The 72,089-nt window shown below is 35.5% G+C and overlaps 1 protein-coding gene across 1 annotated transcript; it reads right to left on the reverse strand.

Annotated features, from left to right (window-relative positions):
* Positions 1-12,706: 12,706 nt before the first annotated feature.
* On the reverse strand, positions 12,707-58,656 carry LOC135612541 (alpha-mannosidase-like). Its single transcript, XM_065108948.1, has 29 exons — positions 58,346-58,656; positions 57,976-58,059; positions 52,055-52,143; positions 51,803-51,977; positions 51,295-51,414; positions 51,134-51,220; positions 50,979-51,050; positions 50,683-50,796; positions 49,258-49,358; positions 49,081-49,174; positions 48,824-48,991; positions 48,640-48,723; positions 45,050-45,115; positions 44,894-44,950; positions 44,119-44,338; positions 43,728-43,864; positions 24,829-24,894; positions 24,682-24,741; positions 24,526-24,597; positions 23,169-23,216; positions 22,934-23,053; positions 16,477-16,542; positions 15,525-15,637; positions 15,343-15,427; positions 14,096-14,206; positions 13,929-14,024; positions 13,805-13,852; positions 13,671-13,739; positions 12,707-13,045 (listed from the first exon to the last, which is right to left on the reverse strand). The coding sequence occupies exons 1-29, from the start codon at positions 58,559-58,561 to the stop codon at positions 12,854-12,856; spliced, it is 3,030 nt and encodes a 1,009-aa protein (XP_064965020.1). The 5' UTR covers positions 58,562-58,656; the 3' UTR covers positions 12,707-12,853.
* Positions 58,657-72,089: the final 13,433 nt, after the last annotated feature.

Genomic DNA, 72,089 nt, shown 5'->3' on the forward strand with positions numbered 1-72,089 from the left:
TTTGGAGGAGGAAATTGATATGGAGCAACTAGAAGGCTTCAAAGTCAAAGGTAAATAGAACTTTGTTTGCAAATTGAAGAAGAGCTTGTATGGGCTAAAGTAAGCTCCAAGATAGTGGTACAGAAAGTTTGATTCATTTGTGACAGAAAATAAATACAAAAGAATGGCTTCAGATCATTGTGTGTGCATCAAATGGTTTGATGAGGATTTTATTATTCTCTTATTTTATGTTGATGATATACTTATTCTTGGGAAAGATATGTCTAAAATTGACAGATTGGAGAAGGAGCTAAGTGAGTCTTTTGCAACGAAAGACATGGGGTCAGCAAAGCAAATACTAGGTATGCAGATTTCTCGTGATAGGAAAAATAATAAGATTTGGTTGTCACAGGAGAAATACATCGAGAAGGTATTGGAAAGATTCAGTACAAGCAATGCAAAACCAGTTGGTTCTCCTTTTGCAGGTTACTTCAAGTTGTACTCAGAATAGAGTCTGTCAAGTGATGAGGAGAAGGAGAAAATGCAAAAGGTTCCTTATGCTTCAGTAGTTTGAAGTTTAATATATGCAATGGTATGTACGATGCCAGACATCGCATATGCAGTTAGTGTTACTAGCAGGTTTCTTGAAAATCCAAGCAAAGAGCACTGGGCAGCAATGAAGTAGATTTTTAGATATCTCAGAGAGAGTTCTAAGGTTTGCTTAAGCTTTGGAGGTGGACCACATGTGTTGACATGTTACACAGATGCATATATGGCAAGAGATATAGATACAAGGAAGTCTACTTCAAGTTATGTACTTACTTTTATAAGGGGAGCTATGTTATGGTAATCCAGGTTGTAAAGGTGTATTGCTCTCTCCACCACAGAAGCGGAATATATTACTGCTATAGAGGTATGTAAAGAAATGTTATGGATGAAAGAATTCTTACAAGAATTAGGGCTGAAATAGGAAAATTATGTGGTGCATTGTGACAGCCAGAGTGCCATCTATTTGTGTAAAAATCCAATGTTTCATTCCAAGTCAAAGCATATAGATGTCAGATACCGTTGGATTTAAAATATATTTGAAGAAAAGCAGTTGCAGCTTCAGAAAATTCACACAGATGACAACGGAGCAGATATGTTGATAAAGATTTTACCAAAAGAAAGACAAGAGATATGCCGACAGCTGGTCGACATGGCTTCACATTGAGGAGTCATGGGATAGCCTCACTTATGGGCTAAAGCGGGAGGTTGTTGGGTTGATAGCCCATATTCAGCCCATGTGGGCTTTATCAGCCTACAACCCACACCCCCTCTTAACCTAACCCTAGATCAATATAAGGGGGGTGTGGTGGTTGCGTTTTGGCAAGAAGGTGGCTGCATTTTTTGGCATAAAAGGGCAGCAACGTGGAGACCTTCGTAGCAGCAAAGAGGAGAAGAAAAAGGTAGAAAAATAAGAGAAAGAAAGGGAAAAAAACAAGGACAACACAAAGAAACTGTTCTCAATCATCTAGCAGTGTTCTCATCTCTGGTTAGATCAAATCTACAGTAGACTCTTGCTGTAATTACTTGGGGAGGTTTTAGATATCGTGGACAGTGACGTGATCCTTGTATCCTAGTTATTCTCTTGTGATTGTTACTAGGGTTTAGGGCAAGAGATTGAGATTTGTATATTCATTATTCTCATAGTGGATTATCTCTAGTTTGCCCCATGGTTTTTACCCTTCACATTGGAGGGGTTTTCCACGTATATCTTGGTGTTCTATTTGATTATGATTTTATTTAATTTCGCTGCATATCATGGCCTACTAGTATTTGTTCATATACAAAGGTTATTTCGCTTTATATCCCTATCATTGATGTCCTTATTACTCCGATGTGACACTGATCCGTATACACAGAGTCATCCGAGGTGGAAAGCATATCCTCTCATGATGAAAATATCATACTCTTAAGGTGGACATACTATGCTCTGAGAGTGTTAGCTACACAAAGACCGAAGTTGGGAGAGGCTTCTCGAGCCGGTCTCTCCGATACTCAAATTTGTCCCGATGTCAACTTTTATGGGTGTATGTTCTCGATTTCAGTATTTCCTACCTAGAGTTAATGGTGTATTTTTATACTTGACCTTGAAAAGATAAAATATTCCCATGAAAATTTTATAGGAGAGGCGATTTGTATCCGCCCCGAGCTATCCCTTAGAGTTTTTCTCCCATAGACCTTATGTGACATTTGCATGGCAGGCAATGGCTGATTGATCCCTTTTACTACTTGATGAAGGGATCAAAATCATTGGATCCTTCTCTTAAATGGATTAGGTAGTATTAAAGCATCCTTTCCTATGAAAGGAGATGATGTCATGATGGCAGCAAGTAGCCTAACGGCATCAGCGAACCTAGCCCTTGTAAAAGATGGAGAATGTGTTGAGTTAGTTCCAATCTCAATCTAACCTAACAACAAAAGAAGATGGAGATAAGAGTATTGTACCTAAGGAGAATGAACCATCTTCATCAAACATACAAATCAGTTCACCAAAGATGCATCGACACTACAAATCGGTTCACCAAAGATGCATCGACGCTGATGATGATGTTGCAGAACCGGTGGCAAAATTAAGATTTAAACATTTTCGTGTTGAGGCCAAGATTGACATCCCCTCAAATGATGGATCTATCATATAGAGATGTTAGATGTGTGACTCAAAAAACTTGACACATATTTTATCTTATGCGGGTGTAGTAGCAAAGACAAAGTCACACTTACCTACAAGGTATATAGTTTCGAATAATACTAGACAATATGTACCAGTCCGATAGTAAATCAATACGCGGATCGCTCGCTACCAAACGATATTTTTTTATTTATAATATATGTGTGTGTGTGTTTGTTTGTATGTGTGTGACGTCGCTCGCTCCTCTTAATTTTTTTATAAATAAATAAATATATATATATATATATATATATATATATATATATATATATATATATATATATATATATATATATATATATATATATATCGCAAGAAGATCGAAACTTCGATATAATACTATATGACTAAAGTTGATTAATCATGCTCTAAAATAGTAGAATGCTTATATATAATACTACGATGATGAAGAGGTGACATGGGGCAACTCAAAGATGAACGGAAAAGATGACAACTTGCATTAAGGATTAGACTAGCTAGTTTTAGTGTAAAACTACACCATCATGTTTCGATGACAAGTAGTGGCACATGAAATTTTCCTTAACTACTCAATAATTATGACATTTACATAAATTTTAATTGATTTTGTTTTGATCAAGAAAAAATATATATAATATGATTAATCAAAAATTGAGTGTAATAAGAATTACGAGTAAAGTGACTGATGATAGATAAGTAGCCAATTATAAACGAAAATTATAATGAAAAGAAGGAATGATAAACTGATTTATATTGATTTAATCTTCTTGACCCACATCCACTTTCGATTTTTTTTATTTTTGAGGCTATTGGCTTTCACTAGTGATCTTTCTTGCAATGGATGAAAATTAATTATCTTTATTATAATATTTTTTTTTTTTAAGCTTAGGAGAGAACATTCACACCTACATCCAACCACTTAGGATCACAACTAAACTCAAGATGAAGAAAAAAATTCAAACAATGCTGAAAGAGAGATGTATAATATTTTATAAACTTAGAAATGGATGCTCCATTAGTCAAGCCTAAGCGATGTATTTATAGCCCATAAAATACTTAAAAAATAGAGCTAAAAATTAAAATTCATAACATTTTGGGATACGGGTGATACTACCATTGTAATATTTAAAATAGAGTCATAAATTTGGACTTCAATGGTCCTACTACCACTATAGGTGGTACCATTGCTACCTTAGGTGGTACCATAGTCCAAAGACTAACAAAGTACAAACAATACTTATCAATTGACCTAGGTAGTATTGTTGCTTGGGCCTAGTGTTATTGTTGCCCCCAAGCAATTTATGCCACGTGTCTAGCTTTCCAATGAGTCCAAACCCAAGCCCAAAAGTTGCTATACACTTGGGCTCTAATTTAGCCCAATATCAACTTAAATTAGCCCAAAAATCATCATGACCAAGCCTTAACTCATCAACCACTCATTCGTTACATCTTCAAAGCTTTTGGTACATTGTCCACACTTTTAGTTCGATATTTCAATATTTGTTTGAAGCTTCGACACATCATCCTATGCTATAGTATCATCCAATTTTTTGACATATCAATTTTACTATAACATTTAATCTTTCGATGTGATATATGATCCTTTCAGTACGATATCTAAGCCTCTAACATGAAGTTCATTCTCTAACACATGGACCAATTCTTTAGCTCAATATCTAATTTTTGACATAATGTCTAACTATCAAGTTCAACATTTGGACCTTTAATTATCTGAGTTTATGATTAAAATATTTTATTTATCACTTATGTCAACAATATAGTAGTTTATCAAATTCATCAATTGATTTTATTATAAATATTTGAGATTGAATAATATTTTCTTCTTGATGATGATAATCAATTGATGATGATATTTTAACAAGACTCCCATTATCTATATTTCTTTTAAATAAAAGTTATGATAAACTTAAACTCCAAATAAAAAGAGTATATATCTTTTTAAATGCTTCCGTTCAATTCAAGTGGATGAAATTTGATCTCGTCGATATTAAGGTTTAATCATTTCAAGTCTAAATATCAAGGTACAATCAAGCCTAAATAATATTCAACCACTATCAATGTATAAGATCAATCAAAAGATAAATACAAGTTAACCATTTGCATAAAATAAATCAAACATAAATTGTATAACCACTAAAATTTATATGTCACAAGCAAAGCATGAGTTACTTCGAAAGAATATATACATAAGACTAACTTAAGCTACTCGAGTGGTTGTAGTTCAAAATACCTAAACAAAGTATGAAAAACCAAAGTATGATTACTGATATTTTGTATCAATAAAGTCCAATAATATGTCATGATTACTGATATAATCACTAGCTAAATGATTCTCAATGTTAATATATTTGGTTTGAGAATGTTAAATAAATTTTTTTATCAAGTATATTGTATTGATGTTATCATACTTTATAAGAATATTTTTCAAGTAGAATCCATAATTTACTAAAGTGTGTTTCATCTATATTATCCATGCACAACGTGCATCTACCATAATATATAACTTCAGTTGTATAAAGTGTCACGGAATTTTACTTTTTGGATAACCACAAAATTATACATCTCCCAAAATCTTCATCAACTTAAGTATTCAAATCAATGTCAGAATTGGAGTAGTATAGTCCTAGATAAAGTGTTTCTTTTAAATATTTTTAAAATAATTTCAGTCTTAAGGTGAGACTATTTGAAATCTGATTAGAAAATAGTACAAAGACATATACTAAACATAATATTAGGTATGATAGTAGTAAAATATAATAAATTTCCTATTATGCCTTCATAGGTCTTATGATAAAAAAATCATCATTTTTATCAATGTCTAATTTTGTGGATATACTTATTAGTGTATTGGTGACATTAGAGTTTTTAATGTTAAATCTCTTAAGTAGGTCTTGAGTGTGCTTAGTCTGATAAATAAAAATTTTATCATTAGATTATTTGAACTATAATCCTAAGAAAAATATTAATTTATCAATTAAATTTATTTTAAATTCTTGACTCATATACTTGATAAATAATTTATATAAAACTTTCATTAGTGGAACCAAAAGTGAAGATTAGAGAGTTGAGCAATCTTGTAGAAGATGGCGGAGTCCTATTGCCAGATGAATTTATCTCGAGGGTTCAGCCTCCATCAAATGAAACCATATTTTCCTCACTGATATTGAAGATAGTGACAAAATTGATGATCCATCCAAATCTCAACTAAGGGAAAAGATAGAAGCTAAGGCTCTACGGAGGCTGAAGCTAAGGGAAAAAATTGATGTTGAACCTAAGAAGTTTGAATGCTTTGAATCATTTGAAAGTACGAGGTGGATGAATGAGAGTGATCCACTATTTATAAGGGCTGAGAACGATTTTTGGGTTGCTCGAGAAATCATTTGGTTGCCTATCGGTTTGAGTGGATAATGATGTGGTAGCATGCAAATAGCAAATCAACACAACATTACAATCTTTCAAGATCGTTCGACAATTTAGCAAATCGAGGCCACATGTGAAAGGTGTCAGGCTATTATTACAGGATGTTAGGAATAAGATTTGAGCTGATATGATGTAAGTGCTGAAATAATACACCTCCAAGCTGAAGAAGAGGCAATAATGACACCTCGCACAGTGCCGATGAAATTCATCAATCGAATCAGCAGGTGGCCCATCCACTTTTCCATCAAATTGATGTCCTAAGTGGCTTGTTGACCTAAGACATTTTGATAGTTTAAATCTAATAATAGGATTGAGGTAGCTTAAAGCATCCTTTTTGACTCAAAATATTTTTTTTTTATGACAACATATTTAAAATTATTTAAAATTGTCTGAAGTACTTGAAGTATAATTTATTTTAATGATAATACTAATAAGTCAACTTAATTCAGTCCCTTGATGATTGGATAATTAAGTAATCTTTTTTTTATATCATAGCCAAAAAAAGATTTTACCCAACTCTATTACACTCATCAAGATATGATAGGGGACTCATAACAAAATATGATTGATGCCTACTTGCCACTTAGCTAACACGCTAGCATTACGTGGCGAACACTTACGGTAACACTTCCGATAAGTGAGCAATGATTAAGATTAACTTATAAGGATTTGATGAGATAATTCTAATAAGTATTTTGGTCTGATGTCGACAACTTGACATCACATATCTAATATCTTGACATTATGTGGCTGACATAGGCCCATCTTCCAAACGTTACAAATCACATCCATGGCTACTATCTCTTGGACATTACCAACCATGTCCATTGCTGCCATCCCTTACATACATCAATGTGAATATTTAAGCATAATAGATGCAATTTGATAAGGCTCAACATCTAGAGGAACTAAAGATATTTGACATCTTCCCAACACTAGCCAGAGATAAATATAGAATAGGACCTCAATTTGCTCTAAATCACCTTTCTAATTAGACAACCAAAATCTACATTAGCAAAGTTAAACTAAGGGCTTGAAGGACATATATGTTTGGTTAATAGTTGAAACTCATCAAATTAACAAGTCAATTACTCATCAAATCTTGGTCATAAAATATGTTTGGTAGATAGCTAGAGTTCTTATTAAATTATACATTAGTAAAATCTTGGTCATAAAATATTCTATAATCGATGAAAATAGGTTCAAAGTTAAAGAGTGTTGGGTTGGAGTTTTGTTTTGAAAAAAATATTTTAGTTTCTCCCTGTCTAATTTTCTGACCATCCTACTATATATTTATTTATTTATTTATTTATTTTTTTGCAAAAGAAAATTCATTAAGATCTTATTACTCTATCAAAAGACCTGAAGAGGTCGTCATTTTAAAGAGTTACAGAGGTCCTCGGAGAAGGAATCTTCCCAAACAGTTGTAAGTTTATCCATCCTGAAATTTTTGGCAACCCAATTGGCTGCCTGATTACATTCACCAATTACAATATTATAAAACAACCAAGCTGTAACAATAAGTGCTTGATATCTGAAATAAGATGCTTCACAGCCAATGAGGTTGCTTATCTGAATTGAGGAAGTCAACTAGGATTGAAGAGTCTGTTTCAATTTGCAGCTTAGTGATGCCTTCCTTTGTTGAGAGCATACAGCAAACCAGCCTCCACTGTCATTGCTTCACACTAAAAAGGTATCTTATTTGGTAAATACTTCAGTCCAACAACATTGTTGCTTCCCGTATAATCCTGTAGCACGAACCCAGCTCCCCCTTGCAAAGAAGAAGAACCATCCATGTTCAGCTTATACCAACCCACAGTTGGTTTCTGTCATTTTAGCTTAATGGTATTACAAGGTATCAAGGATTCAATCTTTCTGATAATTGAATCATGCATCCAAGTGACTCTCAAGGTATGAATTGGTGTAGAGGTAAGAACAGATTTAATTAAGACAAGTCTACTCGCCTAGGAAAGATAGTTAGAATTAATCTTTTTAATAAAATCATCATGTTTTGGGAAAAATATGTTAAAGCGGAATAATTCTTTTCCCTCTTTATCTATTCTTCAACATAATATCAACTTGATATCAAAAGCATATATGAACCAGAAACATAAACAGTATAACAGTGAATCAATCATAAAATGAGACACTGAATTTTAATGTGGAAAATCCAATTCGAGAAAAATCATGAGACCATAGTCCACCTCAAACTTTCACTATCAATACTAATGATAAGATGTTTACAATAAGTCTTCTCTAAAATAACAAGAGGATCATAATAACATCAAGACTACAGATCTTGACTATATCATCGAATGGATCTTATAAAAAAAAAAGTTTAGGTCTCACAAAGTGGGTATAGCAGAAAAATACCTCAAAGAGAATAAACTTCAAATCAGCACCGTTAGGATGGTAGAGCTTACTACAAGAATTCTCCACATATAATTTGGGCTAAAATTGATAATGTTTGACTACCGATCGTCAAAAAACTCAAAATCCTATTTCTCTCTCTGTCTATCGCCACCGTTCGCTGCACGCACCAAAACCCTTCACTATTTCTCACTACACGCACTGTGCACGTCTCTTCCCCTTTTTCTTTTCATCGTTGATTTGGGCTTAAAAAGTTCAATTGTCTAGTCCAAGCCCACATATGGGTTGGACCCAACAATTCTCCCCTTCTAGCTCATATGATGGGTTGTACTAAGCCTGCTCTTTGCCTACATGTTTTAAGCTTCTCCTTAGGCAAAGATTTTATCAACATATCTGATTCATTCTCATTGGTATGCGTATTTTCTAACTATAATTCTTTTATCTTAAGCACATCATGAATCCAGTGATATCTCACATCAATATACTTGGATCTGGAATGGTATGTTGAATTCTTGGAGAGATGAATATTCTTCCTATTTCAAGCTCAATTCTTGTAGAAACTTTTTCATCCATAAAGTTTCCTTACAAGCTTCAGTAAATACTATATATTCTGCTTCTGTGGTTGATAGAGCAACACAATTCTGTAACTTAAATTACCAAGAGACTACTCACTCTACAAATGTCATCAAGAATCTCGAAGTGGACTTCCTGAAATTAGTATCACTTGCTATGTCTGCATCTGTGTACCCTTCTAGCACAGGTTCATCACTGCCAAAATATAAATATAACCTGGAAGTACCTCTTAGATATCGTAATATTTATTTCACTACTGCCCAATATTCCTTACCATGATTAGAAAGAAATCGACAAACAACTCCAACTGTATGAGCTATATCTGACCTAGTACAAACCATAGCATACATCAAATTGCCTACTACAGATGAATAAGACACTTTGGACATTTCTTCTTTTTCTTTCTCACTTGTAAGACATTATTTCGAACTAAGCTTGAAATGACTTGTAAGTGGAGAACAAACTGATTTGGCTTTACTCATGTTGAATCTTTTAAGAATCTTTTCAATGTAAGTCTCTTGAAATAGCCAAATCTTCATTTTCTTCCTATCACAAAGAATCTTCATGCTAAGTATTTGTTTCACCGATCCCAAGTCTTTTATAATAAAAAACTTACTTAACTCTCTTTTAAGCTTTTTAATTTTACCAGCATCATGGGCCAACAATCAGCATATCATCAATATATAGTATGAGAATAATAAAATCATCATCTGAAAATTTCTTCATAAATACACAATAATCAGATGTGATTCTATTATATCCTTGGCTCATCATAAAGGAATCAAACTTCTTGTACCACTATCTAGGTATCTATTTGAGTCGATATAAGTTTTTTGTAAGCTTACACACCAGATTTTCTTTTCCCTTAGACTTTAAAACCTTCTGATTACTCCATATAAATTTCTTCTTCTGAATCACCATGAAGAAATGTTGTTTTCACATCAAGTTGTTCAACTTTTAAATTCAAGCGAGCAGCCAAACCAAGAACAACTCTGATAGAGGATATTTTCATCATAGAAGAAAATATTTCTTTATAGTCAATACCTTTCTCTAACTGAATCCTTTTACAACTAGTCGTATCTTGTATCTTTATTGTGAACTATTATTTTCGATCTTTAATTTGTAAACCCATTTATTCTTAAGAGCTTTCTTCTCTTTAGGTAACTTACCAAGTCATAAATGTTGTTCTCAAGCAAGGATCTCATCTCTTCTTGTATGGCTTTAACCCACTCATTCTTATGCTCATGTAGAATAGCTTCTTGCTAAGTTTTTGGTTCTTCCCTATCAGTAAGCATAACATACTCATGTGGATGATATATAGTAATAGTTATTGCTCTGTTTTGGATCTTCTCAATGGAATCTCAACTGATGGTGAAGGTGCTTGTTTAGTTGGTTCAATATCATCAACTATAGGAGTATCATTACTGGCATTCTCACCATAATCTTCTTGTTCATCTCCCCCATGATCATCATAAACTACAGGTGAAGGAACTGGACCCAAACTCCAAGAAATATAAATAGAGATTTTTGGCTTCTGAACATTATCACCACATCAAACAATTGGACTTCAAGAAACACATCATCTCTGTTTCTAATAATCTTCTTGTTAATTGGATCACATAATCTATACTCAAACTCTTCATGATCATATCCTAAGAAGATACATGATTTTCTCTTATTATCAAGTTTGGACATCTCATTTTGGGAATATGAATAAATGCTTGACACCCAAAGACTCTAATGTGATTATAAGATATATTTTTTCCTTTTCATATTCTCTCTAGAATATCCTTTAAATCTAGTTCTTATAATCTCCCCCGAAATAACTTCGATAACTACAAACCCAAATAGGGGTTGTATCAATTTTGGTGGCCGTTAGTTGGAAGTTTAGCTTCCATGGAGTTAACTGCAGTACATCCCCTCGGAGATTCCAAGGGCCATCGGGCGTTTGAATCAGAACTAAAATGAAAGAGATAAAAAGTCGGCTTCCAATGGCCATCTCACGAATCTAGAGGTTTCGGTGGAACATGGGGGGTGGGGAGGAGAGGGAGAGACCGTCACGCGTAAAAATACCATCCTATTATATTAAAAGTTATTCCAATAACCATAAAGGGAAGGAACTTAATTAGCATATTAAATTAATGAATACAAACTACGTCGAACTTTTATTGAGACGTGGCCAATTAAACTTCATTCAATATGATTGTTTTATTATGGCTCATTAAATTCCAGCGGCAATGCATATTAAATTATTTTCTTTTAAGGGTATTATGTTGTAGATAATTATAAACTGAGGTGGAATTTTGGATGACAGTTGTATAGACTAAGGTAGAGAATGACAAAAAAAAAACGACATGTGAAAAAATATTGCACAAAACCAAATCTAAGTTGGATTGCAAACTAATGTTCAAAGTTGACGTACATCATTTCAAATTGTTATATATATATATAAAATCCAACTACTAACTTATTTGCAAATACACAAATGATTGTTACTTGCTATACAAGGATTTCAAGGAAGACCGTTTCCTTGAAACGTGTTCCAATCTCTTGTAGAGTTTTGGTATGCCGATGATGAAGATGATGAAACAAATCTCTAACACCATAAAGTTTATTGATTTCGAGCTCGTATGAATATTACGACAATTAAAATGCCTTGGTTTTATTTTATTTGAATATACCTGCAATATCTTGACTTGTAGAGCCCTTTAGTAGCCACAGGCAACACGCTACAACAATTCTATGAAGCATGTCAAATTTTACCTGTCATTTAAATTTCATTTCCATAAAAAGATTACATTAATTTGATAACCTCTTGCAGCGTGATCTCCATGCCTTTGCATTGCATGGGTGTTGGTTCCATTGATTAATTAGGTAAGACTGTGTTGGTGCAATAGCAAGTAATTGTCCATGTACGTTGCTTGGCCATTTGAATCCATTATTGCATTTGATGGCTTTGTTCACTTGAAGAAGGGCGTTGACAGTCGATTCCTCTCCATTATTGCATTTAGAGAGTTTGTTGATCCATGATATGATGGGATGGGATGGGATACCTGATGTAATCCTTAAATTAATGAAGATGTTCCTTAAGATGGAGAACATCTAATATAATAAAGCATCGATGATTTCCACAAGGCAGAAAGTCCAAAGAGATAATGATGGGCCGGCCTACAGCAGAACAACTTGCGAAAAACCCAGTAAAGAGGGGGGAAAAAAAGAAAATTAACATTGTAGAAAGTAAAACAGCAAAATTATACACAGGAACGAAAGATAATGATGAGCCTTCGATGAAAGGCAAAGCTAACCGAAGATGAATGTGTCAACAAAAACAAAATAAAAAAAAACATTGGAAATTAAGACCGCCATGGGATTGCTTTCGAGGTCTCAACATATCCTATAAATGCATGTTGCACGTAAGCTTTAACATCAAGCCCGGAAATCATATAGTTCAACTCATATCACCCGCTACTTAGTAACTCACCAAGTAAAACATTAGTCAACGGAAGGGATCTTTTCGTAATAACTTATCACCTGCAGTTTGAGGGAGACTATTAATACTCACTCTAGGATGAAAAATTGAACATTATCTAGTATCAAAATTATTAAATAACGTATTCATTAAAAGAAGCAGAAGCAGAAGCAGAAGAAGCATTAAAAGAAAGACTTCCCAACTAGAAACAAAATTAGATTACAATGAGGTTGAATGCAACACAATGATTCATCTATTCTTTTATTTTCGAGCACAACCAACAACTGATAAGTTAAAATAAGAGACTAATTTATAGGGGAAATCGTAAATCAAAACTTTATCAAGAAGGTACGAATCTCCATCGGTCCCAATTCAACGACAAGTGTAGTATTGTCGACTGGGGAACCCCTGATGATAGGAGCTGAAACAGTTCCAACATCTCCTTCGGTTCTCCATTTCATCTTCTTCATGTTTGTCTTATTTTGGTTTGCTGATAAGTTCGTCTCTCTTAATTCTTTGATCTGCAATCCAGAAAACATTGAAGTCAACAATCTAAAGTTAACATTTTCCAAGTGGCGTATGAAGAGATGGAAGCTGCTTTATTGGTTATGGTATGAGACCAACACTTTGTATCTTCGATTGTGAGATATTGGGCCATCACAGTTAATACATCATGCCTGGACTAAAATAATCCTTTGTTGATATTATTAATCAAATTCCAATAGCTAATCTAATAGAGGGCAGATATATCCTATAATTAACAGACCGATGTTTATGTCGATATCTGACAAACCAAAATTTCATTCTAAAATCCGAGAAGAAAAATTCTTTTTTTATCAAATCTTAAGAAATCTTAAATGAATAATATATGGAATAGAATGTGATGGTGTCCACAAGTTTGTCTGTTAAAGATCTTGACTCTTAATAGGAAGGTACTGGGATTGAATCCCGTATTTGTTACTTACCTTTGTAAAAAGGTAAGTAATCCTTTGATAAGGACCTATCTAATATTGAGACATTGAACACTATAAACCTTTTACTTAAATCTAATATTGAGACATTAAAGACTATAATCCTTTGATAAGAACCTATGTGTTTATGGATGATACAAAATAGTTTATATGATTAGGAAAGTGATGAATATACCATTTTCCCTGCGAAGACCTTTTTCAATTCGACCACAGCCATCGTTGAATATTGAAGATCCTCTGCAGCCTATGAAAATGCAAAGGATTCAATATGTGTTGAAAAATATATCCTACAACTAATTCACATCATACCTCATACAAATGTGCCAAACGGAAAAGGGTAGTTCCATCATCCAGATCCTGAAGATCAATCTCATTCGTTTAGTAAAAGTGTTCTTCGAAGATCAAATGGGAATTCAAGAAAATATAATGATACCTGAAGTGTGATAATTGCAACATTCGGAGGCAGATTATACCCAACGTCCATTGAAGTTGATTTTGCCACATGAGATGACTTCCAACTTTCCTCATCCTACAAAATCCTGATGTCACAAAATGACGGAGAGAATTATAGTCATAAGCATATATCAAAACCTAGAGTACCTCTTGACTGAATGCCAGAAGAAGTGGAGAATAAATTTGTTGTCCACATGTTCGCCTCCAATATGCTCCACTACCAAATTTGTTGACACTTATATAGTAATTTCCTCGTGCCTATTATGTTTTTCATATTAGCATAAACTTAAGCATGGATACCGTTTAGTGTATCTGATTCCTAAAATTAATTTGAGGGAAGCCAAAAAAAAAAAGGAATAAAAGCTAAATCTTATATAAGGACAATAAGAAATAATGATTAAAATATTAGTTATTTATAATCAATTGACTTGGAGTTTTACTAGTGGGCCAAGCAGGTGGAAAAGCCCAAGTAGGTTTAGGAAGGTCACAAAATGAACAATCAAGAACATTTGCCAAGGACTAGCTAAAGTCCCTATTTGGGATAAATATATAATTTTACATTTGGAGTCGATGGAAAACCCAGATACTAGAGAAGATTGTCATAAGATTTTAAATGACTTGTAACTTAGTTACACGAAAGAGTAATGGATCATCTATAAAGTGCAAGGAGACAATTGGAGAGGTACATGGTTCTCTCCCAGAGAGATTACCTTAGCCTAGATGAGGGATACAAAACTAAGGGAGATAAAGGATCTCCCTGCCTCAAACCCAACTTAGGCAGAATCATTCATCTGTTAAAAAGATTTCTCAGCAGTCAAATTGACTGATTTGGACATTTTACTCGCATCTTATTAATTCAACTGATTTCTATAGTTTGACTAATCCTGTCAATTCCCCCATCCTAGTGTTGATACCAATCTTCCAAACAATGTTAAGAAAAAGCAACTTAAAAAGCTAACCAGACTGTAGTCTTTGATAGTGTTGGCTCCTCTCTTTCAGGGAATAATGAAATAAAAGAGTTGTTAAGCCTGTTAATATCAAAGGTACCATGATAAAAGACCTCAAAGATGGTCATCTGATTAATGACTTCTTTCATCTACATGTAATAGAACCTTCTGAAATGAGATAGAACTAAGGAAATCTGCTCAACTTATTTCCCTTTTTCTTATGACTTTGTATTATTATAATTGTCCATCTTATGACTTCTAAACTTATATAGCTGTTCCACTTGACATAAAATTGTATCTGTTGTTAAGAGCAATGGTGACAATTTGAACACTCAAAGGAGACAAAGATGGCTACATTTAGAAAACAAAAATTCATACAGTTGAAAGAGAGCAGACAAAGATACAAAACAATATCCTATAGTAACTAAATAATAATGTAGACCATACCGTAAGGCCCTCACAAGCATTACTCACACAAACTTGTTCATCAAGTGCTTCCCCAACACCCCTAGAGTCATCAAACAATAAGCGCCTAAAAAAATAATTAGTTAGGGGACTACAGAAGATGAAAAAAAGAAGTTCAAACAAGTACTGATCAAGAAACCAATGTACATATATTAGGTTAGAACCTATGAAGCATAATTTCTATTTCCCCATCTTGAATGCTGGAACCTCCAACAGCACGATCCACAAGAACAGAGAGTTCAGATTTACCATCCGTCATATATATTCCAAGGTTCAGCTGTAATTTAACAAATAATAATAATTGATAGACACTATAAACAAGTTCCAAGCTACTTCACACAAGAAAATCAAGAAAAAACTAACATAGTAAACTGTAAATAAGCTAAATTATGCCAGTACAAGTTGTAAAAAAAATATAAAAGCTCTTCAATTCTCTTTGAACCAAATGATCAAAAGACTCCATGATTCAGAATCTTGTCAACATGCAATATAAAGAAGAATAGATGGTGTGTCAATGGAGTGTGAAGTCATATTAAAAAAAAATGATTTAGAAAATCCCAAAAAGATGAATGAGTTTTGAATCCAGTAAAAAGATCTTGGCAGTGGCCCTAGAGTAGATAACGTCTGACTGACAGACTATTCCTTTATGAAGCAAGTTTTAAAGAGATAAATCGCCTGCATTTGGCCTAGTATCTAGATGAACAACCTTAGACTCTTTTATTTCCTTAATGGTCAGAAAAACAGGACTCTCATACCCTAATCCTAATCAAGTGGGAAAACTAACTAGAAAATTTTATGGCCAAGTTAAATATTGGGGAGAACTTTATTGTCAACATTAAATTTTGGAGCAAACTTTATATGGCTTAACTGTTGGATCGAATTTTAGAATTAATGCAAAATGCTGGGACAAACCTTATGATTATGATAAAATTATGTGTTAGCTAAACCAGTTTACATGTCACATTATTAAACATGAGGTTCTTAAAGGGATTTACTTATTCTGGATTTAGGTTGTTTGATAAACTTTACTAGCAGTCACATATTGTTTGTAGTTTTTCACATCAGCACCAATAGTCTCTTTGCAGTATAGAAGTGCTTCCTGCACTGAAGAAATACCGGGTAATAGTTTCCTGCAACTGGTTGAGTCACTTCAAGATTCCAATCCTCTCGATAGTCTCGGACCTGAAACAGATTTTAGTAAACCATGATTTTGAGCAATCTTTAAAAGGTAAGTATAATGCTAAACTTAAAATTATTCACACTACATCATTAATGACACTTGGTTTTACTATGCATGTAACAAAAACAAATAAAAGTAAGCCTACGAGAGTAGAATCTTTGCACTTGCAACTATGTATCACATTAACATTTAGATTATATTTAATCCAATCAAGTTGTAGAAGCCAAAGATATGAATTCAATGCAGGTTAAGTAGTGTCATCATTCAAAGAATAAGGATGGACTCTGATGCAAAGAGGTTTTTATCCTCCACCAACCAGAAAGAACAATTCTAAGCTACCTGTGGTGCAATACTGGTGCCTTAAAGAATTAATGGGGACAAATTATGGCATTTCAATGCTTCTACTATGTTCAATTACTTGTATTTCAGTAATTTATGGCAAGTGACTAGACCAGTTCATTGCATGACATTTATTTAGTAGATCATTGTTATGAATGATACTGGAGCAACTCTGCTGTACAGAGATATTTCATAATGCAACCATGTAGTTCAAAATTAATCTGCAGAGAAATTTCATAATGCCACCATGTAGCTCAAAATTAATCTTCAGAGAAATTCACAATGCCACCATGTAATTCAAAATTCCTCTGAGAAAAAGTTAAATTTCAAAGGAAAAGAGAGGTAGAGAAGTCTCACAACAAGCATAATGTAAGGCCTTAGAAATGAATGTGAATTTAGGAAGAAGATTGATAGAGCAGTCAAACTTAATAACGTCCACTATTCGTTTGTCATAGTCAATAATACATTCTAAAGAACAAAAATCTGCAATCTTGAACAGTTGAAAGAAGAAGAGACCAAATCATTTGGGCCAAAGCTTTGTTTTTGCAAAAGCTCAGGACCTACAGATTTTTTCAAGTATAGGAGCTGGTGGATGTGATAAAAAAAATATAAAGAGACCTAATCAGCTACCAATGAACTTCAGGAGGCTTGAAGAGCTTATAGATAATGACTTTAATGGACAATTATCATCATAGTAGAAATAAAAAAAATTAAAATAAATTTATTCTCCTTCCCTTGCCTAAAAAACAAAAAACAAAAAAAAAATCCCAATTCACCCAAAGAATTCAGTGCTGAGGTAATCCTATTTTGAACCAGCTGATCATGGACCACTTTCTACATCAACTGTCTTTGTGAACTAGGTCCTCTATATGGTTTTTAGTGAGGAAACCAAAGCTCCCTTCAAGCCTGTCAATCTCAGTGATCCTGCAGTTGCAAAAGAGATCTTCTTGGATAATACTGTCAGGATCCAATTTATTTTCTGCGCTTTGAATAATGTGCACCGCAACTACCATCTCTCTCAGCTATTGCCAAGCGATCGGTGCGGAGAAGGAGACTGTTTCTTCCACCAAAGATGCCACCGCCAGTAACTCCCAGCATCGCCCGCGACCCTCACTACCTCCCCTTGGGTCGCAACAGCAGCCGCGCATGCAGCGACCGTGCACGATTGGCATCTACAACCCTCTCCGTCACCATTTCACACCCCAGCCGCCACAACCACCATCTCTCTCCTTAGCCTCGACAGCAGTCTTCCTTCACGCAGCGACAGAAACAGGACAACTCCCCACGCCGATCGCCGCTGTTTCCCAGCCAGCGGACCTCCCTCTTGCTGCTCATAGCCATGCCACCACCGCTGCCTCTCAGCCTCGGCAACAGCCTTTCCTTAATGCACTGACAGAAACAGGGCAGCCTCAGTAGCAGCATCCTCCTCGCAGCAACCGCAGCGAGCCCTCAAGCTGCTCTTGGCGTCCGCTTCCTCGGCAGCCTCTCAGCGATCCCTCATGCCCACAATGCTGCTCCCAGCTGCGCCACCACCGCTGCCTCTTATCCTTGGCTGCAGTGTCCTCCTTGCAGTGACCACAGCGAGCCCTCATGCTACTCTCGGCATCCGCTTCCTCGGCAGCTTCGCGATCCCTCACGCCCTTAACGTTGCCTCGGGCCAAACTTCACAGCAGCCACACCGAATAGGGCAGTGCTGATGGCCTTGACTAGACACCAGAAATAAGAATCAGGGATTACAGATCTACAATCCTATGGAATAGCTGCCGATAATTCAGTGAAAGCTCAACTAGAAGCCTTGGAAACTAGATTTCAGAACTAGTTGCAAGAAACACTTAATGATTTCAAAATGAGCTTATTGGAGAGCTTCAGCAAGCTTCAACAAGATGAAAGTTCAAGTCTTACGTTGAACCGATCTGGAGATACCGAAAAAAGGAACCAAGAATAGGATACAAGCTAACCCCGCATGAAGGTGAAATTCCCAAGATGGGAAGATGGAGATCTGACCAGTTGGATCTCTAGGGCAGAAAATTTTTTTTCGTTTTCAAAGAACTCTAAAAGAATCCAAGGTGAAAATAACTTTAATCTAACTAGATGGAGATGCAATCCAATAGTATGATTGGTATGAAACCTATCAGGAAGTCCCCTCATGTGAGCAATTCAAGAGAGGACTGAATATGAGAATGTTGATAGGCAGCTTGTTAAAATTCGTCAGACTTCTACAATATTAGAATATCAATGCAGATTTGAACAATTGTCAAATCAAGCCAGAGACTGGTTGAAACGATAACTGGTGAGAACATTTATCGAAGGACTTAATCCAGATATCCAATGTGAAGCCAAAGCTCGCTAACCACACATTATAACAATCGCAATCTCATTTACACATTTGAATGACGAAAAAATCAATAGAGAGAATTGTCGAAACAGAAGTGACAACAAACAAATGATCAGCAAGCCACCCACCCCATCTATCCCCAACCGAAGCCCTAACACTCAAAAACTAACCCAAGAAGAACTCAAGGAAAGATCAGCGAAGGGTTTATACTAACACTGTGATGAAAAGTGGAGTAAGGAGCACCGATGTAAATAGGGGCAACTGCTGATGATTGAACCAATCGAGGAGAAACCAAAAGCTAATAATGTGAACTTTGATCATGAAGGTATGGATTCTGATGAAGATGTTGGGCCTATCATACATACAATGCATGCATTAGTCGGCTACTTTAACCCGTAAACAATGGAAGTTGTAGGAATTTTCCAACATCAGCCTGTTACAGTTTTGATTAATATTGGTAGTACTAACAATTTTATGGACAGTAAGGTTACTGACCGATTGGCCTACTACATTGAAGGCTATGACAAATTCGAAGTAAAAGTCGTTGATGGACAGATTTTAACTTATGATAACAAGTGTTTGAAGATAAAATTGATTATACAGGGCCAAGAGTTGCTTGTGGATTTCTTTTTGCTACCATTAGATGACTTCGAAGTGGTGCTTGGAATTGAATGACTATCAACCCTGGTTGATATTTCTTGGAATTTTTCTTGGAAGTGATCAAGGAAGCCAAAAGGTGGAATAATATTTTATAGATAGATGAAAAAAAACAGATACATCCATATTTATAGAGTTCCACCTTTGAGCCCATCAGGACTTCCTAATAAATAAATAAATCTCAAATAAGCCCCTATCTAACTCTTACTAAACTAGATAAACTCAATAAAATATTATTCAAAGCTCAGAAAATAAAAGGGATCCTAACAAATACTTATAGATGAATATAGTTACTAGATTATTGTGAAGGGACCCCATATTGGTGAGAGCCACGTACATTGAGTTTGCCTTTTTTTATAATTTGAAACACTTGGAAGCGCAAAGGAGATTGGAATGTGGTCATTGTGTATATTTTCTAATCAAATGACAAATGGCAGTGATCTGATTGAGAAACAGTTGTTTTTTATATTTCTCTAATATAGGTCCTGCTAAAAATACAAAGGTCGACCAAATCATCCTATCTATTGAAAATATTAAAAATTTCCATTTTTATTTTGAGGTACTATATTGATGTTGCAACCTGCAACCACCAATAATTTGAAGAACATTGAACAACAGATTTGAGTTCCGATCCATATCAGTACTTGCCAATTGTATCATATCATGATGATATGGTATCTATATAATTGTCTATGCAGTAAGAAGGAATTTGGCATTGTTCTTGCATGTATCATGTTAGGCATCACTGGCATGCAACCCACGTGTAAAATATAAAACCTCACAACCAACACTCACTAGGTAGTTCCTGATTCAATAGGTTAATGTTTTCCCAAGAGAAGTGGCCCATGTATCATATTTTTAGCCATATAATTCATAGTAGTTGATGAGAGTCATTATATTGGTTCCACAGTGCAATATATAGAAATAAATATATGTTTTTGCTATGACATAAGAAAAGAGAGCTTCAAACGATTTAGTTGGGATACATAGATGGAAATGATATCAAGCTTCTCCAGTGTAATAAACATTTTCCCAACAGCCTTCCTTTTCTTGCTCTTTCAGACTTTCAACATTCCAAGAAAATCTTTATGAAATCATAGGTTTGGCTCATTGAGAAGTTGAAAAAGGCTTTACAAAACTAAAGATAGAGCCCTTATAAGAGGATAATGAAACATCTTGGGGGAAAGAAGAAAGATAAAATATGAACAGTGACCCATATGTGCTTGGCAGAACTTTTAAGAGTCAATCAAATCACCCAGAATAAATTTTGCACAATGAGGGGCATCTAATGGATAATGTCCTAAGACCCAATTAATTGTGTTCCACTTCATTGTTAGTATTGACATGTCATAATGGGAGAGCTAGGACCATTTAAGTTGTTTGTTCTATAGCATCCTCCAATAATGGAGCCTGACCCAAGTCCATTAGGAATAGGATTTGACAAATCCTGGATAAATAGGCCAAGTCCACTTTATGTATATAAGTGAAGAAAAGGAGAATCCAAGAAGGCTCCCAAAGAACATGTCTTTGGGAAGCATGAACAGAGCTGATGAGGCTGAAGGAAAACATGAGTTATGATGTGCATATTGCTTAAGTGGCAAAAGTATAGGACAGTAACCTAATGTGATGTTGAACAGCAAGGCATACATGAAAGTGGGTATAAAGAGGAAGCTAAGAAGGTAGAAAAAGATGACTAGAAGAACATCAAGTGTTCTCGAAAAGTTGGATCTACATGAGCTTTTTGAACAAAGAACCTAGAAAAGGCAATTAATCACAATCAGTAAATGTTTTTAAAATGTGAAAGTGAGCTTAATGAACCCAGATGTGGAAGTTCATATTTGATGTTAACAGATGTATGGTTTCAGAGGGAGCAAAATAAATTTAGATAGATCATGATGGGGATCGAACAGAAATTTAGGAGTCTGTTGGAAAAGAGCTAGAATGGTAAATTGGCTCAACAGATTCAAGGTGACTAAGAGTCAGGTAAAATGGTGAATGAAATTTAACCAACAAGGCAACAACAAAATGAGTATTTATGCCATTTAAAAGGGAAGCAGTAAAATCACGATCATGTTTTGGGGATGAAGTGACACCCTAAACACTTCAGCGAAGAATGTCCTACTGGAAGGAGAGGGATGAAGTGATAGACAATGGTAGGCCTGCTGTCAATCTTTATCTTATCAACTTTAGTTCTAGAAGTTCTAGTAACTTCAAAAAATAAGGATGCGATGATCATGACAAATGATGTTTTCCTATTTCCCACAATTTTCACTAATATTTTCAGGGTCTGTCGTACTGTACCGTACCAGCATTTCGACCCGGGCTCGGTACCGGTATGGTACGGTGTATCGAACGGTACACCCAAGTGTACCGAGCGGTACACTCAAGTGCACCGAGCATTGTAACACTGCTATAGTGCAGACCGGTACCGGGCGGTCCGCATACCGCTGGCCTGTCGGACTAGTACATACCACCCGTACCGGGCGGTACGATCCGGTATGGCAGACCATGAATATTTCTTCTCTAAGAAAACATCTAAATTATACAAACTTAATGGTTAAAGCTAGATCATAAAATGTTGCTAACCTTGGTAATACTTATGTTCCCAAGCATTTCCATGCAGTTTGTTCTTCATTATTTTCTTAGAGGCTCTTGTTTTGTAATTTTGTTCCATGTACCATAAAACATGTAGCATAAGACATGAGTTTATGTTAAGCAAAATAGACCAGTAATGCTAGTAAGAAAGAACCCATGTGCAAATACTAGAAATGCTACTAAGAAATGGTTCAAAAGCATCAGCCCAAGCAAACCCATATTTTCCCAAATTAACCTTTGAGAATATGTTAAACCAGCCACTCCAGAAATAAGTTTTTACAATTAAAAATATATGCAACAACAACGCCATAAGTCCCAATTAAAAATATTTATTGTACCAAAAAGGCAAAAACCATTCTTACTGAGTAATCTAATTTAGGCAAAATGACAGTGTAAACACAAATGAGTAGAATCACAAAAAACAATATGCATTATATTTATTTTTATATGTAAAGGATCAGAAGTACCCGTTTTAGGAAATCCCTCCCATTAGAATCTGTATAAAATGTCCTATTTGTGACCATATTTGTTGTCAATCGGGTTATGACCTCCTTTCCCACACCATCATCAGTAGGAATTGGCCCAATCTTCATTAGAAGTAGTAGATAACTCAGTAGTGAACATAAATATATACTACATTTATTAGAATATAATAGACATTACCTTTGTAATGAAACTGTAAAGTACAATTGCTTAACTTACCGTATATTCTATTTCTGCATGCTCTTTGTCTTTATATAGTCTGGTAACCTGAAATAAATCGAGTTTTTATGATTTAGACTAAGAAAAACAATAAAATCCAACTTGTATGATAAAAAAGGGTAACAAATTGTGATAGCCTTGATATACATCAGCCATACTAGGTATGCTATTCTTTATAACTAGTTAAACTATGGTGGGCATGCCTGGATGTGGTAACAATTTTGTGCATTTTTGGGATCAACTGATGAAAGTGATGAATGCATGGTTGTTTTTGGGCATGCATGGGAGCATGGTTTAACCAACTGCAAGATCAAGTATTTTTGCACCTGTGACTATAGTAATTTTTGACATTTTCCTTTTTGAGTAAATATATAAATAACTTAAAGCTCTAGAAAATGAATTAAACAACATAAGTAATCACCATTTGAATCCTGTACAATGTAGACAGTGAAGCATGAATGATTCTAATTACCTATCGTATTCATACTGAATGCATGTAAATCATGATACTTCTAGGATACTTCTTAGAGACGTCAGATATGTTCTTGAAGTATTCAATTTTTTAAAATAATCATTCAAAAATATTAGATACTTTTAGGATACTTCGGGGACAGTAGGTTCTTTCATACTTTCTGGAAGAATTTTGTTGTAATTTAATATTGTTATTTTACTTGAACAGGTGGATATATAATTAGGTAGATTGTTCATAAGTTATTTGGATTAAACATGTGACTATAATGGAAAGACATTTTACTTTATTTATCAATTCTTGTCATCTTTTTTATAAGCTTGACATACTGTGTTCCTAAAAACAATATTTTCACAGGTTGAATAAGTGACAAACAAAAGCATAATACTTATCAGGACCTGATAAGTTGACTATTTTAAGTACTTGGGCTTTTCTATTAGGAGCTTAAAAATTGATCAAGTGACATTATTTCTGCAATCATTGTAAATAAGCAAGAGACAGAATGAGTGTTGGGTGAGAGGTGTAGACATCTTCAAGACTTAAAGTTGCTAAAATCATTGAGAAGCAAGTGCACCTTAAGAGTCAGTCCATCTAAAAAGTTGGTCTCTATATTGTAAATTTTGTTTGCAAGCAAAATATTTTTATGCAGCTCTATGGGTGATTGGCTTCTGCATGTGTACTGAAAATTCTATGATATTTCACTACATTGCTTGGTAAGATAAGTCATAAGTGCATATTTCCATAATTCCATTATTAAATGATCTGGAAAAATACATAGAGTTGATCTGGATACTCAGCAATGATTATAGTAACATCATGGGAGAGTCTAATTGAGCAACTAAACTTTTTCACTAGTGTATTCTTTAAAAGAAAGTGAAATTTTACTACCTGATATATCCATGAATTGAATTGCTGGTAGACTTCATCCACTAATGGTCCACGCATAATCTTTAATGGTACCTAAAATATTCATACAAATCTGTCATGATTAATTTTGTATATTAACAAATATTTGGTAATAAATGCATATGTAAATTGAAATACCGATCTTGATGAAGGGACCGGTGGAGCCCCATTTGGCCTGAAAATATATGCTCCAGATGCCTAAAAAGATCATCATGCATGTGAAAGATATCAAACAATTAAGTTGCATACATGATTTCTCAACATCAATAAAATCAAGTAATATACTTGTGGATCTGTGTCCCCGCTGCTTGCTCCATACCACAGATAGTTTTGCTGTATGGATATATCCACCTTATGTAGAAAAAAACATTGGACAAAGTACAAACAGTAAGATTTAATTTGACTGAAGTTTCAACTTTCAAACAACACAATGAAGCTTTACCTGAGAATACATATGTATCAAGGAATTAGGAATAAACATTCACATTAATACAATAAACAATGAAAAAAAAAGGATAAGGAATAGATTTATTGGCTATCAGGATAGCAAATATAGTTTCTTATAACCAAATAAAAGATTTTTTGTCTAGATTAGGATAAGGGAATAGCTACCTAAGATACCTTAAGATTCTCATTTTTGCAACATTTAGTTTTCAGCATCATGTAAGAGGGGATCCTATAAAATTTTCCAGAACCACTTGAGATTTTATTGAGGTTTTAAGCATATAATAGCTAAAATTAAATTTCTTTTCATAGTAACTCCAACTTTCCATCTAGAACAAAGATGGCTTGCATGAATTAAATGGCAAGGCAATGTGAACTACCATGCAATGCTAGAATTCCTGATTGAAAAATCCATGAACTAAATATTATATCTCTTGGCTTCAGTAATACTTTTGGAGTTCTTGCCTGTCCATTATAGAATGATAATTAACTGGATGATGTCTGGTATGCACAATCTCACTAGTTCATAAAACAAACATGTGCTAAGGGACTGACAACCAGATTAGCTGCTTTATGAACATATCAATACTAGCAAAATTAGTGCTCTACTAAGTGTATTTGTAATATGAGAGTTGGAGAAAGTTCTGAAATTATGCATCTAAAGTTTTTGTTTATATTGCTGTAAATATCAATGATTCAAATAACAACTGCACCACCATTACAGTCCATTTTTTACCAATCCGTCAAAGGAGAGGCATAAAGATTGGGCCATTTCATGCCATCCAACAAGAAACTGAGCACACCGCATAGTATACTTACTATACCAGGTGTGCCAGCAGATATGCTTCTCCTACCATGCATACAGTCCAGTTTTTGACTATTAGAGCCAAGAAACTGGACAGTCAGAATATCACCTGGTTTCCAAATCCATCTTTCCAGCCATTAAGTCTCTTTTCAAACCTTTTCTTAGTCTTTTTACCCCATCTCAATTTCAGCCTCTTCTTTTCTGATTTCTTCATCAAATACTTTCAATCGCACTTTCATACTCAGTTATCAAATTCGAGGCCAGTCTCAAGCAATTGAAAATCCATTCTCAAGAAATCATCTCACTTTTATCCCAAGAAAGGTAAATCAAAATCCAAAATTTAAAATTATTCACTTATATTTTGTTGAGTAAAGTTATATTCATGTATTTTCTTCCTAAGAAGCATGGACATGACGGCACATCATTTTAAAAAAAATTAAGATATCACACGACAAGAACACATGGATTTTTTTAATCTATATATATAATACTCTATTAATATAAGTTTTATGGTATTTATACTTAAATTTTTTAAACTCAATAATTTGAACAAATAAATATCATCATACAATCAAAACAATTAAAATCATCTAAATGTAAGTATCCAAAATAAAGATTGAGTACCTCAAATAATATTTACAATCTCTAGATATAATTGATATATATTTCCTTGCAATGATCTCAACCTTTGTTTCCTTACAATGCTGATGATCCGTCTCCATGTAGAATCCAAAGCAGATGGCCCTCACATGAGGGCCACACAAGCAAAGCACTGCATGTGAGGGTCACACGACAAAGTGCACGAGAGCGGTGTCGTGTCCCACAAATAAAAATGAAAATAAATAAAAAAAGTCATGACTAGACATGTGACGGACACGTGTCCAACCATGTCGATGATGTATGTGTCCAACACGTGTCAAACACAGACACGTCCACCAAAATCACATGTCCATGCTTCTTAGCTTCTCCTTAAGGTCATGATTTCGTGGATTCGGACTAGAATTTTAGGTTTTTTGTTAATTTTATGGATGAATACCATATGTGAAATGAGATTTTTTTTTTGCAACTTGAGGACAATTCATTTAGTTCTGGCCAATATCTAATGGATCCAATCAGCATTCATTAGGAATGTGTTAAAAATTTGTCTAGATCTGTTCGGATCTAACATATATTAAATGTCGATCCTACCTAGATCCACATAGATGTGACCTTGATATTCGTAAATCTAGACTAAAATCCGCACAGATTGGACCTATATATTAGTAGATCTAACCAAGGTTCGCCATACCGATGTGTACCGCCCGATACGGGCGGTACGTACCGGTCCGAGAGGCGACCGGTACGCGGACCGCCCTCTACCGGGCGGTACACCAAAAAAAGTCTGTATCGGGCGGTAACGGTCGAAATTTCGACCGTTACCGCCTGGTACCATTCGGTAACGGTCGATTTCGTTATACTAATCTTCTCTCCCCTATTTCATTATACTCTCTTAAACTCTCTCTCAAACATTTCTTTTCTCTCATAAACTCTATAAAACAACGATTTGTGAATTCAATCGAGGTAAATTTGGGAAGATCAAGAGGAAGAACTTTCTAATCAAGAGGTATGTATTCGTTTTCTTTAATTAGAGAGTAATTAAGTTATTTAATGCTGCGATTAGTTATTTTAATGATGATTTAATCGAAATTTGTTTGATTTTATATCAATTTAATGTCTTTAATACCTATTAGGGTATTTGTCATGTTTATAGTGGTGAAAAAGAAGTAATTAGTAAAAAAATTAACTATATTAATCATATAATTAGTGTAGATAAATGATAATTTTATCATAATTTGAATTTTGAATCATATTGGATTAAAATTACGTATTTAATGTTTCTTTTATGTGTTTAACATATATATGATAGTAAAATAAGTTTAATTATGTTTTATTAAAGTTATTTAATACTGTAATTAGTTATTTTAACGATGATTTAATCAAAATTTGTTCGACTTTATGTGAATCCAATATCTTTAATATCTATTAGAGTATTTGCCATGTTTATAATGTTGAAATAGAAATAATTAGTGAAAAATTAACTATATTAATCATGTAATTAGTGTATCTAATGATTTTAATACTTCTTTTATGCACGTAACATATTTATGATAATAAAATATGATTAGTTATGTTTTAATAAAATAACTTAATATTGTGATTAATGATTTATGATCGATATTTGGTCAATTTAATATGTTTATACTTTATAGTTTATTTGATTTAAATTTGATAGGATCATGGCACCAAAGGAACAGTCACACGATGATGCATGGGTTCATGCCCGAAAGCTAGATGGAAACCGTCATCATTGGCAATGTATTTATTGTGACTACATTGGTAAAGGTGGAGGAATAACTCGAGTAAAAATGCATTTGGCTGATGGGTATCCTGATGTTGCAAAATGCAAGAAGGTTCCAACGGAGATCCGTAAATTATTTCAAAGCAAGATGAAACAAGCAAAGGAAGATGCATTAAAAAAGAAGGCAAGAGTTGAGGAAAAATATCATAGGGCTACATAGGAACCAGTTTATGATCAGTATGAGGGTTGCGGCGATGAAGTCGACCCGGATCTCACAGCTGGGATTCGTGCATCATTGGAGCATCAGCATACGGTCGATGAAGCAATGAGGCATCGACGACCTGACTCACAATTAGAGCATGGCAGTGGTAGTGGAATCCAGAGGTCAACCAGCATGAGGCAACCAACTGCTCCTTCTCAGTTAGGCCGAACTAGTAGCATGAGGTATGGTGGACTCCGTGGTTTTATGAGAGGTCTTGGCAGGAGGTCCGCACCAGATATTGTTGATATTGATCCGCAAGCCTATCCCCCACAAACAGCGAAACAGACACGGATTGACGATGCATATACAAAAGAAAAAAAACGGGATATTGGGAAGGCAATCTCAAAATGGTTCAACTTTCATAGGATTCCAGCCAACACAGCCCAAGGTCCATATTATCAAAGCATGATCTCCTCTATTCAAAAGTCTGGCACGGGGATCCAACCTCCAACACCGAAGGAGATTCACGGCGTGTACTTAGATGAGGAGGTGGCAGAACTAAAGGATTGGATCAAATCCTTCAAGAGGCAATGGGATGAATATGGGGTGACATTGATGTGTGACAGTTGGACAGGACCAACAAGAATGAGTATCATCAACTTTCTTGTTTATTGCAATAGAAGAGTGGTGTTTCATAAGTCCGTTAATGTTTCTGAAAAGATCCAAGATGCAAACTACATTGAGAGCTTGATGGACACTATAGTAGAGGAGATTGGACCACAGTATGTTGTCCAAATAATAACCGATAATGGAGCAAATTTCAAAAAAGCCGGTTTGCAATTGATGGAAAAAAGAAAAACTTTGTTTTGGACTCCATGTGCAGCTCATTGCATAGATCTAATGCTAAAGGATATTGGTGAGTTAGATGCGGTCAAGAAATGTGTAGCTCGAGCACAATCAATTACAAAGTTTATATATAATCATCATTGGGTCCACGCATTAATGCAAAAGTATGTAAATGGTGAGATACTTCGACCTGGAATTACTCGGTTTGCTATCAATTTTATTGCATTAAAATCATTACAGCAAAAAAGACATGGCTTGAAGGCAATGGCTAGCTCACAAGAGTGGTCTGAATCCAGATATTCGAAATTGAGTGATGGAAAGAAGATAGAAAAGGCCATTCTTTCCTCTAGATTTTGGGAGACTATAGCAGAAATCATAAAAGGTGTGGAACCACTTTATATTGTCCTCCGTAAGGTCGATATGGACAAGCGTCCACAAATGCCGTATCTTAAATATATGCTGATTTCAGCAAGAGAGGAGGTCAGGAAAGCATTCAAAGATGATTTTAAGGTCGACCAATACGTACGAATCATTGATCGTCGGACCGAAGTTCATATGGATCAAGATATCCATAATGCAGGTAAATTCATATTCAGAAATACTTAATTTATTATTATTTAGATAATAAAATATCATACTAACAAAATTATGTTTTGCAGCGTATTATCTAAACCCGGCAATTCAATATCGATATGCTCTCGGAACGCAAAATAATTTCCTAACGACACTACGAAATGTTATATATCGACTCTTGCCAAACACTACCGAGGCAGCCGATGCTCTTATGGAGGGTCGATTATTTCGAGAAACAGTTGGTTCATTCTCCGACGTTGTAGCTATATCATGCCGTTACACTATGGATCCTGGTGAGGAAAAGTTATGCATATTGATTATCAATTATATTTAATGTTAATTATTTGTTATGTTAATAAAATCTTATTTATATCTTTTTGCAGTCGAGTGGTGGTTACAATTTGGAGGCGATGCACCACATTTAAGGAAGGTTGCCGTTCGTGTACTTTCACAGACAACAACATCTAGTGGTTGCGAACGTAATTGGTCAACGTTTGCATTGATTCATACGAAAGTCCGCAACAGACTCTCCTACAGACGGTTAGAGAAACTAGTATATGTCCATTATAACATGCGGCTAAAATTGCAATGTGCTGAGTTGGATAAGGAGCCAGAGGAACCAGATATTGATCCCATTGACCTCCAATTCTACAACGAAGATTCAGAGCCAATGTTAGATTGGGTTGAAGCAGTAGAGAACGAAGAGGATCCTCTACTTGATGAGGCGGGAGATCCTCAGCGTCCTTCACGTTTTATCACCGAGGCAATAGAAGAAGAAGAAGCACAACCCCAACAGGTAGAAAATCCCCCTCGATTACAACATGGTATGAGTCAAACTGCTCGAGGAACTACCGATACCCAACGGTCACATTCGTCCGCCCAACGTGCAAAGGCAAAGGGGAAGGCAATAGCATCAGTTGCATCGTTGGAAAGAATCGAGTCGGGCGACGAGACACCTTCACAATCACATTCTCTTTCTCGTTCGGTCCAGAGACATGACAGCAACACGGATAGCAGTGCCTCAACAGATGATGGCGGTGATACCGGGCAGTCGTTGGTCTCGTCTGCACAACTTGAGGGTGGTGAATGGACTGAGGAGCAATATTTTACACATGCCACTCAAGATTCAGATCATGGAACTCGACAAGGTACTGGTCAAGTTTATGGGCGGAAGGGAAAGGAGAAGGGGAAGGGGAAGGCAGTGGATGAATATGAACAAATGCGACAGAGCATACATGATATAGACACAGAAAGAGACTCATCGTATTCACAGCCATCGTATTATGAAGAATCATATGGGCAACAACAGTATGGTGATAATTGGTCATCCTTCTCTGAGCAACAGCATGATACAGAACAACACCAATATATGCCTCAAGAGCTGCCTCGGACAAATATGATTTATGACGATCAATCTACGATCAGTACCACATTGATGCATTAATGGCATACGGTGTATCAATACACTATGTCATGGGATCAATTTCATGATTGGGTCCAACAAACGTATCATATTGATATGTATCGAATCGATGACCCCGATCCACCACCCGTGGAGGCCCGTCGTTCGTTTTGGTGGTAGAATTAACAATCAAGTATATCTAGATATATGATTATTTAATTCATTTGAATTTTAGAGTTTATATTGTAACAAAATAGTCTAACAATTCAACTGATTTTTCTATAGATATTTCAATCTATAACGAGCTGAAATACGAACCTCGAACAAGACTACCTCAAAGCCCGAAAAAGATATGTGATGCTATTTTTACCTAATTTACATTGATTTTGCTAAACTTATACTATTACTATATTTATTTGTAACTTGAAAACTCTATCCTAACTTTTTTTTTTTAATTTTCAGGTATTTTCGGAGGGATAAATCGATGAAATCAGGTGTACCGAGCGGTACACCTCGGTATACCGCTCGGTACGCCGTACCGAGCCAGCGTCGAAACGCCGGTATGGTACGGTTCGGCGAACCTTGGATCTAACTTCAATCCACATTAATCTAGCCCAAATCCATGTGTATCCAAACTAAAATCCATATAATCCCAGCTGAGATCTGAACTATACCTATGCATTTAGAGGCCTAATCTAAATGGATCTGACCTTAACATCGAATATCAAATATAAATTTAATAATTACCTTTTGAAGTTGAGTGGTGCCTCAAACTTAGATGATCCATATTTAACTCAAAGAAAGCAGCAATGTGGATCCGATCATAGACCACTTCATCAGCAGATGCAAGATATAACTGACACATGTTCACCTTGATGCACACCAAAGTTAACATCTGGTTTTTTTAAAGATGCTTGGAGAAACTTGCATATGTTTGTTTATCAGGAATCCCAAGTTGGACTCCCATGAACTGGACAAAGAAATAGGAGTTTAATAGTATATGACTTGAACTGATAACAGATTGAATGTGCAGTAGAGAGTGTCAATGATCCACTTCTATTGTCCATCTCATTTTGTTTCAAAGGCAATTGAGGAAGAGGAATGACAAGGTCATAGGAGGAGGCTGCTCAGGATACAGAAGAGCACATCCAATGTCAGGTTGTGGACATGATATAGGCAATCAGTCCTCCATGGCTCATGGCAGAGCACATTAAATCACTAATTTAGCCATCATGTAAGAGAAAATTTTGTTCCTCACAGTCAATTGATACTTTGGACTATCGGTAGACAGATAAGTGGAGCTTGGCCTAAGGAACAGTATGTCAATCATCCACGATGAAGATCATGGTGCACATGGATCCATGTGACTTTTTTTATGGCCAAAAAGATAAGGGCAAGAGGAAGACAATGGATGACTATGGAAGATGAGACAGAATTCATATGACCTCAAATGAAAATTTACACTCATATTCACACTTTCTACTAGCACGGATTTCATAACTAACGGTTTCATGGTGATAATTGATTATTTTTCTTGGAGTCGGATATGTCATTTGGCACAACACTAGTACAGTTATGACAATCATAGTTTTACAGCAGTACATCCTGCAGAGTCATACTTGCATAGTTGCTTTTGCCATAGGAGCCTGATGCAACACGAGTTATTGACTACTAACATGTTATTCTATTAATAACACACTATTTACTAGCATCAAATACCATAAGAAGAGTTATACGCATCTCGGATTTTGATACTGAAATCAATTGATAAATTAATGATCCAATCTGTGTTGAGATAAATATTGCAAGATTAACTACGATAATGGTTAAGGCATAAAGCAAATATTGGGCCAGAGTCAAAGATCGGATGATATGGTGAAGATTCAAACGATGTGCCGAAAGCTCGCCGAGAGTTCGTTGAGAGCTCATCGAGAGTTCGTCAAAAGCTCACCGAAAGCTCGTCGGGAGTTCGTCAAAAGCTCACCGAGAGTTCATCAGGAGTTCGCTGAGAGTTCGTCGGGAGTTCCCCAAAGGCATGCAGAAAAGTTCACCGGAAATTCTTCGAGACTTCGCCGGAAGAACGATTGACATACCGGACAAAGATTGCTTAGCTAATACCTTAATTATCGTAGTTAGAACTTAGATTGAGTAAGAATTGAGAGGTAATCCCACTAACTCAGTTATGGGACAACTAGGCCCAAGGCAAGGATGAGTTGGGCCGGATAGAAGGCCCACTCGGCCACTTGGAGTCATGCCAGGCGGTGGCACCGACCAGGGTGGGTGGTGGTATCGCCTAGACTGGACAGTGGTACTACCGACCATAAAGGCTGTCAGGCGGTAGTACCGCCAGAGCCCAGTCTCCGAGGCTCTATCAGGCGGTAGTACCGCCAAACTAGGCGGTGGTACCGCCGAGTGTCAAGAGTATCAGACAGTGGTACCTCCAACACCCCGAAAGTCCGGGAAGTGATTTTTTGGCTTCAATTCTAAAACCTTTAGGGCCCCTATAAATACCCCACTCCTTTCTGCATGAAAGGGTAACAAAGGCTATAATAAAGTGTGAAAAAATCTTTGAGTGTTGGGGTTTAAGAGTGTTGTAAAAAGAGCTAAGAGTCCTCCTCCTCTTTCTTCAGCTTTGTAATCATTAGAGAAGAAGTGTGAGGGTTGTAAGGGTTGTCTCCTAAACCCGTAAAAAGGAGAAAGCTTTGTAAGAAGGTGGTTGGTCTTCTCCTATTAAAGGAAGACCATTAGTGGACACTAGTGACCTCAACGGAAGAGGAATCAAAAGTGGATGTATGTCACAATGATCGATCCACTATAAATCTAGTGTGTTCTTTCCTTACTGCTTTCTTTCACTACTTAGCTGCATTCTACACTTTGCATATACTTTAAATCAAGGTTTGCCGTACCGGACTGTATCGCCCGGTACGGGCGGTATGTACCGGTCCGACAGGCCAGCAGTACGCGGACCGTTCCGTACCGTACCGACCTGTAGCAGTGTACAGTAACACTGTAGCAGTGTACAGTGCTCGGTACACGTGAGTGTACCGAGCGGTATACCGTACCGTACCGGTACCGAGCCCGGGTCGAAACGCCGGTACGGTACGATACGGCGAACCTTGCTTTAAATTATTATTTTCATTACTTTCCAATATGGGCTTTGTCGAAACGATTGTATCGAAAGAAATTTTTCGAATCAACAAATTTTTTATCGCTGCACTAATTCACCCCCCTCCCCCCTCCCCTCTTAGTGTCGTATTGATACTAACAATTGATAACAGAGCAAGGTTACTCTCAATTTATTTTTAAACCCAAGAGAGATAGTTTTTGTTAACAATCATGAGGGTCATTCTATCACACGTCCTCCCATGTTCAATGGAACGGACTACACTTATTGGAAAACTAGAATGAGGATTTTCTTGATTTCTATTGATTTCGAGTTATAGCGTTACGTCGAAAATGGATTTCAAAAGTCTTCTCTTCCAATGAACGATTAGAATGATTTGGAGAAGACTTTCTCTTTGAATGTCAAAGTTACGAATGTTTTGTTTTGTGCATTAGATAAAAATGAATTCAATCGAGTTTCTATTTGCGAAACGGCTTATGATATTTGGCATACACTTGAAATCATACACGAAGGCACGACTAGAGTTAAAGAGTCAAAAATCAATCTTTTAGTTCATAGTTATGAATTATTTCACATGAAACCAAGCGAGACCATTGGAGACATGGACACCCGGTTTAAATGTCATCAATGGTCTAAAAGCACTTGGTAAAAGTTTTTCTAACCTTAAACTTGTTAACAAGATATTAAGGTCCCTTCTAAAGAGTTGGGATCCTAAAGTAACCGCAATTCAAGAAGTCAAGGACTTGAACAACTTTCCACTCGAAGAACTTATCGAGTCTTTGATGACCTATGAAATGATGTACAATGCATATGAAAAACTTGAGAACAACCTTCCAAATAACAGAAAAGATTTGACACTTAGAACTCAAGAAGACCACTTGAGAGAAAACTCAAGTGATGATGATGATGATGATGATGATGATGATTTGACACTTCTAACAAGAAAATTTATAAAATTTATAAAAAGAAACAAAACTAAACATGACATTAAAAATAAAAATAAACTTAAAAAGAATCAAATAATTTGCTATGAATGTAAAAAGTCGGGGCACTTCAAAAGTGAATGTCCCCAAATGAAGAAGAAGCAATCAAAAAAGAAGAAAGCACTAAAAGCTACTTAGGACAATTCGAGCACATCCGAAGACGAGGAGCTAACCAACAAAGAAGTCGTAAATTATGCTCTAATAGCACTCAATGACGAGGTAAGTGGCCTAAACGAATCTCATTTATCTTATACTGAATTACCTAATACTTTTAATGATTTGTTTGATGAATGTAAATTAGTTAGTAAAAAATATAAATTATTAAAAAATGAGCATTCTTCTCTTGTTAGTAAATTAAATAGATTGAACATTAAGCATGATAATGTAATATTGCCTCCTTGTACAAAATATGAAGAATTAAATATGCTTAAAAAGGAGAATTTGCTACTACATGAAACTTTAGAAAAATTTGAAATATGAAACAAATCCTTAAACATGATCCTTGTAAAAAGGGATCATGTTCATAGAAGAGATGAAATCAACTTTGTAAGTAACACTCTCCAAAACCTAACCATCTTTGTTAAAGGCCCAACTTTGCATGTTTCACCCCGAAACAAATATAATTTTTGTTACAAATATGGACATTATGCTCATAAATGTCCATTTAAGAGGTATAATCCATATAAGTTAATTTAGGTCCCTAAAGGAACCTTAAATGACTCAATAAAAATTGATAAGTTAGATAGATCTATTTATGAGAAACCTAAGGTAAAACGAGTACCTAAAAGAAAACCCTCCTTCTTGTAGATATGTTTACAATCATAAACTAGGACCAAGAGATGATACCTTGATAATGGATGCTCAAAGCACATAACCGGAGATCCAACATACTTCTCTAAACTTACTAGCCAAGACGAAGGATTTGTCACCGTCGAAGACAACAACAAAGGAAAAATTATTAGAAAAGAAAATATAGATGGCAAACCAAACATTTTGATTGAAAATATTTTATTAGTAGATGGTTTAAAGCAAAGAATACAGTTTCGAATAATACCATCTGGTACGGGCGGTATGGACCAAAACGATAGGATACCAGTACACGGACCGCCCGCTACCGGACGGAACACATAATATCGCCCCGTATCAGACGTTACAGGGTTATGTCGGGTGGTAACAGTCGAAATTTCGATCGTTACCGCCCGACACAGCTTGCTGACGGCCGATTTCAACCAATTAGTTGATCATTGGAGCCCTTTCTCATAGATTTTTAAACTCTTCTTCACTATTATTTCATTCTATTTCACTCTCATAATAACTATCTCAAACTCTTTTTTTCTCACATTTACACTCTCTAAACTCTACAAAACAACAATTTGTAAATTGAATGAAGGCTAATTTAGGAAGACTAAGAGAAAGAAGTTTCTTTAATTAGAGAGCAATTAAGATCTTTAATATTATGATTAGTGTATTTAATATTGAGTAATTCGAAATTAGACACTTAATAACTCAAATATTTATATTCCATATATATTAAATATTGAAAGATATTTATGATAGTAAAATAAATTTAATTAAGTTTTATTAAAGTTATTGAATGCTACGATTAATCGTTTTAATGATGATTTAATCAAACTTTAATCGTATTATGAAGAATCACAGTACGGTGATAGTTGGTCATACTTCTCCAAAAAATAGTATGATCCAGAGCAGTAGATCAATAGCGAAAGTAAAAGCTCTGATATTCACCAATATATACCTCAGGAGCTACCTCAAACAAATATGATTCATGATGATCAGCCTACAATCATCACCACATTGATGCACCAATGGCATATAGTGTATCAATACACTATGTCGTGGGATCAATTTCATGATTGGGTCCGACAAACATATCATATTGATATGTAGATGTATAGGATTGAGGACCCCAATCCACCAACTGTGGAGGCTCGTCGTTCATTTTGGTGATAGAATCAACAATCAGGTACATCTACATATGTGATTATTTAATTTATTTAATTTTTAGAGTTTATATTATAATAAAATAGTCTAATAATTCAAATGATTTTTATATAGATATTTCAATATTTACAGAAGAAAAATTCGTAACGAACTGAAATACGAATCTTGCACAAAACTATTTCTCAAAGTCCGAAAAAGATATATGATACTATTTTTACCTAATTTATATTGATTTTGCTAAACTTATATTATTACTATATTTATTTCTAATTTAAAAACCCTATCCTAATTTTTTTTTAGGTATTTTCGGAGGATTTTACGCCTAATTTAGGTGTACCGCTCGATACACCCTAGCGTACCACTCGGTACACGGTATCGTATTATATCGAGCCTACCTCGAAACACCGATATGATTCGATATTTCAATTCTTGGTTTAAAGCATAACTTTTTAAGCATTAGCCAATTATGTGATAAAGGTTACAACATTAAGTTCAAATCTAATACTTACATTATAGAAATATCATACATGAATAGATCTTTAATTGCCTTAAGGACCAACAATGTCTATACCATTGATCTTGATGAGTTTTGTAATGAAACTGGCTTTTCAGTTTTAAATAATGATGTTTGGCTTTAGCATAGGAGGTTAGGTCATGCTAGCATAAAACTAATCTCTCAAATTTCATTTAGAGAACTTGTAAGAGGAATCCCTAACATCAAGTTTGTCAAAGATGTGATGCATGTCAACTAGGCAAACAAATAAAAGGTAGTTTCAAGTCAAAGAATCAAATAAGCACATCTAGACCATTGCAATTGATCCATGTGGATTTATTTGGACCAATTGATACAACAAGCCTAGGAGATAGTAAATACGCCTTTATAATTGTTGATAATTATAGTAGATACACTTGGACATACTTCCTGACACACAAAAGTGATTGTTTAAATATTTTTTAAAATTTTGTAAACTCGTTCAAAATGAAAAAGGCTTTATGATTGCATCTATATATAGTGATCATGGTGGTAAATTTCAAAACTATGATTTTCAAAACTTTTGTGAATCAAATGAGTACAACCATAATTTTTCTACTCTAAGAAACCCACAACAAAATGGAGTAGTTGAAAGAAAAAATAGGAACTTACAAAAAATGACAAGAACCATGTTAAACAAATATACCCTACCCAAATATTTTTGGGCCAAAGCCATTAGCACGGCATGTTATGTCATGAATAGGGTTCTAATAAGACCATTATTTTTTAAAACTCCCTATGAGTTGTGGAATAACAAAAAACCCAATGTTTTATATTTTAAAGTTTTCGATTGTAAATATTTTATTTTAAACGAAAAAGATGCCTTAAGAAAATTTGATGCAAAATCCGATGAAGGTATTTTTCTTTGTTATTCTTCTACTTCTAAAGCATTTCGTATATTTAATAAAAGAAGCTTAGTTATAGAATAATCTATTCATGTTATTTTCAATAAGATTTTCGAATCTAAGAAAAATAATTTTGATGATGATTTTGATTTTGATGGTTTAAATTTGAATGAATCCACTCCTCTCACTAGCAAATTGGATGCATCTTCTTCTAAAGAATCCTACCTAAGGATTGAAAGTATGTAGGTGTTCATCCTAAGGAGCTAATCATTGAAGACCCTTCAAAAGGTGTTCAAACTCGTTCTTCTCTTAAAAATTTTTATGCGAATGCAGCCTTTTTATCTCAGATTGAACCTAAATGTATTTACGAGGCCCTGAAAGATAATTCATAGGTTATTGTAATACATAAGGAATTAAATCAATTTGAGAGAAATGATGTATAGAAGCTTGTTTCTAAACCTAGTGACCATTTGATAATTGGTACTAAATGAGTCTTCAGAAACAAGCAAGATAAACTTGGTATCGTGGTTAGAAACAAGACTAGATTAGTGGCCAAAGGATTCAACTAAGAAGAAGGTATCGATGAAGAAACCTTCATTCCTGTGACTAGTCTTGAAGCTATAAGGATTCTCCTTGCCTATGCTAGTTATAATAATTTGAAGTTATTTCAAGTGGATGTTAAAAGTGCTTTTCTTGATAGTTTTATTTCCGAAGAAGTTTATGTTAAACAACCACCTGGATTTGAAAATATCACTTTTCCGAATCATGTTTTTAAATTGTCTAAGGCTCTCTATAGTTTGAAACAAGCTCCGAGGGCTTGGTACGAGAGATTTAGTTTCTTTCTAATTAAGAATAATTTTATGAAAGGCAAGGTCGATACTTTATTGTTTGTAAAATATTTTGAAAATGATTTTCTTATTGTTCAAATTTATGTTGATGATAGGTAGTTTATTATACCTCATAACAACTAGACTCGATATTATGTTTAGTGTTGGACTACGCGCTAGGTTTCAATCTAAACCCAAACAATCTCACCTAATAGCTGTTAAGAGAATTTTAAGATATTTAAAAGGAACTCATAATCTAGGATTATGGTATCCAAAATCAAAAAATTTTAAATTAATGGCCTATGCCGATGCCGACTTTGGTGGATGTAGAATAGATAGAAAATCTACATTTGGTACATGTCAACTCTTAGATCATGCACTTGTTTCTTGGCCTTCCAAAAAATAAAACTCGACTGTATTATCTACAACCGAAGTTGAGTATATAACAACAGGTCCATGTTATGTACAAGTTATCTGGATGAAGAACGCTTTAGAAGATTATGGAATTCACTTGAAAAACATACCCATAAAATGTGATAACACTAGTGCAATATATTTAATAAAAAATCTCATTCAACACTCTAGAACTAAACATATTGATATTATGCATCATTTTATTAAAGATCATGTTAATAATCATGATATATATTTAGAATTTATTGATACAAAGCATCAATTAGCAGATATTTTTACAAAACCATTGAATGAACAACAGTTTGATTTCATTAGAAGAGAATTAGGCATGCTAAATCTTCCAAATGCATGAATTCCTTTTTCGGATTTCTTAGCATTTCATAACTTGAATTTTTTTTTAAAATCGAGATCGTCTTTCTATTTACAAAAGAAGAGCATTAATTCATGGATTTTTTATTAATAACTTGATCTTTTATAAATTCCTATGAATCCTTTTTCCTTCTATTTACAAGAAAAGAGAATTGATTTATGAAGTTTTATTCATGGATTTTTGATTCTTCATTTGATGATCCTTTCCTAGGAATTCTTCCTTACTTTACTCACGAAAGAAGAATTTTTATTCATGGACTTTCAGTTTGTGATAATCATTTGCAAAAATAGGGATTTGATTTTAAAAAACATATCTTGTTCCTTTATAATGAATCCTTTCTCCTTGCGATAGTAGAGGCTTTTAGAATGAATTCCTCCCTTACTCTTTTTCCTGTTCTTCTTTTTTTTTATATAACAAAGGAAGAAAGAAACTTGCACATCTTAAGAAGAACCAAAAAACTCATGCACATCTAAAGCAAAAATGCTACCTTCTTATTTTTCTTGCAAAGTTTTTATTTAACTTCTCATTTTTGCTAGCATGGATAAAATGGTATAAAACTTACTTAATATATTTTTAAACACTTGTATTGTTGAATGGCTCCTTTTTGTTAATGGCAAAGGGGAAGAAATGATGATTGGTATCAAAATGTTGATTTAAGTATGAAAAATAATGAATGTTTGGTATCATGAAATGATGAATGGTATCATGTTCAAAATATTGATTTAATGTATAAAGTGATAAATGCTTAAATTTTTAATGTGTTAGTATCATGTATGATATGCCCAAAGTGATGTTGATTTATTTTTGTTATCATGCATGAAGTGAGGATGAAATGTAATGATTTGAATTTGTGCATATTTTAATAATGCATAACATATTGATATTTTGATATGATATATTGCATTGAATCACTATGATCGAAAGTGTTTAACTTGAATTCAAAGGTTGTTATTCCTTATAAATTTAAGTTTACTTTATCTCGATGTGACATATAGATAGGGGGAGTTAAAGTTAACTCCATCATCAATTGGTTATCATCATCAAAAAGTGAGAGATTATTGAATCTCGGATTTTGATGATGAAATCAATTAATAAATTAATAATCTAATCCATGTATTGAGATAAGTGTTGCAAGATTAACTACGATAATAGATAAGGCAAAGAAGATATTGGGCCGGAGTCAAAGATCGAATGATATGGCGAAGATTCGAACGATGTGCCGGAAGCTCGCCGAGAGTTTGTCGAGAGTTTACCGAGAGTTCGTCAGGAGTTCGTCAAAAGCTCGCCGAGAGTTCATCGGGAGTTCGCTAAGAGTTCGTCGAGAGTTTGCTAAAAGAATACAGAAAAGTTCACCGGAAGTTCATCGAGACTTCGCCGAAAGAACGATTGACATACCGAACAAAGATTGCTTAGCTAATACTTTAATTGTCGTAGTTAGAACTTAGATTGAGCTAGGATTAGGAGGTAATCCCACTAACTCAGTTAGAGGCCAATTGGGCCCAAGACAGGGCTGAGTTGGGCAGGATGGAAGGACCACTTAGCCACTTGGAGCCATGCCAGGCGGTGACACCGTTAGGGTGGGTGGTGGAACCGCTTGAGGCTCAGCCTCCAACGAGGACTGAGCGATGGTACCACCTAGACTGGGTGGTGGTACCGCTAGCCATAAAGGCTATTAGGCGATGGTATTGTTCTATCAAGCGATGGTACCGCCAGAGCCCAATCTCCGAGGCTCTGTCAGGCGGTGGTACCGCCTAGTGTCAGAGTGTCAAGCGGTGGTACCGCCCAATAATGGCGATGATACCGCCAGTACCCCGAAAAACCGGGAAGAGATACTTTTTGGATTCAATTCTGAAACATTTGGAGCCTATAAATACCCCACTCCTTTCTGCATGAAAGGGTAACAAAGGCTATAATAAAGTGTGAAAAAATCTTTAAGTGCTGGGGTGTAAAAGTGTTGTAAAAAGAGCTAAGAGTCCTCCTATTTCTTCAGCTTTGTAATCATTAGAGAAGAAGTGTGAGAGTTGTAAGGGTTGTCTCCTAAACCCATAAAAAGGAGAAAACTTTGTAGGAAGGTGGTTGGTCTTCGCTTATTGAAGGAAGACCATTGGTGGACGTCGGTGACCTCAACGGAGAAGGAATCGGAAGTAGATGTAGGTCACAATGACCGAACCACTATAAATCTGGTGTATTCTTTCCTTACTGCTTTCTTTCACTACTTAGCTGCATTCTACACTTTGCATTTACTTTAAATCATTATTTTCATTACTTTCCGATACGGGCTTTGGCGAAACGATTGTATCGAAAGAAATTTTCTGAATCAACGAAACTTTTATTACTGCACTAATTAGTGCCGTATTGATCCTAACACAATCAACTCAAGGATTTCAAACAATCTCTCCTGGATGAAGGTTATCATTTTGGGATATAACATTAATTTTTTGTTAAATGTCATGTTCAAGACTTTAAAGTACCTCTAGGCTTTTTTCTGTATATACAATTTGTAATCCATATTCCTAACATGTTTTGATTCATTGTCACTCATTATTTTTATGTCAAATTTAACCAAAATTTATCCTAAACCTGGTCATTTTAATTAATTAAGAGTTACAATTAGGGTAGTCCAGTAACCAAAAACAACATTATAATCTCTTTCAAAAATACTAACCCCCTATTCAAAAATACTGTAACTGATTTGGTTTAACATTGAAACAATTTAACTAGTTAGGAAACAAAAAACTAAATATCAACTGTCAATAAGGATATTTTTATTATTTTTAAAAATAGGGGCTCGCTTTAGACATTTTGGTGAGGTGCACTATACCGAAAAAACCCAAAACTTGATGTTTTTCTTAGAAAATTACCCAAAAAAATGATAGACAATGTGGCATGGAGCTCATGGTTCCATCATGGTGTGTGATCAGACCAGCACATATGGATCCAGTTGATATTTTGAACTATAGAGGTCATGCTCTAAAATTTCTGACACTATTTATGGTATTCAAACATGCTCACTTTGTCCATGCTACAGAAGCATACATCAACTAAGTAGCAACTTAAAACTCTCATATATATACTAGGCACCACTAAGATGATGGTTAGGACATGGAAAGAGAGATGTGCTAGAAGAATAAAAAAGATGAGGAAAAAAAGATAGGCGCTGATACCAAGTCAGTTTCTACAAAGAGATTGGCTATGTATCGAATCCACCTAGGATCTGTATTTTAATTCAATAAGCTTGTAAATCCACATGATATCCATACTTCAAGTCAGATTCAGGAAAGGTGTCAGATTTTTTTGAGTTGCTTCTAGATTTTTTAGGTTCTTGGGCCCTACTAACATCACTAGTTATGTGACATCGATGGAAGTAGATAGTGAAAACAAATTAATGAGGAAGAAAACCATGGTTAAGAAATGTAACAAATAAACACATTTTAACATTAACCATAATGAAGAACTTGACAGGTGAACAACTCATGCTAAAACTAAAACAGTTGGATTGTAGAAAAGGCAAACTCACTCCTGTTCTGTGGTTAATCACTCTTTCCATTTGTCCATTAATCGATGAAAACTGAATTTTAAAAGGTCCTGGCCCTACTTCAATTGTCTCATTCTCCAAAACAGCATGAGTAGAAGTGTATGCATTCGGAGTCGTTACTGTGTTCACAAGAAGAAAAATGGACAATCAGAAATTATCTTAACCATTCATGCTAACAGAGTTAAATATGTGTATTTATGATAAAGGTTTAACCACTTGTGAATCAAAAAAACAAGAATCAAGGTCAATAATAAGTTAGGAATTCATCTTTTTTCTGATCTGCCCTAGGAAAAAGCTTACTGCATAAAGAGAAAATATTTACAATGTAAAGCAAAGGCAAAAAATATATAAAGCCCAAATGATAGAAATCCACCTTTTCTAGATTCTTTTGAAATGAAGTAAGAGTTCCAACCCATTGGAGGCACAGATACTTGGAATACAAGCCAATAATTCAAAGTTTTGTTTGTTGACACTCCAAGGTAAGCCTCAACATACAATTTCCTCAAATTACTTGTAATATTGTCCACCTCTACAAATTGTGTAGCAATATATTTTCCAGCAGAATCCCTCACAACAAGCTGGTCATCATTGACCTGACAAAAAAGAGAAACTCAACAACAAAACATAAAGCATACATATGTGACCATGAAATTATTTGCATCTAATAAAACAAACAAATGAAATGTGGAAAAAAAATAAAAAATAAAATAATAGCACATACTGTTTCTATGTGTTTCATGCAATTCAATTAGGCTATTAGCCACATACAGCTTTCTTCAGATATACTTGTAAGGAGACAAAATCAGGATGATGATGGTTTTGGCCAATTACATCAACATAATAATGAAGAATAGTAATGACATCTAACAAGTTTCTCTTTAGCAAAAAAAATGAATATTTTTCACAATCAATGATGCATCAAAACAAGTACAAAATAACATGTCAGAAATTACTGAACAAAGTCCATGAATACTGTTATATTTGAGCAACAAAATCATGAGAATACTGATTATGAAGATAGCTTGATGAGACAAAAGGCTGATTCAACTTAATTTTATAAACTTGCTGCTATTTAGTTAGTAAATCTCTATATTACTACAAATGCTTACATAATAACCTAGGCGATCATCAATACCAATCTTACTTACTGGTATTCTTATAAAGTCATCATGGTGCCATCCCAGAGGATTATATGCCACTACCACCTGGAGAGAACAGCAAGAATAACTTACAAGACTTCAGAAACCTAAAATTGTCTCTGATATCATGATAAAGGAAAAAGAAAAGAGAAGAAATTGACTTACTAAGCTCTTCCCTGCTGATATATCTTCCTCAGTTGCTGGGCAATAGCTTATATTCAACAAATTGCACTGCAGAAGTAACAACCAAACTTAATAAAGGGAATCCAGGATCTTAGGAAAAAATCTCGTACACAGAACAACAGAGAAAATAATAGAATATACAATTTTTCTTTCAGCATAGGCACATTGAATCCCCAAAGGTTTAATTTTAATGATCAAAAGGACAATCATGTAATCCCTTAGAAATCTCATGTACAGTGTATATATATTGAGCAGACTGGAGTCTGGACCAAGAATCAAATTTTGATTGTCCCTGTCAGAACAGGCCTATATTTATTTATCAAACCTAGGACCATTTATGGACCATATGGGTTGGTATCAGTTGGCATTTATTTTTCTCAGTGAGACCAGATGGTACAGGTCAGTATCATACGGTATACAGGTCAGTATCATACGGTATACAGGTACCATATCAGTCCAATAGGTTACCATTACTGGTATTGGACTGAGATTTAAATCCTTGAAATGGATAGCCTCAAATCTTTATTTCACTAATAGAACTAAAAAAATTTCAGCAAGGTGGTAAAACTGTAAAGGAAAATGAAAATGGATTTGATGAGAGAGGAAGGCTAGAGATGGGCTTGACCACAGTTTGATTAGAACCAGAGCCAAATTGAGTCGGAATCAGAACCAAACCAGCCTGGCAGTTTGACGATTTGGAACAGAACTGGAACCAGGCCTAGGAGGTTCAGTTCTGGTTCCAACTGGATAAAAGTAGAACCAATACTGGTAGTTCCAGTTCGGTTCCAATTCTGGTTCAAACTAGCCATATTATAAAAAGAAAATAGCCAACGGTCAAAATTGACAGTTAACTTATCCTTTGGGCCCAACGCCATCAACCAGTTGGCCCAGTAGCCCCAGCACTGGACCAAGGGGTGGCAAATGATGAATTTACCCAATCATAATGCAATTAATGGCTATTTCACTGGTATTTTAGTCATTTTATAATTCAAAAAAATACAAAAAAATGAGAAAAAGACAAATATTGCCTTTTCATAGCTAAATAATAGCTAGTCAGATGGCATTTTGGGAAGAAAAAACCTCAAAATATCTATAAATAACCCTAAACTTCTCATTCCTCCTCAGACCAATTCACCAAGCAATCATAATACTCTCATAAGCTCTATAATTGCAATATTCTTTGCAATAGCATTCTCCCCCTCTCCTAAGCTTTCTTTCTAATTTCAACAGTAAGTGGAAGCTCAATGCACCCAACCTCGACATTCATGGCCGAGGATAACTTCGAAAGCCCGATTGTCCTACTCAAGAAAGCCAACACTTCACAATGGAGCTGGAGGAAACCGATACAACAACCAAAGCAATAAAGTCAGATATTCTTAAGCTTCATTACAAAAAGATCCAAAATTCTGATGACTCGTTTCAGGTGATTTACAACTAGTGCTCTCAAATTTACAAATTTAAAGGATGTGAGTATGGAATGTTTAGAAAGCATGTTGAGGTGAAACATCCCACACAAGCCAATCTAGACAAAAGCCAGACTCAAATTTTTGGGTACCCTACTAATCGTTCTTTCTATTTCTCTATTGAAAAAATAAATGAAGAATTAGTTAAATTTATTTCCATCGAACACCATTCTTTCAATTTATTTCCATTGAACACCATCGAACCTTTGATCCGCCATGTTGCTTCAACTCACCAATGACTCTGACTCTGGTGTGGGATTGGCTGAGTTGTGTTGATCCTTGTTAATTCCTACGGATCCTCCAGGTGAAGGAAAAGACCATCCTTACTATACGCCAGTCTCTCAAATGCCTTATGCTGCTTGAACTGGGTGGATGCTTGTTGGAGCTTTAAAGAGCATCGCCTCGTAAACTTTCAAAGTTTTTGGTCCTTCCTCCACAAAATTTGCTCATCGACTCTTTTTTCATTTAGTTGTCACTTCCAAGTAGATTCGCATCACTTCCGCTTTCGATTGACATTCTATTAGGAAATGAGGCGGATATAACAATGTTGATCATACTGACAGCCAATGGTTGACACTTGATAGTGTGGAGATCTTCCAATATGAATCATATGTGAAGGACCAACCACATGATAACAAGGATCTCATTTGGTGTAAGGATCCTCCAAAGATGACGGCAAAGGGAGCATCAAAGACCATTCTAACAGGAACATATTAAGATAGTGCCAATATTCTCCAGCCTTCAGTAGATGCTGTCCTCTTGAAAGAGGTGCAGAAGGAATCATTCTTGTTGCTACAAGATCCAAATTTCTAGAGTTACAACTTCAGCTATCAAATAATTGATCAAATCCCAAACTTGTGAAGGTACTTCACCCTATAATTGTTGTTACCACTCCATTGGAGTGACTCCAATACCATGAACATCAGCCACTTATAGAAAGAAAGTTTATATATGAATGTGCAATATAAAGTGATAAATTTATTAGTAGCAAGGATGAGTGCATGAGATTTTCGTACTCAAACCCCTGGAAAGCCACCTAACTTGAAGGTTGACAGTTTTTATTCCTTGCTATTAACAAGTTTTTGCTCAACATTTATTCCTTGCCAATAACAACTTTTAGCACTTAGACCCAAGTATAAACTACACCTAAATGACTGTACAAGTATCCTTCATAGTTGCACTTATTCTAATGCTATTTACTAAATAGTTGTTCCTCTATGGTGCTGCATGTTAAATTATTGAAAGGTCCATCCTTCATTATTCATTATATGAAATTAATCATGTACGACCAACTAATCATGTTAAATTATGAAGACACATTGAGCACCATACCAGTCCACCTGGTTATCAAATTGGATGTCATATCATATCAAGGTTGTGCCTACAAACAAACCATTGACAATTTGATAATATCGAACTTATTGAAATGATGCATGTGACCTACCACCAACTTACATGTACTGGTTCACAAAATGGCAATCTTTGTGGAAAAAGGCCTGTGATTTACACCAATTAATATATGCTAGTTCATGAAATGGCAGTCTTTGAGATCAACTGCATCTGCATGATTGGCCTAAGCAACTGACTAATAGTAGTTGTTGTGAGACTTGCGTCTTTATCTCAAGATATGGAATGTTAAATTTTTACCTTGTTTTTCTTTTGTAGTTCTCAAGTCAATTCTGTTAACTTTCAATAGCTATGATATGAATCTATTACTCATTGTGTTAAATGCACACATAGAGTGATCTCAAACTAAAGTTTTGTTTCCCGACCAATCATTGAACACTCTAGTTAACTTTTCATTGTGTTTTTATCTTGTTGATAACTTGATATTGTCATCTATCAGATCATGTCTAGGTTCTGCCCAAATTAGATACCAAAGTTTTGTTTATAACACATATTAAGGCCCTTTAAGTTACCCACATTAACAAGAAGGCAACCTTACCAGTGTCTTTTCTATTAAGGACATCTACATATATTTATACATCATTTAGTTTGCACTGTTAAGCAAGAGTACATGTCCATAGACCAAATCAATAAAGATTTCCATGGAAATGCCCATGATGGCTAGTAGAAATAGATAGAGGCAACAATATAACGAGATAAAACCTGGCTGAATTTTGTCGCTGTAGGTTCACAGGATTTGCTTGAACTGGTTAAGCATGAAAGAGCTAAATTGACAACTGCTTCAGCCTATAAAAGACAAGCCAACATATAAAAGTAAGAAGAATTATAATAAAAAACTAACATTGAAAATGGGAACAAAAAGATGGATTTTCGAAAAGCTGTAAACCTCAGAAGCTCCATAAGCAAGACGTTTAGCATAATCATTTGTGGTGTGCTGTTTTGCTGTGCCAGAAACAGCATCATGATGCTGAGCAATGCCCAAAGCATCTCCCAAGCTGAAGGTAGATGAACCAGATAGTGTCCTCCCTCCCAAGAACTCAATTTGACGTGCTACCTATCAACAAATATATTGCATTTTAGCAAATAAGGAACAAGACCAGTTATCAAATATTATAAGCAGTGTAACCCAAGTAACCAGCCTACCTGATAATATCCACTCAGTGTGCGGACATAACGCTTGAATGTTGGTCGGCTCGTGAAGTAACCAGTCCAATAAGCATTTTCTGAATCTGAATATCTGCAAGCAGTCGAGCAAGCTATTAATAACTTATAAGAATGTTAATTTTATTTTATCAAAGTAATGAAGTGAGGATTGCATACGGGAAGTAGTCATCAGTTTTTAGTGGCCAAGTCTCATTTTCAGCATTTTTTGCATCAGTATAAATGGACGGAGTAGAATATAGTGCATGGACACGACCATCCTGTAATATCAATATAACTCATAGTTTCATTAAACCAAATTGTCAGAAATCTAATTCTGACAGTTGGACCTATATAAACAAATGAGAAATTAGATAGATTTAAAAGAAAGATAAACCATACAATATAGGCCAGCTAGGAATGTTCCAGACACTTGATTAATCACTAAAGTCAAGGTTTCAACACCTTATAACATATGTCATCCCTATGATCCCACATAGCTGAGCCATAAATTAACCATCAAAGTACTAGGATTTTGCCAAAAAGTAGATCATGTAAACAACAATCCTTGAACATCAATATATACATAGTTAATGACATGAATCACACAAGGATTACTTTTACCATTTTAAAATTGTTAGGAATAGCATGGTTGTTTAAGTTTGTGGGAACAGCATATATTTTTTAATTGTTTTAAAATTTTAATAATACAAAATATTTGTATTGCAACACAGTTACACAAATAGGATACATGATACCTTTAGGAATGCTGCAGCATGGTTCACAAAGTACACATGCCAAAATTTTGACATAGTACAAATGCATAGGTTAAGAGATTTTGGGGGACTCCAATTTCATTGTAGTAAATATTTTGTTACATTTTATTGTTAGAACTATTATTCATTGTTTGATATACTTATAGAAGTAAAACATTAAATACCAAGCTTCTTTATATCATACCAACCCAAATTAAGTAACTTTTACTAGTAATCATTACAATGTAATTCTCAACACCCATATTTCAATTATTATCTTTTCTGTACAAATTGTGCCAATTGTGCACACTGAAATGTGTACTAAATTATTGAACCTGCAAAGCAACCAGGATTAACAGTTTAACAACAGCAACAAACAGAAAGAAGAAAAACACAAATCAATTATTATCATGTCAATTTTGCAATAGTTTCTCCTTGACAAAGCAGTTAAACAAGGTGCCATCTTGAAACAATGTAGTGAAATGCCAATATGGTTTAGCTGTAAAATTTGTGTTGTTTGCTTAATTGTCTCCAGTATCACAGCACTTGCATAAGCTGAACAGTTAAGTGGAGGTAGCTCAAAACCTCTAATAGTTATACAATTTTCAGATGAAACACTGGAATGCTAATATAAGAAAATTAATGAATCAAGTATCAACTAGAAATGTATTCTCAAAACAATTAATTAATAAATAATATAAAATTAGAGCAAATCTGAATTCTCAGTATTACAAAATATGCATGCTTATTTCTCACTGTCTTGAATAAAGAAATCACAGCATTTTTTACTAATTAATGCAAGTTTGTTTATTGTTGATATCCTGAAAAAGTGCTTATATTGTAATTGTACCTTGTTGACATAATGGATCAGCTTGTCCATTTGCTTGAACCAAGATTCTGCATACTGGTACTGAAAATCATCACCCATTGTCCACATTATATGATTTGTCCTTGTCACATTAGCCTAATACATGAATCTTGAGATCAGGATAATTAGAAATTAAGCAGATGAGAAAAATAATAGAAGATGCATACTTAATTAGAAACTAGAACTGTAAGAAAATAGGGAACCTAACTTTTCTTTTAGAAAATAGAAAATCTAAAATGAAGATTTTATAATGGGAAAAATGAAGTATCCTAGGTTACTTGAGTCATAGCAGCATCAATGAAGTCGTTTACACGTTCTTGTACATTGTAATCATAAAGAAGATGATCATCCTGCAACATTTCCACCAAATAATTAGAAATTACTATTTAACTATAAACTTCACTATGAAGTTCTTGGACCTGAAATTTCTTACCTGTACTGGCAAGGTATTTTGATCAGTAATATCAAAGCCAAATCCAGTTGGAGGACTATAATGAACCGGAAAGGCATTTGCAAAAATCTGGACCAATATTTATGTCAAGAAATGAGAACTTTCAAAAAAGAAAAAGGGGCAAGAAAAAGGAAGTTGACAACCTGCAAGGAAGGACCAAAAGTTCTTGACCCTTGCCATATAACTTCAAGAGATTTGTCCAACTTGCGTTTTTGTCTGTCTTGGTAATCAATTCTTGCAAAATGCATAGAATCAAAACCAAGCTGCAAATTTTGCATAAGCATAATAAATAAAGTGTGATGATGACAGTACATAGTTTTATGTCACTAATAGTAAAGAAACTACAACTTCAAGTAGCAATTTCTAAAGTTCATAACAATAACAAAATGAATTACTGATCTTTGTCTATGACAAATTACAGGATCAATTCTTTATTAGGTTATACTATCAACAGATTTTAGTAAGTGATGATCTCAAGCTCTAGAAAATATAGTCATTTTCCACAGCAAGCACCTAAAGAAATATCATTGGAGTAACCAATACTTGATAACTTTAACATCTTAGAAGGTGCAACAACCAACATTTATTAAACTTTAACTAAATTGAGAGGGATAGATAGACAGAGAGCAAAGAGGTAGGGTTTTGCATCACCTCTGCCCCAAGCAAGTAAGCTTGTACAGCAGAATGCCCAAAAGGATCAATCTGCCATCCAGCTCGAGGAACCTTGTTAAACTGCTTCTTAATCATCCAATGACCAAGAGTTGTTTGATCAATCATATCAATGTAATGAACTGTGGCTTCATCATGCATACACCAGCCACCATTTCTGAATCAATAGAGTCTTAGAACATGAAAGTTGTAACTAGGATAATCAGAAGCAACACTTAAGTAATTAGTGCGTACATGAACTCTAACTGCCCAGAATCTACAAGCTTTCTCATCAGTTCTTGAGTCCTATCATTTTGCTCTATCCACCATCTTTGGAAAAATGCCTGAAAAGGTGAAAGGCAAAGGAATAATTATCAGTCCTGAAACTTGGATGAATGCACAAGTACAAACCCAAATCTCTTGAAGTTGTGTTCAGTCAGAAATGGTATTTACATTGTTCTCTTTTATCTGAAAGGATCCTTGAACTTTAGTTAGATATTAGATCATCTAAGACATCATTACATAATCCAAAATGTGCTCAACATAAAATTTGACCAATAAGAAGTATCATTTATTTTAATTTTAAACAAGAATTTTCCACCCAGGTTTTTGAGCTGGGCATATTGACTTTAGAATAAAGTATAATGCATCACCTTCAAACATATTTACATGTTTGGTTAGAAAAACTGATTTTGGCTGCAACTACCACCTTTAATGAACAAGTATATATCTGCATCCAGTAATTTATTGCTCACTAAATCCTCGCATGTGAAAAAAATTAATGAATAATTTCAAAAAGAAACAAGGAAGTCAGTTGCAAAATACCCTCTTACTCTTAGATGCTAACAAGTGAGGTCACCAAGAACAATTATGCTTGCCTAAGCGCTTGGGAAAGGCTTAAGTGCCTCAATTTGGATTCAGATGAATGCTTGCAACAGCACATGGCCCAGACGTATGCCTGAACCAGCTTGAGCCACTCGCATTGATTATAATTCGATCGAACTAGATAGGAGGCACCCACTTCCCCTCAAACGAGACTTATCCTTCTCTCCTCTAGAAAACCTAGCAATGAATTAGTGGTGTCTTCCTCCCGTGACACAAGCAAAGGTGGTCGTTGAGTGACCAACAAGTGGTCTCCTCTCACACGACGACCTTCGACAGCGTCTTCTTCTTGTGATAACTCTATCTCTCCTTCCCACCCATTGTTGCTCTCCCTCTTTCTCCTCCCCCTCCTTCACTGTCGTTGCTTGTCAAGCCTCCCCAACAGCCCCTCTCCCCTAACCAAGCCTCCTCGGACACTGATCTTGATCTATCTCAAGGAGAGGCTTAGTGAAATAGACATGTCTATGAAGATGTGGACTACTCACACCTAGACCCCTGGGCGATACATGTGCTACGATGGCTATGATAAAGGGTCATGATCCCATAAGGGTAAGCTAACCCAAAACCCCATCCTGAGGCTGAATTAAAGGTTAGACTTTGCCTACATGAAGCCAGAATCGCTAGTAATCATCGATCAGCCATAAAGCAGTGATTTAAAAAGCGCTAGGCATCAAAAGGCACCAAGGTTCAAAAACGCCCAAGGCGCTAGGCGCTCGCTCGAGCGAAGTGAGGCGCTAAAATATAAAAATATATAATATAATTAATAAATATATTTTTTAATTTTTTAAATAAAAATATGCTATTAAATTAATCTAATAAATACAAATACTATTACTAGTATACAGTTAACAGCATACAGTATACTATTAACAGTATATTGTATATTGTTAATAGTATACTATCGAAAGAGGAGAAGAGTGTAAGGGAAGAGTCGGAAGACCGAGGGTGTTGACTAAGAAGAGCGAGAGCGATGGCTACGAGTGACGATAGTGGCAGCGAAAGCAACGAGTAGCAGCAGCGACAGCGGGAGCGGCAAGCGGCAATAGTGGCACCGGCAACAGCGAGCAACGGGAGCGAGAGTGGAAGCAACGAGTGGAGACAGTGGCAATAGTAGCAGCGACAGCGGGAGCGGCGAGCGACGATAGTGGGAGTGACAGCGATAGCAGCGAGCGACAACAGCGAGAGCGGCGAGCGGCGACAGCAGCAACGACGACAGTCGCGTGAACGGCAAGCAGGGTTAGGGTTGGGGAAGTCACGCTGATATCAGTGCTTTAGTTGGTTCGATTGAACCAACTAAAGCACTGAAGACTGAACCAGACCTCAAACGCTGGTTTGGTCACCTGGTTTAACCCAGGCGCTCGCCCGAAGCTCCCGGCGCTTGGGCTCGGGAGAGCGCCCAAGCGGCGCCTCTTTGAAGCGCGCGTCTGGAAATGAAGCGAAGCGCTCGGGGCTCGCCTCGCCTCGCCCGAGCACCTAGGCAAGCGCCCGAGCGCCTTTTTAAATCACTACCATAAAGCGATGAATTTGTTCTCGGAACTTATACACACTGCCCACTTTTTTCACAACACCCATCTCCTCTCCTTCCTCATCCTCCACCACCTCCACCTCCTCCTCCAACTACCTCATTCCTCCTATCGCCTCTCATTCACTTTGCTTCTTGCCCTCCCTCTTTCTCCCCCTCCACCATTGCTCCCCTCTATTTCCCTCATGTTGTTCCCTCTGTCTTTCTTCTCCCCTATTGTCGCCACCCTCCCCCTCCTTCCCAATTGATAACCCCCCTCTCCAATGACTATTCTCCCAATCGACAAACTCCCCTTCTCCTTCTCTTTGCTTCTTCCTCTCTCCTTTCTTTCTCTTGAATGTTAAACATTGTTAATAATAGTCAACTTTTTGTCAATACGACCAATGAATTATTTAAAGCAAGGATTGAAATATCGTACCATGCCGAAGTTTCGACATTCGCTCGGTATAGTACGGTACTGTATTTCGAGCGGTATACCATTCGATGTATATATATACATATACATATATATACATACATATATATACATATATAATAAAATAAAAATTCGACGATGTCATCTAGAAAAACGATATATAAAAGTAAAAAAATTATTTTATATATATATTTATATATAAATATTTTCATAAAAGGCAACGTTGAGTCGCCTCGACAATGGTTCACTTGAAGAGAAGTAAAAGCTGTGTATTGATCTACTCATTAATAGTGTGGTCCAAAATAATGCAAAATAACTAGGCAATGATCTCCTGATCAAGAAGTAACACGGACATCATCTTTTAATCCTATAACACAGCTTTTTGTGTTTTTTACTTTCTCGAGCCGAATCATCGAGTCTGCAAACTAATTTTATTAAAATATTAATTAAATATAGATGAAAAAAAGCAAATGAGAACAAAAAAGAAATAAAGAAGAAAGAGTATCTTATAAGTAGCAATAAGAGAAACTTCATCTCAATAACAAACTTTGAGAGATTGAAGTAACAAAATTATAAAAATCAAAGATCCCAAGGCAAGAGCTATATTTGTAAGATCAGCAAACCAGACTAACACCCATCTAGAATTTCATTAAGGTTCCTCAAAAGGCCACCCAAAAAACTCACATGCTGTAGCTACTTCCAAATGAATCAATGTAGGAGCATGATTAAGCCATCACTAAATCATTACAACTTTAAGGGGAAGGAATAAAGGTGCCACAACTCCAATAGACATTAATGGAAGGAGTCAGTAGACATTGAAGAAGAATATGATAATTTGTCTCCAATGGCTTAGAGCAAAAGGAATACGTGACTTTATAAGCCAATCTTTCTAATTAACTTTCTTGGAATTGACTATATTCTTAAAGGTCAACCACTTTAAAGGAATGCAAGTGGCTTATTAGATTTGTAGAGTGGATATAAGGAACGTCTAAAGTTGAGGAATATGTGTAAGGAAGCTATCAAAAACTACAAAATGTTCACTTCTAAACTGATAACACAAGTAGAATGACCAGGTTTAGATGTACTACCAAACATACCAATTAATGTGGACTAAGTAGGGCCTCCTTCCCTTGGCACATAAATGCAGTTTGAAAGTCAGTGTCTTTCTGGGATCAAGCCATCAAGGTTTTAATAATTATCGGGTTGTTACACACTGACCAATATTTAGGAATTTGATCAAGTACTTTTACACATTAGGTCAACACCAATACGTTATCGCTCATTTTTAATTTTTTTCTTTTATTTAATAATACTTGGTACTTGGTAGTACAGGTTGGTAGATTACCTGGTGCAACGGTATCTTATTGATTCAATAGGTTATCGAGATCAGGCCAATACTTCATACTTTAATTAGGATTGTTAATCAAATTTTGCAAGCAAAGGAGGCTTTGCCTACAAAAGAAGTATCTAACCAATCATTGTCCTTCCAATGCCTAATATGGAGTCAACTAACAAGGATAAAACAACATGAGATTTTGAAAGCATGTCTGGATGTGTGTTATGCCCTTCTAGATAGTAGAAATGGAGGAACTAGCTAGGGAGTTATCCAAAAGAGGCTTCCTCTTATAGCATTTGAAGGAGATATGCCGCTTCCAAATTGACACAAAACCATAGAAAAACCTCCACCACCATTCATCTATCAAGGTCAAGTTGGAAATATTTTGAGTCAAAATATAAACCTCCACCCATGGTTTATCTTATCGACCGTCGGTATAGTATGTATCGAGTTGTACCGAGCCATACTAAGCATACTAACATATGGTATATGGGGAATATCGATGTAATACCCATACCAGTTCTCGATCGGATTGGTACGTACCACCCATACCGAGCGGTACACCATGATACGGTAAACCTTGCCTCCACCATCATTTACACTTAAGCTCCTCCGATCCTTGCTTGTAGCCCCTAGATTTTTACATATCCTAAAGAATTATATAGGATCTTTATTATAATTGATAATGGCCTGCTCTACACAAATTAATTATTGGCACTTACTGCATAAGTAGTACCAGATTTTTTTTTTATTAGTTAGATGGTCAGCTTAACTCACTGTCACAGGTCAGGAGTTTCACGTAGCTTGCTTAACATGTCAACATCAAGCAGGGAGAGGATTAGTAGTACCAAAGAATATTTAATATGAAGCAAATAATCTGCACTTGTCAAAATCCATGATTCGGAGCCAATGGGTCTGCTTTGTCAGCTTTCAAGGATTCCAAGTTTGTGTAATGCTTGGAACAAATTCAATTAAGCACAAAGACATTGCTACATGAAATATTTACAGTTGGGTATAAAAGCTCCTCCTCCTAAAGCAAATGCTAGAGAAGTTTTTCATCATGAAAGAACACATACTAGAAACACTTCTCAGCATACTAGGACGAGGACTACCTACAAAAATAAGAGTTGTACATGTTGACTCTAATAAAGTTGAGCTCAATTAGAGAGGGGTCAATTAGCAACAATCAATCCTTGACTGTTTAATTGATCCATTTGGCTTGAAATTGACAACAAACATGTAGCAAAAACAGTGAATATTTGCCCTCTAGGAATAATAATTTTTAGCAGTCTTAGTTATTGTACAGTGTTCTAATTTCACCTGGACTTTTCTCCATTTAGAAGATTAAATGTCATTTTGAAGTCTTGTGTACAAAATTATAATACATCAGAATGGCAAAAAAATTATGCATAGGAGAAAAGAACCAAAGCAACTAACAGCATCAACAAATGTGTGTTTTCTCTGTGACAGCGGTAATCAAGTCAAATAGAAACAGAAGTGGATCAATATCTGCACTTGTAATTACAAGGCAAATGATCATGTGTTCTTAGGCGTGCTTATACCTCCCACAAAAAGCATTTGCTGGAGAGAACCACATTAAATGGAAGAAGTCTATGTGTCACAGATAAGATGAAGAAATGCCGGAAGAAAATTGAGCCAACACATGGTACCGTTTTATACTTTATATTTTTCAGGGCAAAGTATCCCAAGAGTATATGACAAAGATATGACAATGAATATGAAAGATTTAAAACCAATAAAAGAGTTAACAACGACCAAACACAGCATAAGCGCCTTTTACAAGAAGACTCCAAAAACATTCGTTAGCATTACAGAAATTAGTTATATGAGGCTTAACAGACCATTGATCTAAGCAGGTTCTTAATATAATACCAACAAAATAGAGTCCAACAAGATCATGTCATAAGAAAGTCTGCAAGTAACAAGACTAGAAAATTCATTCTCGCTTTACATAACAACAACCGTCAAAATCATAAAACCAAATATGAAAAATGCAAAACCTGCTCAGCAAAGATAAACTTCCTGGTCGGATTCTTGAGCAACGCGTCCACCACCGAGTCCAGCACATTCATAACACAAGCACCCTAATCACGTTCCATTTCAAAGGAAAGAAAGAATTAGAGCGGACCAGATTAAAGATTACTAAGTAAAGGTGCTTAAACTATGACTCAGACTATCTTGGCAACACATTATGTTGGAAAGAACAAGGAATTGGAGCAGAACGTCATTAAAGGTTATCAAGAAAATATTTGTACACTAAAATGCAGACTATCTTGGCAACACATTTTGTTGAAGGTTACCAAGAAAAAAATTTCCAATTAAAACCCAGAGAAACTTGGCGATTCGCCTCCGAAAAGAAGAGCTTAACACCTGGATGCTATTATTGGACCCGACGTAGTACTGATCGATCGTCTTGAGCCAGCCGACATCATCATGCGAGTGCGGCACCAGGTGCACGTTCAGCTTCCCAACCACGGTGCCACCGCTGGTGTTATAGGCAATGTATCCGCCCCGAGAGACTCCAGCGAGAGCAAGAATCATCAAGGAGACGCAAAGAAACACCGACGCTGTCGGAGGCCTCGCCATCGCTGCTCACCGGATCGCGCCCAATGGGGGAGGAGGGGATAGGGGCGTTGGTGGTGAAAAAGACAAGGTGGGAGTGGAGGATGGGATTAGGAGATGCTCACTGCACGGAATCAAGATTAGAAAATTCTGCCGGTCTCTTTTGTTTTGACTCTTTGTCACCTTCCGAAGGGGATAAAACGAGGGGCGGGTTTTACGTTTCTTTCGAAAATTACATATATTTTCCTGATTTTAGTATATATATGATCGAGTTTAGTAAAATGCTTGTTGTAACCGCTTACAGCCCTTGATTCATGGAGCTAACTCAAACTATCTAGATGAGGATTTACCTGAGTTTTCTTTGGATCAAATGTTATCCTTTACTGAAGGGAAATATATTTTACGGCTTTACATATTTATCCTTTTGAAATAGCAAATTCGCTCGTTTAAATTTCAAATGTCTTCAAATATTTAAATATTTCACATACGCGCTCTCATTATCATTCATCAACTACAATCTATTATTAGTCTTAATAAATTATTTTAAAAATATATATTTCATTTATTTCTTTTATTAGTTATTTTTTTTTTAATTAACTCAAGTTTTAATGTCATTATGCTAATGACCAATATTAGCTAAAATGATATATCTTTATAGAAATATATATAATTTATTTTTACTATATTAGAATCACCGATGATGGCAAAACCACATCTCCAAGCTTTGGAAAGAGCCTCCTTGGCTGAACCTCATGCCGGCCCGTCAATATGTCACTGCTAGTCTGTTTCAGACATTTATTGTCGGGCAGGAGATCGATTGGGACTCCAATCGAAGGTCATCCCGTTAATCTGTCATCCTATTAAATTACCAATGATGCGACTGCGATCACGAGCAGAAGACTATCCCATGATTAACGGGATTACCTTCTTTTATCTTTTCCCATCTCGATATGTGAAACGGGAAGACTATCAGAAGACTAACGGGATGATTAACGGAAAGATTAACGGGAAGACTAACGGGATGATTAACGAGATGACCTTCTTTTGTCGTTTCCCATCCCATGATTGTCGTTTCCCATTTAGTCATCCCATGATTAACGGGATGATTAACGGGAAGACTATCATAAGACTATCCCATGATTAACGGGATGATTAACGGGAAGACTATCCCATGACTATCAGGATCCAAAGACTATCCCATGATTAATCTATCGTTTCCCATCTCGATAGAACACGTGCCCACGCTGAAATGTGAGCCAATCTTTTGTGAAAAATTGAGATGTTTGATGTACGGTTCAATAGGGTAAATTTGATATTTTAAAAAATGATAAAGATTTCCATCCAATTCATAGCAATAAAGTTCTTTTATAAACCATATGTTAGTACGAACATTAGTGCACGTCAAATTGATCCAGCTTAATTTTATAAGAGTTGTCGAATTAAATCTTCTAGATGGTTTGATCATTTTCAAAATATTTTATTATAATCATATATTATAAAAAAATAATAAATCACGAGCCCAATGTATGGACATAACAAGATCGATACAGTGATACCATACCACCAACAACATTTTGTTAATACGTCGAGACCACATGACCAACATCGAGACCACGTGTCATCCAACTTGTTGATGTCATATGGTTGATGACTCAGACCCACGTGATAGCTGTACTCAAGCCATGTCATCAACATAATAATTTGTCATGTCAATATCACATGACAAAATCCTTTATCTCGTTGAGTGGTATGCTAGAAACATATGGATCTCACATGGTATGCATATTGTTTTTCTAAAAATTCACCTTCTTTAGCTAACTTGTTACCCCCACCATTCGATCCATGCCGTGTTAAGAGATGATAAAATCCCAAGTTCAACATAAATTGATGGTAGATACATCCAAAATTAATATCCTAGGATTACATGAGCCTCACTTCATAAGGAAGTAATAGCACAAATCACCCACCGTAAAAAAGGGCTCATATGTGTATCATAAGACACTAAATAGATATATCTAACTTATCTGACTAGTCTATTGACTTAAGTATTGAAGAAACATTATTGACAGTACCCTAATATAGTTATTACAAGATTTAAATGATAGATAGAGGAGATTAGCTTGAGACAAACTCGAGAAGTAGACCAGGTTGGATACGAGTCGGCTTTCACCTCAGACAACTAAAAATAGACATAACAATTTAATACTAGAATGAGAATTAACCAAAATATCTCAAGGGAACTTCACTAGACCGTCTCGACTGAATTCTAAAGACTTGAACTCGAATGGGCCAAGCTCAACAGCTCCAAATGCACCATTATCGAATTCCCTAATCCCGATGATCCTAGGACCTAGGCAACTCGGGGTGTCGACCAGCGCCTGAACACTCCTCTCAAGATTCCCAATGTCACTCTCTTTCAGTGACTTTTCTAGGACTCAACCTTCAATCAACCACTTTCTCCCCAGTAATATGTTCCTTTAGCTTCCACAATATAGTCTAAACTGAGACCTTACACACTCTAGTCCAATAAGTTTAGGTTTAATCAAGATAGTCTAAACTATAGTTTCATACCTTCTTTAGCTGGCCCAATTAACCTAACAAACACAACCTACTCTATTCACTTCACAGTTCCTACCTCTAATCCCATCACTCATTCCATCTTCTAATTTTATGATAGAATCGTGTCCAACTCGAGCGAACATATCACAAGTAGCACACTCTCCACAACTAGTTCAAATCCCAAATCCTCCATTAGAACGAGAAATCCAAAACAAGTTAGTTGCTCATTTGGTCGAACTTGAAGATAAGGTTCGGGATGACCTCAATGAAATAGATCGAAAGTTAGAAGACATTCATAAAAAGATAAAACAAGGAAAAAAATTAGAAGCTGAGTTGTATATATGATCTCCCTTTGTGACAATCATAAATGATGAGCCAATTCCCTAAGACATTCAACCCCCAAACATAGATATATATGATAAAAAGTCTGAGCCATCTGAGCATGTATTGGTATTCACTTCTCAAATGATGCTTTATGAGACCACTAATTTACTCATATGTGGGACTTTCCCTATAACCTTGACGGTGCGGCTCAAGAATGGTTTGCAAAGATTCTTCCTGAATTAATTTTCTTATTTAGACAGTTGGCAAGAGAGTTCGAAATAAACTTCAACTTTAGACTCTCTAAAAAGTCCACTACCTTTCTCTTGGCCATATGACAGGAAGAAAAGGAATCGCTAGAGAGTTATCAAGAAGGTTTAATGAAGAGGTCAAGATAGTGGCTGGCCCAACCCCTTTTGTTCTCATAAACACTTATATTATTGGTTTACAACCTTCAAAGATTTTTTTTTACAAAGTCATCACTCAACTCCCATTAAACTTCCTAGAGCTTCTATAAGAATCCAATCAACATATTGTTACTGAATCTATAATTGCTAGGAAAAGAAAGATTGAGTTGAAGAAGCGAGCTAAAGAAGAAAGTGCTTCACATTAGAACCCTCCAAAAAGGTCGTGCAGTGATCGACTAAGGAGTGATCGTGTCTCTCCCCGATATGTCTTTACACCTTGAACACTTTCCATACATAAGTCTTTACGCAAATATAAGAAAATAATATCTTTCATATGCCTTGTCATTTGAGAACTTTGATAACTAGGAGGAACATGGCAAAGTTCTATTGCGTCCACCAAGATCAAGGGCATGACATTGAAGATTGTTATACTGTGAAAGAATAAATCGAAGAGTTAATCCAAAGGGGACACCTTAATAAGCTCCTTTCCAATGTCTAAGAGATATCACCAAAGCCTCGAGAGCCTATCAAGTAGCAAGTGGGAATGATTGTTAGGACTAGCTGTTGGGTGGGGGGCTAGCTCTTTCGCTTGAAAGATGTATGCAAGGGAGTCCCAAGTAAAGAGGTTCTACCTCAACAGGGACTCGTTGATCATGTTTAGAGAAGAGAAGGTAGAGCACCTGGATCCTAAGCACGATGACATTGGTAATCTCCCTTCCTATTGTAAATGCCCTAGTGAAAAGAATCCTAATTGATATTGAGAGCTCCGCAGACATCATATATTATGATGCCTTTCAAAATTTGATCTAACAATAAGAGATCTTCAACTAATATCTTCAACCCTAATAGGCTTCGTAGGGCATTCTATCATCCCCCTTGAGACTATTGACCTCTATGTAACTTTTGACTCTGACAATTGTTTAAAGACTATGAAGATCAAGTTTTTATTTTTCGATATCCCATCGGTATATAACACTATCGTGGGTCACCCTACTCTCAATCAATTGAGAGCAATTGTGTCAATATACTATATGACACAAAAGTCTCCCACTAACTCATAAATTGGAGAATTAAGAAATGATTGGCGAGAATCAAGATAGTACTACTTGACCTCAATCACTCACCTAAAGAAAATAACATTGTCAGTATAATAAATGGACCTTAGGGAGTCAACATAAGCAAACCCACATCTAGGAGAATAACTTTTACCAAAAGACGAAAAAGTTGACCCTCAACCCTTGACCTTAAGTCAATATGACTATGACTGAACCATCCCTATCATGACTCTAAATGGTAATTAGATTTTGGTGTCATCATCTATGTTTATACTAGTCGAGACTAGTTTTCCATTTATCAAATCTAAGTAGAAGTGTGACCATGAGTGGGACATCTACGAATGTGCTAGGAACTATATGCATCCACTTGAAGCTAACTTAAAGAAAAATACTTGTTCTTGATAATGTGATGCACGTACCAAGTAACTAATGGAACCTAACTAGTGCCTTTTTCTATTACAATTAGGCTATAATATTAATTTTAGAAGCATATAAAGTTATAACATCTAAGGAAGATGTGTTTATTGGAATAGGATTTATTTATGAATGTCTTTTTAAACTCAGTATAATTACTGTTGAATCTCGGATTTTGATGATGAAACCAATTGATAGTATTTATCTTATTTACGTTTTGAGTGACATAGGAAGCTTCGATCCGGGAGAGACAATTAAAACAGGAAGAATCATACTGGGCCGGAGTAGAACATGTTAGAAGATTGGACGTCGAGCCAGAGGATTGGTCGACATGTCGGCAGAAGACTTCGGGCCGATAATTTAGGCATCGGGCCAAAAAGAGTGGAAATTGCACCAAGGAAATTGGAGTTACGGAGGTTAACTGGCCGATTAAGCAATAGGCCACAAGAGAAGATGATGCACCGAAGAATCAGATGAAGTGTCGAACCAATGACAAGACTAGACAACATTTGATGAGCTTTGTAATAATTGTCTAGATCGAAATAGGTTTTAGATCTAATTGAGTCGGTATTGGGGTGAAACAATGCCAACTCAATTAGGGACTAATTGAGTCTAAATTGGGAGTAATTTGGGCTCATTGGGAGGCCCATTCAATTACCCAAATGTTAGGCTAGGCGGTGGCATCGCCAGAATTAGCGGTAGAACTGCTTGTGAGTTGGAAAACTCGAAAAACCCGGTCTCCGAGGTTGTCAGGCAGTGGTACCGCTAGTTTGGATTGTTGTACCACTCATACACAGTCTCCCAAGCGATAGTACCACTAGACCGGGTGGTGGTACCGCCCAGTGTCAGGCTGTAGGTGGTGGTACCGCCCGTACCCTGACGTTTTTATTTGCTGTACTAATTCACACCCTCCCTCTTAGTGCCGACTCATTCCTAACAGTTGGTATCAGAGCAAGCTAACAAATTTTGCACCATGCAAGCTAGTTCTTTCTCCCCCTTTATCATAGGCAAAAAGGAGAGTCATTCAACAATGCAAGTGTTTGAAAGCATATCAAGTAAATTTTACACCAATTTATCTAAGCTAGCAAAACTATCTCCCTTAATGCGGCCTATTGCCCAATCGGTTAGTTGACCTCCATAATTCCGATTTCCTTGGTGTAATTTCTGCTCTTCTTGGCTCGATACTCAAATTATTGGCCCAAAGTCTTCTGCCTACACATTGACCGATCCTTTGGCTCGATGTCTAATCTTCTGACATGTTTCACTCTGGCCCAACATGATTCTTCCTACTTCAATTGTCTCTCCCTAATCAAAGCTCCCTGCATCACTCAAAACACAAATAAGATAAACATTATCAATTGGTTTCATCATCAAAATCTGAGATTTAACAATCTCCCCCTTTTTAATGATAACAACCAATTGATGATGGAGTTAACCTTAACTCCCCCTATCAATATGCCATATTGATAGAACTATTGAATATAATATTTTAATGATAAAACCAATTGATATGTATTTATATTTTAATCTGTGTTTTGAGTAACGCATGATGCTTCGATCAGAATGAGATAATTAAAGCAGAAAAAATCATGTTTGGCCGGAGGAACATATCAGAAGATTAGACGTCAAGTTGGTGGATCGGTCGATATATCGACATAAGGCTTTGGGCCATGGATTTGGGCATCGGGCCAAGAAGAGCAGATATTGCGCTAAGGATATTAGAGTTGCGGAGTCAACTGGCTGATTGGGAAATATGCCGCAAGAGAGGACGATGCGCCAAAGGATCGGATGAAGCGCCGAGGAACCAATGACATGCCAAACAACTTGATTAATTCTTAGTATTAATTATCTAGATCGAAGTATGTTTTACATGTGCAGAATTAACTATGATGGCAAGGCATGGAGCAAAATAAAGTCTCGGAGTCAAGGACGCGATCACGTTGGGAGTTCGAGAGTTCGTCGGAAGTCCGGACATTCGTCGGAAGTTATGAAGGAACCAACCGAGAAGTCTCGGAGCTTGCCAGAGAAGCTCGTCAGAACTCACCAAGAAGATTATCGTGAAGTCCAGGAGCTTACCAAGAGTCCGTCGGAAGTTCATCGGAAGATCGTCGGAAGCTCGCTAGAAGAATAGACATAGAGACTTGTTTTGTTTAGCAAATGTCTTAGGATTCGTAGTTAGCATGTAATTGGGCTTGGATTTGGGCCAACCCAATTAGGGGCCAGCTAGGCCTATGTAAGAATTATGTTGGGCCCAATAAGAAGCCCAAACAGTGCCCAAAGAAGTTTCACCATCATGGCATAGTCTTCGAGATTGTGTCAGGTGGTGGTGTCGCTAGTCTGGGCTGTTGTACCGCCCCTAGCAAGGTGCCAGGCAGTGGTACCGCTAGTCTAGGCGATGGTACCGCCCAACACTACCCCCCAAGTGGTGGTACCGCTAGACCTGGGCAGTGGTACCACCCAGGACAATGTCAGCGTCAGACTGACATTAGGCGGTGGTACACCCAGCGTAGGCAGTGGTACCGCCCGTGCCCGGGGAACCCGAGATAGGAAAGTTTTAGGCTCCAAGTTTGAATCAACTTGAAGCCTATAAATACCCCTCTTATCCTTAATTAAAACACACAAGTATTGAGAGTAAAAAAGTATAGAAATGCTACTGCAATCTTGTGTGAGCTCATCTCAAAGTTCTAAGTATTAGAATAGATTGAGAGAGGAGTGAGTGAGGGTGTAAGGGTTATCTCCTAACCCAGTAAAAGGAGAATTGAGTTGTAAAAAGGTGATTGGCCTTCACCTATTGAAGGAAGGCCTCTAGTGGACACTGGTGACCTTGTCGGAGGAGGAAGCCGAAAGTGGATGTAGGTCACGTTGACCGAACCACTCTAAAATATGGTTTTTATTTATATTTGTGCAATTTATCTTTTCAGCAAACATCTTTAAGTGCTTATTGCCTTTAATAATTTTATGAACTCGCTTTCAAGTTAAGTTTCCGAAAACGGTTTTACATCGGAAACGATTTTATCATACGAAAGTTTTTAAACCGTCGTTATCTTACTGCTGCACTAATTCACCACCCCTCCCCTCTTAGTGCCGACCTCTTGATCCTAACAAGAACTCTTGGATTCAAAAATCCAAGCAACATATCATGATAAAATCATATATAACATCACACTTCTCCCCCTTTGTCATCAACAAAAAGGAGAAGTTCAACTAGTAAGTGTTTAGACATAATTTTAAATCATTGTATAATAAACATAATCTCAAGTTTTATCAACATACAAGTTAGCAAGTTTTAGAGATGTGTAGAGTTTAACATATTTGCTTTTCTTTGCAATGTTAAAGATAGCAAGTTTTCGAAAAAGAATGCAAGATAGCATTTTTGCCTCTTGTTAAAGTGTGCAAGCTAGCAATTCTTGCTTCTTTTGCAATGTACAAGTTGCAAGTTTTGCTTCTTGAGATATGCAAGATAACACTTTTACTTCTCTTGAGATTGCAAGATAGCAATTCTTGGTGATGCTCAAGATAGCAAGTTCTATATCATGCAAGCTAGTGAATTTTATAACATTTTAGAACATGCAAGCTAGCAATTTTTACACATATGAAAGTTGGCAAAGTTTTGCATATTTTGAGATTAGCATGCTTTTTGCTTCTCTTTATGATGTGCAAACTAGCAACTTTTCTCCCCCTTTGTCATTGTGCAAGAGAAGGAAAGAATATAATTTTGTAATTCTTTTCCCGTTATATCAATTTATAAATTATGACAAAGATAAAATATCATTTAAAAAAACATAGTATTGCATGTATCATTCCAAATCATAAGTATTTCAAATCATGATGGTATCAAAATTTTAAATTACATTACATCCTACCATGCATGATCATAACTTCTCATTTGTATGCATCAACATAAATTCATGAGTATTTCATGTATAATTTCATATTATCACATGAAAAATAACAAGAAAAATTTGATGATGAGATATACAAATCATGAAGACAAATTGTGAATATCAAGAGATCTATTATGATTCTTTTTGGATAACTCAAATAGCAAAAAGAAAGACTCATAGTAAATAATCTTGATTTATAAAAATAATTCTCAAGTTATAATTCTAAGAAATCAAGAGAAACCATGATTCATTTTAACAAATCTTCTCTTAAATAAATAATGAAAAGAATTCTTAGGAGATCATGAAAAATCTTGATTAATATAAAGAGAATCTTATCTTATCACGATTTGATAAATATTCTCTTAAATCATACATGCATCAAGAAAGATGTTTCATGTTGAATATACCACAAGTCGTAAATACGATAAATGATTTATTTGGATATATTATCTCATTAGTCATATGAAAATAGATCCAAAATTATCATCAAAATCACTTTTCGGAAAATTCAATGAAGGCAACACAGATAGATTCACATGAGAACTTGATTCATGCATAATGTTTCAATTCAAAAAAAATATTTATAATTCTAAAAAATTCATGATTTATCTACAAAATTTTTCTCTTTAGTAAATGACAAAAAGAAGCATAAGAGATCAAATAAGCGATCTTGATTCATAAAAGATTTCATGTTATAAGTCTCGAGAAATTATGATTTTGATAAAACTTATTCAAATTTATCAAACCATTTTCATAGTCCAAGATATTCATAAAAGTATAATATACATGGATTTATTAATCTTTTATCGAAAAATCAATAAGATAGAGATGGAAAATGTATTCCCTTTTTATATGTTTCATTTGAAGTTGTTTGTTTCATACAAGTATGTCTTTGTCTTTTATGCCAAATCAAAATATATATCATTGTTTAAAACCAAAAGACAAAGACAAAGATAAAGACAAGATTCATTACAAAATTTTCATGACAAAAAATATAACACATTAAACATAAGACTTCTTTAAACAAGAGATTTGATTTATCATTTTAATTCCAATGATAATGCATTTTTTTTATGTGTTTCATTTTACGTGATTGATTTTATATAAGTATGCTCAAGTTTTTCGTATAAAAACCATACATCATAATTTAAAATCGAAAGAGTAAATCTCATTATAGAAATTATCAAGATCAATAAACCATAAATTACCCAAAAATCATGATGCATAATTTTAAAATATAAACTTATCAACCATGATCATTATGCATCATTACTTTAGGCATGATATCAAAACATGGTTTAAGTTTTTTTAAGGTACAACATGCACAATTTCACATTTAGCATGATATCAAACCTCTTAACATTTTCATTAAGACATCAAGCATTTCCAATCAAAATCGGAAATCATCAAGATACATATTATTTTTTCTTAAAAAATATACATAGGATTATCATTAGATTTAAATCTAACATTTTATTCCTTTATCATAAAACATATAATTTTTATTTTCTTTTTCAAAATTACTAGCATGATCCCCTCTTCTTTATTTATTTATTATATTTTATATACTAATTTAAAAATAACATATGAAATGCATCAAGTAATTTTAAAATAAATTAAGGGGGTTTTGAGTGAGTCATTTACCTCATCGTCGAGAGCCGTTAAGGCGAAGTTCGTCGTTTCGTCTTCATCGGTTTGCTCCTCATTATCGGATGAGCTTGATTCATCACAAGCCGCCTTAAGTGCTCTCTTCTTCTTTGGCAACTTCTTTTTAAGTTCATTTTTATTCTTTAATTCTTGTTTAATAAACCTTTCAAATTTTATAGAGAGAAGTTCAAGTTTATCATCACTTAAGCTTTCGCTCGAATGATCTTTATTTGTTCTAAGTGTTAAATCCTTCTTATTCTTTGGAAGGTTGTTTTTGCTAGTCATAGGTGCCCAGCAAGCCAATCATGTAAGTGTTGGCACGTGTGACTTAACACAGAATTTTTTTGCTCATTATATTTTGATATTTATCACTTTATATTGACTATTGCATATATGCATATATATATTGTGATATCCTTGGATATGTGAAATGAGAATCAGATCGTGATGAGATCACGATAATGAGACCAATTTGCCTTTAAACACAGATCCTAAATAATCCCAATCATAGGTTAATCGAGAGAGACATCGAGATAACCAAACAAACTAGTGTGTTGTATACCCATCCATATGATGGATGCAACTAGTCTTATAGCTACTCGTGTGGGGATACTAGGGATACAGTACAAGTGCTTATTGGAGAATGAGTTCACTAATTGATCTACTTACGGAATGCTGGATGGCTAATGATGCCTTATTGTCAGATAACGATTTCGTAGTCCCAATGGTGTATCTAGTCCTTAGACTTGAGACACCAAGAATGTCCTGTATGAGTACTCCATTCTTTGATATCAGACTTATAGGTTTGGATGTTCCAAATCTAGTACAACCGATCATTGGGAGTGACAATCAACCTTACGAGGGCTATTAAGTGTCGATAGAGGATCATCCACTCTCGGCGTCATGAGAGAATTATTCTATATATTCTTGCTCAGACAAATCCCTAGCTAGGGTCATTTAGATTGAGAGAGAAAGAGTTCTCTAGGAGAATCCGATTAGAGCGAGACTCGAGTAGAAAACATATGGGTCTGACAGCACCATACCCAATATATGGTCTCTAGGATATTATATAGATGAGGGACTATAGGTACATGGTAACTGAGGACAGATAGGTCCAATGGATTAGATTCCCCTGTATTGTCTGAGGACTATGGCGTAGTGCTCTAGTACGTTTGTAGTCGATAAGTCAAGTGAATTATTATGGAGATAATAATTCACTGAGCCAAAAGAAGTTCTGATAGGTATGACTCGCGGCTAGCTTGATATTAGGCCTAGAGGGTCACGGTCGCTCAGGCGGTACCACCACTTGACAAGGGCGGTACCACCGCTTGACTTCGCTCGGAGACCGAGCTCAGGCGGTACCACCACCCAATCTTGCTCAAAGACTGAGCCCTAGCGGTACCACCACCTGACTTGGGTGGTTGCACTGCCCAACTTTCTTGAGCTCCTGGGCGGTGCCAACGCCGACCCAAGTGGTGCCACTGCCGGCCAGAAAATCTGGGTCTGAATGGGCTGATCCATTCGGCCCAATTTGGGTTTGTCAAGGGCTCAATTACCCCCAGATTAAGTTAATAAGATCACCTCTCATTCCTAAAGACATTTACTACAACTTGCTCTAGTGCGTCAATCGCTTCTTCCGGCGAACTTCCGACGAACATCCGATGAACCCTCAGCGATGCTCCGGCGGACTTCCGGCAAATTCTTGGACTTGCGACGATCCAATTTTATAGTTCCGATGAGCTTCTTTAGCAAGCTCCTAGACTTCTCGGATTTGTTCTCGTAGAACCTCCGACGACCATCCGGACTTCCGTCGAACTCTCGAACCCCCAACGTGATCATGGTCTTGATTCCGGCGTAACTCCTACTGCATGTCTTACTTCCATTGTAGTTAATCCTGCACACTTATCTCAACATATGTATTAGATAACAAATGATAATTGATTTCATCATCAAAATCCGAGATTCAACAATCTCCCCCTTTTTGATGATGACAATCAATTAATAATGGAGTTAATCTTAACTCCCCCCATCTATATGCCATACTTGAGATAAGTCATTCTTGAATTCAAAGCCTTTGAATTCAAGAGACATATTGATAAGTTAAGATCGTTTAACCTTATCAATACTCCCATCATGATTCCTATCATGATGTATCTCTCTGAAAATGATGTCAAGGCTTGACATCCATTTTCAGGTTTTATATTTCAAATGTGAAAGATAGCAATCGTAGCAATTCATCATATGGTAAGATATCAACATGTAAAACTTTGATGTAAGTTCTTGATATCTTAACATAATATAAACATTTCAAGTGTTTAGCAATCATAGCATTTCATCACATGACAAGATATCAATTTGTAGAATTACGATGTAAGCTCTAGATATCTTAACATAGTGTAAATATGGCAATAACATAATGCAATTATGGCAATCATAACAATTTTATCACCAATTTATCATATATTTCGATGCAAGCTTTTGATATCTTAACATAATTCAAGTTCAAATATGGCACTCATAGCATCAATTCATATAGCATTAAATTCAAATATGGCACTCATAGTATCAATTCATATATTTCTCCCCATTTGTCATCGACAAAAAGGAGAACGATATAAGCAAATTTTAACTAGGTTTATGTCATTTTTCAATAATAAGTGATAGAATACCAATTATACAAACATCTCAAGCAAAACATGATACAGAGATAACTTTCATTGCTTCTTCCTCTTTATTTGTTATTATCTTTTTGCATGAAGGAGGAAAGCCATTTGTGAGCTTACTCGAATGAAGTTAAATTTGATAAGATATTAAAGCACGCTTCATTTTTACAAGGATCAAGATATGTGTGTGAATCAAATCCTTGCACGTAAAACTATTTCTCAAAAGATATAAGAAGGAATCATCAAATCCATTTCTCGAAAGATATTTTTCACATGATAAGTTTATGAGAGATGCATTTGCTAATTGATTCTATATGTCAAAAATCAATAATGTGAATCAAACTCGATATGACATATGTTTATTAAGTCCGGAAGAGAATAATGTATTGAGAAAATCTAATTGTTAGGATCAAGAAGATCCGAAAATGAAATTTAATACTTTCATGCATTCGGACGAGGTTTTGCTATAGATTTTCAAATTCAATCATGAAGATAAAATATGCTTATTATCATGAAAATTTTTGTATCCAAAACACATAATTTACAACATATAATTAAGGCATGTAATTATGTAAAATCATCATGGTAATTAAGTGATTTGA

Source organism: Musa acuminata, chromosome BXJ2-5 (genome assembly GCF_036884655.1).
Source record: "Musa acuminata AAA Group cultivar baxijiao chromosome BXJ2-5, Cavendish_Baxijiao_AAA, whole genome shotgun sequence".
NCBI classification, from domain to species: Eukaryota; Viridiplantae; Streptophyta; class Magnoliopsida; order Zingiberales; family Musaceae; genus Musa; species Musa acuminata.

Coding starts and splice junctions, on each gene's coding strand:
- LOC135612541 (XM_065108948.1), bottom strand. CDS start 58,561: ATGGCGAGGCCTCCGACAGCGTCGGTGTTTCTTTGCGTCTCCTTGATG. Junction 51,415..51,802: donor CTTACTTGCTTGGGGCAGAG/GTGATGCAAAAC, acceptor CAAAATTTGCAG/CTTGGTTTTGATTCTATGCA. Junction 23,217..24,525: donor TCAATTCATGGATATATCAG/GTAGTAAAATTT, acceptor GATTTATTTCAG/GTTACCAGACTATATAAAGA.